Here is a 71,896-nt window from a genome sequence, read left to right on the forward strand (position 1 = left end):
AAGATGTCCCCTAGTTTTGGACTCCCCTACCCTGGAAAAACAATTGTTACCGTCCACCTTATCTATGCCCCTCATAATTTTATAAACGTCTAGAAGGTCACTCCTCATTCTCCTACATTCCAAGGAATAAAGACCTAGCTTAGCCAACCTCTCCCTATAACTCAACCTCTCTTGTCCTGGCAACGTCCTCAAAGTTCTCCAGTTTCAGATAAGCTGCTCCCCCTCTTGTCCCTTTCTCTGTCCTAATCTACCCAGGCCCTCTCACACACACACCCTTTTCCAAACCACCACCCCCTCCAGCCCCCTATTACCCAGTTTTTTCACAAGACAAAGGAGCAGAAGTAGGCCATTCGGCCCATCGAGTCTGCTCTGCCACTTCACCATGAGCTAAACTATTCTCCCATCTAGCCCCAATTCCCAGCCTTTTCCCCATATCCCTTGATACCCTGACTAATTAGATACCTATCAATCTCCTCCTTAAACACCCCCAATGATTGGGCCTCCACAGCTGTATGTGGCAACAAATTCCATAAATCCACAACCCTCCGGCTAAAGAAATTTCTCCTCATTTCTGTTTTAAGTAGGTACCCTCTAATTCTAAGACTGTGCCCTCTTGTCCTGGACTCACCCACCAGGGGAAACAACTTAGAGTCATCTACTCTGTCCAGTCCCTTCAACATTTGAAATATTTCTATGAGGTCCCCTCTCATTCTTCCGTACTCCAATGAGTACAGTCCACAAGCCAACAAACGCTCCTCGTATGTAAGCCCTTTCATTCCGGGAATCATCCTCGTAAATCTCCTCTGAACCCTCTCCAACATCAGTACATCCTTCCTAAGATAAGGGGCCCAAAACTGCACACAGTATTCCAAATGAGGTCTCACCAGTGCCCCATAGAGCCTCATCAATACATCCTTACTTTTATACGCTATTCCTCTTGAAATGAATGCCAACATAGCATTCGCTTCCTTACTGCCGATCCAACCTGGTGGTTAACCTTTAGGGTATCCTGCACGAGGACCCCCAAGCCCCTTTTTTCCCCTTCCCCAACAACTCCATATGCACATCACTCCCCCCCATGGGCTTCCTCCCACATACTCCCACCGAGCGTACCCATCTGCCCACCATCCCTCCCGTATTTGGTTCATCCTCACCTTCCTTTCTTATCAGATCCCACCATCTGCAGCCCTCTGTTGCCTCCACCTATCAGCTCCCGGCCTCTGTCGCAGTCTCCACCTCTCCGCCCACCTGATTCCATCTGCCAATCGGCTCCTCCTCACCTGGATCCACCGATCACCTGCCAGCACTTGACACGCTCCTTCCCCTCACCTCTTTATAACAGCTACCTCCCCTCTACTCTCGACCAGAAACATCGACTGTCCATTTCCCTCCACAGATGCTGCCCGATCCACTGAGTTCCTCCAGCAGTTCGTTTTTTGCTTCATTTTGTGTGAATGAGCAGTCCTCAACTTGTTTACGTCATTTGGACATTAATGTCTTATTTTATGGAAGCCAGAGTGCCTCCTATTCATTATTTATTTATTGGTGACCATTTAACAGAATATGCACTGCTCCTTCAGATTTGCAAGAATGACAGTCAATATGAATCCTAGAAGATCTTTGCAAATATTGACCATAGGATGCGTCACTGCAGCTTTACAAAACTCTGGTTAAGCCACATCTGGAGTTTTTCATTCAATTCTGGTCGCCCCATCATAGGAAGGATGCGGAGGCTTTGGAGAGGATGCAGAAGAGGTTCACCAGGACACTGCATGGATTAGAAGGTGTGTGCTATAAGTAGAGGTTGGAAAAACTAGTTTTCTCTGGAGTGGCAGAGGCGGAGGGGAGACCTGACAGAAGTTTATAAGGTTATGAGGGGCATCGATAGGGTAGACAGCCAGTACCTTTCTCCCAGGATCAAGATGTCTAATACTAGAGGGCATGCATTTAAGGTGAGAGGAGGTAGGTTCAAACTAAGTTCAAAGCAGGACCTCGAAGGTAGTAATCCCTGGATTCCTCCCGGCGTCATGTGCTAGTCAGGGCAGGAATAGAAAGATGGAATGCGTGGCTAAGGAACTGGTGCAGGGTTTCATGTTCTTGGATCAGTGGAACCTCTTCTGGGGCAGGGGTAACCTGTACAAGAGGGACAGGTTGCATCTCAACTGGAGGGGAACCAATATCCTAGCCAGGAGGTTTACTAGCGCTACTCGGGATGGTTTAACCTAGTTTGGCAGGGGGATGGGAACCAGAGCACCGGGTCAGAAAGTGGAGGGATTGAGAGGAAGATAGAGGTCATGACCACTAAGAACAGGCAGCAGCAAGGTAATAGACCCAATAGGACGGACAGGTTGAAGTGTGTGTATATTAATGCTAGGAGTATGATGAACAAGGGTGATGAACTTAGAACATGGATCAGTACACGGAACTATGATGTTGTGGCCATAACAGAGACTTTGTTGAGAAAGGGACAGGAATGGATGCTTAATGTTCTAGGGTTTTGATGTTTCAGAAAAGAAAGAGAAGGTAAGTGTGTGTGTGTGTGTGTGTGTGTGTGTGTGTGTGTGTGTGTGTGTGTGTGTGGGGGGGGGGGGGGACGGGGTGAAGAGTTGCGTTATTAATCAGGGACAATATCACAGCTGCACTCAGATGGGACATAACGGAGGGCTCCTCCACTGAGTCTATATGGGTAGAACTCAAAAATAACAAAGGTGCAATCACTCTAATGGGATTATACTACAGACCCCCCAATAGCCACCAGGACATTGAAGAACAGACATGCAGGCAGATAAGGGAAAGGTGTAAAAACAACAGGGTTGTTGTAATGGATGACTTCAACTTCCCTAATATAGACTGGGGCCTCCTTAGTGCAAGATGTTGAGCTGGGACAAAATTTGTTAGGTGCATCCAGGAGGGTTTCTTAAATCAATATGTAGATAGTCCGACAAGAGGAGAGGCCATACTGGACCTGGTGTTGGGTAATGAGCCTGGCCAGGTGAGGGAGGCGGAGGATGTGGGAGAGATCCTAAATGAGTACTTTGCATTGGTATTTACCAAGGAAAAGGATGGCCTGCCCAGTGCTGTACTGTTCTACGTTCTGTGTTCCATGCCTTGCAGAGGATTTCTCAACTGGTGCGTTCCAACATGCTTGCTCGTCCTTGTTGGTGGAAGTGGGCTTGGGTTTGGGAGCAGCTGTTTGACTTGTCTCGGCAGGTGCCTGCAATATATTGTGTAGATGGTTTGAATTGTAATTACAGTGTGCCTGTTGTCAAGGAAGTGGTGAGTAGGTAGACAATCAAACAGATCATTTTATCCCACTTGCGATTAATTGTTGAGGCTGCACTTGACCAAACAAATGGAAAGTATTTCATTACTGCCCCAAATCGTGGATAGAACATAGAACCGCACAGGAACAGGCCCTTCGGCCCACAATGTCTGTGCCGAACATGATGCCAAATTAAACAAAACCTATCTGCCTGTAAGTGATCCATATCCATGAAGGGAAGTCTCTGGGGAGTCAGGGGTTAGTCATTGTCACAGGGATACCCAGCCTTTTACCTGCTGTTGTACGTGGGCTGGACAAAAAGCAAACTGCTGGAGAAACTCAGCGGGTTGCGCAGAATCTTTGGAGGCAACGTGTCGAGTTGACATACTGCATCAGGACTGACTGACGAGCCTCTAGCACTTTGGGTTTTTTTGCTCCAGTTTCCAGCATCTGTAGCCTCTTGTAAGTGGCTGGTCCAGGTAGTTCTTTGGTCAAATGATAACCTCCAATGCATTGATGGGAGGGATCTCAGGAATCATCGAACATAGAACACTACAGCACACTTCAGCAAGCAATGTTGTGCCGACATTTTATCCTGTTCTAAGATCTATCTAACCTTTCCCTCCCACACAGCCCCCCATTTCTCTATCATTCATGTGTCTAAGAGTCTCTTAAATGTCCCTAATGTATCTGCCCCCACAACCTCCGCTGGCAGTGCGTTCCACGCACCCACCACTCTGTGTAAAAAAACTTACCCCTGACATCCCCTTATACCTTCCTCCAATCACCTTAAAATTATGTCCCCTCATGTTAGCCATTGTTGCTAATCGATATGTTATTGGAAGGGAATTGGAATTGGTTTATTCTTATCACTTGTACCGAGGTACAGTGAAAAACTTGTCTTGTATACTGTTCGTACAGATCAATTCATTACACAGTGCATCGAGGTAGTACAAGGTAAAACAATAACAGAACACAGAATAGTTACAGAGAAAGTGCAGTGCAGGCACTGCAAGGGCCATGACGAGGTAGATTGTGATGTCAAGAGTCCATCTTATCGTACTGCGGAACCATTCAATAGTTTTATAACAGCAGAACAGAAGCTGTCCTTGAACCCGATGGTACGTTCTTTCAGGCTTTTGTATCTTCTGCCCATTGGGAGAGGGGAGAAGAGAGAATGTCCGGGGTGGGGTCTTTGATTATGCTGGCTGCTTTACTGAGGCAATGAGAGTCAAGAGCAAATAGGTACACACTCTGTTGTTAGAGATGGCAAGTGCCTGGAACTTTTGTGGCAGAAGTGTTCCTTGCCACTAATCAGCCCATGCCTCAATGTTGTTGAGCTCTTCATTTTTGAAAGAATTGTGAATGAAACTGAATGTTGTGCAATCATCAGCCAACCTCCCTATTTCTGACCCAAGGACAGAAAGCTGGTCATTGATGAAGCAGTGAAGATGGTAGGTCTTAGGTCACGCTCCTAAGGAACTCTCACAGTGATGCCGCGGGGCTGAGATGGCTCATCACCAACAACCATAACCTACCTTGGAGACACAGGATGGCAGATGCTGGAATCTGGTCCTGATGCAGGGTCTCGACCCGAAACGTTGACAATTCCTTTCCTCCCACAGATGCTGGCCAACCTGCTGAGTTCCTCCAGCAGATTATATGTTGCAACATAACCATCTTCCTTTACACGAGGAAAGTCAAAGTTGTGCAGGTGACAGTAAACTCAAGTCCATGTGTGCACAGGTGCAATGAAAAACTTACTTGCAGCAGCATCACAGGCACAGAGCATCAGATAAGCAGCAGTCATATGAAAAACATAAATTAAACAATTTTTACAAAAAGGAATACAATTAAAACAAAAAAAAGTACATTTTAGTGCAAAGTGATCAAAGTAGTCAGCATATTGCTAAACTGTAGTCAGCATATTGCTAAACTGTAGTGATTAGGGTTGTGCCGGTTGGTTCAAGAACCAAATGGTTGAAGGGAAGCAGCTGTTCCTGAACCTGGTGGTGTGGGACTTCAGGCTTCTGTACCTCCTGCCCAATGGCAGCTGTGAGAAGATGGCACGGCCCGGATGGTGGGGATCTTTGATGATCAGTTGTTACCTTCTTGAGGCAGCGTCTCCTGTAGGTACTACCGACAGTGGGAATGGTGTTAACCTGTGGAGAGCTTACTGCCCAATTCCCATTGACTAGTTTTACCAAGACTCCTTGATGTCACACTTATGGTCAAGAGCAGTCATTCTTATATATCCTTTGAAATTCAATTATTTTGTGTTTGGACGAAGGGTGTGATGTGTTTTGGAATCTAGTAGTCCTGGTGAAACCCAAACTGAGCTACCCACGAATGTAAAAAAAATAGGAGCAGGAGGAGTCCATCTGGCCCATCGAGCCTGCTCCGCCATTCAATAAGATCATGGCTGATCTGGCCGTGGACTCAGCTCCACCTATCTGCCTTTTCCCCGTAACCTTTAATTACCCCACTATGCAAAAATCTATCTAGATTTCATCTAGATTCCAGCATCTGCAGTCCTTTGTTTCTCTCAAAAATCTGTGTCTTAAATAGATTTAATGAGGTCGCCTCTACTGCTTCCCTGGGCAGAGAATTCCATAGACTCACTACTCTCTGGGAAAAGCAGCTCCTCCTCATCTCCATCCTAAATTTACTCCCCCGAATCTTGAGGCTACGTCTCCTAGTTCTAGTCTCACCTACCAGTGGAAACAACTTTCCTGCCTGTATTTTGTCTATCCCTCTCATAATTCTATATGTTTCTATCAGATCCCCTCTCATTCTCCTGAATTCCAGTGAGTATAGTCCCCGGCGATTCAATTGGAATTGATGTTAAGCCAAGCCAGTCCAGCTGCATATCATCGCGCTTTAGAGAGTTCTGCTGCATTCAGGAATTGTAGTCAAAATCCTAATGGATTATTCTACTACTTGTATTCATGTCGTAGTACTAACATAGAAAAACATCTTAAAGGTGCCTTGTAGGAACACATACAAAACTTCACACCAAGCCACTTGAAATACAAAGGTAGATGACCAAACGTTCAGCCAAATTAGGGTTTGAGCATTTTGAAAGGATAGATAAAGGTTTAGAGGGAATTCCAGGATTTAGTGCCTTAACAACGGAAGGCATTGCTGGCAGTGGTGTAGCAAAGAAATTCACAGATGATCAAGGGGCCAGAACTGGAGGATCATTGATAACTGGTCGTAAGGGCTCATTTACTCATCTGCATTTGTTGCGAAACTCAAAGCTCATTGAATAAGCCTCAAGAGGACCCAGGACACTGGGGGGAGTGGTGGGGGTGGGGGGGGGGGGAGAAGAATACCAATTTACAAATCAGTATTCAATTGGGATGTTAACCTCCACGCAGATTGTAAGCTGGAAGGCAGCAAATGGAATCCCAGAGTTGGAGCCAAAGTCAGTGACATCAATTTCCATTTTGATATCAAGGTTGCAACATCAACGTGGGTGTCGATTTCATCTGCTGCAGTAATGCTGCAACCTCTGCACCAAATTGTCGAGCATCCTAACATTGAGCACAATTGCCTTGCTGTGTGCTCCAATTCTGGCCTCTTGCCCATTTCCAACTTCCTCGTGACAGCACTGCAAACCATGCTTTCGGCTGTACATAGTCTCGGCTCCAAGCTCTGGAATTCCTTCCCAGAAACCTCAAAATATTCCTTAAAAACTTACCTAAGCATTTGGTCACTTACCTTAACAGATTCTATCTTCAAATTTTGCTCATGCTCTTGGGACATTGGTAAATTGGTTTATAATTGTCACATGCCGAGGTACAGTGAAAAACTTGTTTTGCATGCCGTCCATACAGATCATTTCAACAGATCAACAGTGCATTGAGGTAGTACAAGGGAAAACAATAACAGAATGCAGAATAAAGTGTTACAGTTACAGAGAAAGTACAGTGCAGACAGACAATAAGGTGCAAGGCCTTAACGAGGTAGATTGTGAGGTCAAGAGTCCATTTTATCATACCAGGGGACTATTCAATAGTCTTATAACAGTGGGATAGAAGCTGTCCTTGAGCCTGGTGGTACGTGCTTTTAGGCTTTTGTATCTTCTGCCCAATGGGAGGAGGGGAGAAGAGAGAATGTCTGGGGTGGGTGGGGTCTTTGGTCATGTTGGCTGCTTTACTGAGGCAGCAAGAAGTGCAGACAGAGTCCATTGTATGTGGGAATGTGGAAGCAGAAACAGGCCAACAGGACTAGAGGGCCTGGAGTTATAGGGAGGGGTTGGCCGGGCTAGGTCTTTATTCCTTGGAACATCGGAGAATGAGGAGCGACTTTATAGACATGTTTAAAATTATGAGAGGCATAGATAAGGTGGACGGTAACAGTCTTTTCCCTAGGGTAGGGGAGTCCAAAACTAGGGGGGCAGAGGTTTAGGGTGAGAGGGGAAAGATTTAAAAGGAACCTGAGGTGCAATGTTTTCCACCCAGAGGGTGGTGAGTACATGGATGGCGACGAGGAGACGTACAGGAGTGAAATAGGTCGGCTGGTGGAGTGGTGTTGCAACTACAACCTCGCACTCAAAGTCAGCAAGACCAAGGAATTGACTGTGGACTTCAGGATGGGAAGGTCGGGAGAACACACACCAGTATTCTTTGAGGGGTCAGCAGTGGAAAGGGTGAGCAGCTTCAAGTTCTGAGGCATCAACATCTCAAGAGGATCCATCTTGGGCCCAACACATTGATGCAATCACGAAGAAGGCACGCCAGTGGCTCTACTTCGTTAGGAGTTTGAGGAGATTTGGTACGTGACCAAAGACTCTTGCAAATTTCTACAGATGTATGGTGGAGAGCATTCTGACTGGTTGCATCACTGCCTGGTGTGGAGGCTCCAATGCACAGGATTGAAAGCAGCCGCAGAGGGTTGTAGACTCAGCCAGGTCCATCATAGGCACAACCCTCCCCTCCAGAGAATGTCTTCAAGAGGCAATGCCTCAAGAAGGCAGCATCCATCATTAAGGACACTCACCATCCAGGACATGCCTTCATGTTACTACCATCTAGGAGATGGTACAGGAGCCTGAAGAACCACACTCAACATTTCAGGAACAGCTTCTTCCCCTCGCCATCAGATTTCTGAACAGTCCATGAACACTACCTCATTATTCCCCTTTTGCACTATTTATTGATTTTTATAACTTAGTAATTCCTGTGTCTTGCATGGTACTGCTGCCGAAAAGCAACAAATTTCACGACATTACATCAGCGATAATAAACCGGATTCTGAATGAGCTGCCAAAGCAAGTGGGTGAGGCAGGTACAATAGTATCATTTAAGAGTCACTTGGATAGGTACCTAGAGGTGCGCGACTTGGAGGAATATGGACCGCACGCAGGAAATTGGGACCAGCCAGGTGGACAATGTGGTCGGCGTGGACTGGTGGGGCAGAGGGGCCTGTATCTGTGCTGTAATGCTCCATGACTTTATAAGCAAGGGTGGTACATGTGACTAATAAAGATATCTCATCTTAAATGGAATTCAGATGCCAAGTCAGTCATAACTGAATGGTTGAATAGTAGAACTTAATGCACAGGACATCTGGGTGTACTGTTCTAGCAGGCAGAGTACAAAAAAGAATTGAAGCCATTGAAAGCTTAAAGAAAACACTTGAATGATTCATGGAAGCAATCAAATTATGAAGAGCAATTGTGCAAAGTGGATAGGTTCTCATCAAAGACTGGAAGGTGATAACATTGTTATTTTAGGATTTTCAAAAGAAAGGTCAATACACCTCACCGTACTCCAATGCGTAATACCAAAAGCAGGTTTTCAAGTGCGGGTTACTTGGATGAGGTATAATTGTTGGACAGTAAACTCTGCTTTGATAAAAATAATGCCATGGATTTTTAAAATAGTTGGCCTGAAAGATAGCTGACAGGACCTCTGAAAACACCGTGTACTGTCAATAGGGGTAATGCCTGGTCAACACTGCGCTGGGGATTTGCTAACCTGAGAATGTTTACCCAACAGCCTGAAGTGCACATAATGTTTCAGTGATGTGAGGCATGGAATCATACAGCACAGGGACAGGCCCTTCGGCCCACCACATCTATGCTGTTCTTTGCACCCATCTACACTAGGGCTGAGGCCCCCACTGTTCCCATCCGCCCCTCCCCGCCTCCCTTATTTGGTTCCATGTTCCACCTTCCTCTCCTATCAGATCCCACCATCTGCAGCCCTTTGGTAAATTGGTTTATTATTGTCACACGACCTGCTGAGATGTCGATGCACCAGCATCTTGTGTGTTGCCCCATCTGCGGTCTCCGGCGTCTCCCTTCAATCTCTCCTCTCACCGCTCTCCTAATGGTTGCCACTATCACCTTATCATCAGATTCCAGCACTGAATTCTCCAGCTTCCGGTAACCTGCTCCCCCTCAGTCCCTTTTCTCCCTCCTCCTGATCCACACAGTTTCTCCTGCACCCACCCCAGCCCCCCATCACCTCATTATTTTTTCCCCTCTCCTCCACCCAAACCCCCCCCCCCCCCCCACTAGTCCCATCTGCCTTCCCCACCTTCCTTATTTGGTTCCATGTTCCACCTTCCCTCATCTGCAGCTCTTGGTCACCTCCATCTCTCACCTCCCAGCCTCTGTCGCTGCTCCCGCCCTCCCCTCCTCCATCCGCCCGTCACCCTCCTCACCTGGATCCACCTATAACCTCCCAGCCTCTGTCGCTGCTCCCGCCCTCCCCTCCTCCATCCGCCCATCACCCCTCCTCACGTGGATCCACCTATCACCTGCCGGCTCTTGCTCTGCCCCTTCCCCCTCACCCCTTCGAACTGGCTATCGCCCATCCAGATGAAGGGTCTCGACCTGAAACGTCGACTGTCCATTTCCCTCCCCAGATGCTGCCCGACCCGCCGAGATCCTCCAGCGTTTTGTTTGTTGCTCCAGATTCCAGTGTCTGCAGTCTCCCGTGTCTCCTTCAGCCCTCTATGCCCTGGTGATCCAAGTACTCATCTGGATGCTGCTTTGATGTCGAGAGTGTATCTGCCCCCACCACCTCTTCAGGCAGTGTGCCCCAGACTCCAACCCACTGGGTGAAAAAAAAAATTCCCCTCAGATCCCCTCCCAAATCTCCTCCGTCTCACCTGAAACCTCTGCCCTCTTCTTAGACCCTCTTACTATGGGAAAAAGGTTCTTACCATCTACCTATCCATCCCCCTCACTTTCATATACTTCAGTCAGGTCAGCCAGCAGCCTCACCTCGGGAAAACAATCTCACCCTGCTCAATCTCTCCTCATAGAACATAGGCACAGATAGGATAGACAGTCCGAATCTTTTCCCCAGGGTACAAATGTCAAACACCAGAGGACATGCTTTTAAAGTTGGGGGGTGGTAGCTGCCTGGAATGTACCTAAGGAGTAGTAATGGACACAGGCAGCTTGGTGGAGTTTAAGAGGCTTTTAGAGAGATGCTATGAAGGGAATGGAGGGTTATGGATGATACACAGGAGATGGACGGCATTCAGTATAGATTAGCGTCAAGATGGGCCAAATGGCCTGTCCCGTGCTGCAACAGTACAGCACAGGAACAGGCCCTTCGGCCCACAATGTCTGTGCTGAACATGATGTTGAATTAAACTAAATTTCTTCTGCCTGCACGTGATCCATATCCCTCCATTCCCTGCAATAGTCACCTGTCTAAGATCTTAAACACCACTATCGTACCTGCTTCCACCATTACCCCTGGCAACCCGTTCCAGGCACCCACCGCTCTCTGTGTAAAAACTTGCCCCGCACATCTCCTTTAAACTTTTCCCCCCTCTCACCTTAAATGCTTGCCCTCTAGTACTTGTACAACCATAATGCCCTAATCCAGGCAACATTCTGGCAAATCTGACTCTGTAACATTGCAGACCCAACGCACTGAAGATGCTGGAATACTTTGCAACTATTTTAGACTCAATCCCCATAATACATGCAAAATAAAATGCAGGAACAATGACAATTGGATGACTTACAGCACATTTATTTTCCATGAAACATATGACAGACATTTTAAGCCTTAGCAGCAGAAGAGACTTTGGTACGTGATCAAAATATACAAGAAATGTACACCAATTAATTTAATTGCACAGATATTCCATTCATTCGGATTTATTTTTGGATTTGTATGCCAGCCTCTTCCTCCCTGAGTACACGGACAGAAGCAGGATTATTTGTGTACTAGCCTGTAACATTCAAATGCAAAGTGCACTCACTGGTCCCACACAGGAAGATAACACACAGTCCCTCTGCCCACCCAGCAGAGATCAGTTATGAAAACCTTCCAAACAAAATAGTGTCCACCTTTCCCGCATCCAACACAAAACAGGCCGTTTTGCTTTTACTTTTAAACAATTCAACACATGATAAAAAGGAAAGGTCGTTGTTACCTGATATCCAGTTGATTAGTAGTGCTGCTGCCTCGCAGCTCCAGTGACACGGTTCCAGTCCCGACCTTGGATTCTGTCTGTGCGGAGTTTGCACGTTCCCCGTTTCCTCCCACATTCCAAAGATGTGGGGGTTGTTAGGTTCATTGGTTGTTATAAATTGCCCCTAGCATGGGAGGGTGGTAAAACCGAGGGGGGAAGGGGGCGGTGGAGTTGATGGGAATATGGGAAGAATAAAATAGGATTGGTGTAAATGGGTGCTTGATGGTTAGTGGAGATTTGATGGGCTGAAGGTCCTTTTTCCTTTCTGTATGATGCTCTAATTCTTAAATTCTATTTATTTGCAAACACATCTGGTCACCAGCATCAATTCAAGAGCTTTAAACTTAGAACTTCACCAAATATCTCTCTCCACACAGCGAGTAGAGATGTCACTGGTGGTGGTGAGCAAACTGACTCAGACCACACAGACTCGGGTTGAATGATCAGCCAATTCCAAGTTGGCAGAGAATGGCAGCAGTCCAGTGGTGCCCACTTTATCTGCATACTGTGGTCGTTCGAAGTTTAGATGCACTTTCCGACACCATTCCATGGAGACCCAGAACTTGAGATTCCCAACCGAGGATCAACTCACCACTGAAGGCAATTATCAGTTGGCATCTTAAGCACTACAAAGACATGTCAGCTGAATTTCAAACCTTGGGACATCAGGGCTCAGGAGATGCGAACATTCACCTGGGCCATCCCACATAGGACACGAACAGGCAGGTTTAAGGGACACAGTCATCCACATTGGGAACAAGAAATCTCTGAAGGCAAAGGCATCCATTTCAACACAAAAGCGAAATTCCTCATTGAAGACTTTACCCTAACCAGGGCTCTCATTTGTGGAAGCGGAGAGGGGTCAATTTCCCTGAATTTCGCTTACTAGCAAGATCACTATTCCAGTATTACACCAAAAATATAGCAGAAATTCAGCTGGCAATTGCAAAGAAGAACATTTCTTTCCTTAGGACACATTGTTCCATTGTGATGCCCACTAGGATGGAAGTGATTGTGTTCAGCGACCATTTTATGGTACTTTTTACTGCCCGCCCCCCCCCCCCCCCCCCCCCCCGTTATTTCACTGCCATACACTTGATAAATGTTTCCCACTGTTCTTTCTGGCCATCATTGGCTGCCAATCCCAATTAACCACACCAAGTGATTCACCATCGAGAACTCTCAACAGCAGCCCAAATACCTTTCGTAAAAAGGTTTAGCCGCTGCTCTTCGAAGCTGAGCCTGTTTAGTCCAAGAACAAGAGGGCACAGGTTTAAGGTGAGAGGGGAGAGAGATTTAATAGGAATCTTGAGGGGCAACGTTTTCCACCCAGAGGGTGGTCGGTATATGGAACGAGCTGCCAGAGGAAGTGGTTGAAGCAGGTACATTAAAAAGGTACTTGGACAGGTACATGGATAGGAAAGGCTTAGAGGGATATGGGCCAAACGCGGGCAAATGGGACTGGCTTAGATTGGAATCTTGGTCGGCACAGATGACTAAATCATAATTGTCCAAGCACAAGAAAGAAACAGTGGCCTCTAAGTGCCAATCCCTATACTGTAAGCAGGAGTACACAACTGACTGGGCCGAGCCACTAAAACACAATACAGCAGAGCCGTGTCAGTGTTGGATCGTACAGCTTCCAATGCAGTCAGGATGTTTCAGGACAAAGCTTACAGCGCAAGGATCATTGCCTTGATATGTTTCAATCTCCATAAATGCTTTCCAGCACCCAAAGTATTTTGCTCCTGAACCTCCAAAGTGCAGGAATACAAACATAGTTAGGCCACAGGGAATTTGACAATCAAATGGTACGAATTACACCGCGCGCTAGTTTTGTTTTAAAGTGTTGGATTATCTGTCCATACGCACAGTTGCAAATAGACGCACACACAAAATAAAATAAACTTAAGGCTGTAACATAGCCGAGCTGGGTTAGAGTTGTGCACCACCCAAACAACTGGGAAAGGGTGTTTCTTTTTGCAAATCACAATCCTCTGCAGCACTGCACATTGGAGATCAGTAAAATTCCAAGTAATTATCATCGAATAGTGGCTTTATAACCCTAAATTAAATATTCCAAGGATGTCAGAATACTAGAAGATATAATCGTTTTGAGGAATACTTTCTTCTCACTACACTAAGAATCCAGTGACGATGCATCCTCCTAAACCTACACTTAACTATGTCTCCATTATTGAGACAGACAGAGAGACAGAAAGAGACAGAGACACACACGCACACACAGACAGAGAGACACAGAGAGACAGACAGACACGGGGGAGAGAGAGAGGCAGAGAGAGAGACACACACACACACACACACAGAAGAGCTGCTGCCTCACAGGTCAAGAGACCAGTGTTCGATCCTGACCGCCGGTGCTGTGTGTGGAGTCTGCACGTTCTCCCTATGACCGCGTGGGTTTCCCCCGGGTGGTCCAGTTTCCTCCCAGGTCCCAAAAATGTGCAGGTTAGTAGGTTAATTGGCAGCTGTAAATCACCCCTAGTTTGCAGATGAGTGGGGAAAATGGGGGTTGATAGGAGTGGGAAGAGGAGAGAATGGATTAGGATAGGATTAGTACAAGAATGAGTGTTTGATGGTTTGCATGGACTCTGTGGGCTGAAGGGCCTGTTTCAGTGTTGCATCTCTCCATGACTGCATTCGATTTATTAGCAATAATCACTGGTGGGTTTATCCAAATCCAGAATAGGGCTAACATGTGCGAGCTGCTGCAACTCAAGCTTTGCAAGACGTTACTGGCACAGACTTAGGCCTGTCTGACATGCTGAGTGCGAGACCTGTGGCTGCCAGATCTCACGACTACAAGCCAACCTTAGGCTACTATTCTCCATGGCTGTCCACACTAAGGCTCTTGTGTTGGGCCTCGGGCAGCACAGAAGGTCTTGCGTTGTCCAGTGATGGTCATGCCAACAAATATCCTGTCCCCCTGACAGAACACGGAGGCAGAGAGGGTGTGAGGTGTGAAACTCGCTTGAGGCGCTCTCTGGGACCTTGTCTACGAGTCTGCCTTCAGATGGTGCACGATGAAAGAGGCATCCCAACCAAACCTAAGCCCCAACTTGCCCAACAAGCACGGGCAACTTGGGCCAAGGACAACTGAACGATTTTAGCGAACAGCAACCCTGATTTTTGTTCTGCCCTACCCACTTCCAATGCTCCATCTGTCTGCAACACTCCCAACATTTTACTCAGCACAGACCAGGAACTGGGAGTCAAGAACACACTGTGCAGCTCAGTAATTTACCAACAAATCAAGAAGCAACCCCCAGCCTTGCCGGTTCAAGATTATTTCCCCTGCTTCAGCTCTGTTAGCCACTTAATAAGATCACAGACTCACTTGGAGCTTTCCTTGATTCAACCGCCCAGCTGAGATTGGGAACTCACCAACAAGGAAAACTTTCACCCCTTATCCGGATAATAAATACTTTGAATCAATTCATCTTATTGGCATCTTGGTGTTGCTGGCAAGAGTTAGCATTTACTGCCCATCTTCACTTGGCCTTAGAACCACCCTCTTGAACCATTGTTGTCCTGGTGATAGTGCGCCTAATGCATCATAAATTCCAGTTCTATTGACATACACCAAATTCATTCCCGACATGATGTCACTGCCTGTTAGATGCACCAATGGACTTGACCATCATTGCCTGCAGTGACTAGTACCGGTGGCTCATCTCCCCTTCCAACCTTACCTTGACGACACTGAATTCTGAAAGACCTCCCAAAATTTGAGCGGGAGTAAGCAAAAAGCTGCCTGATGCAGTTACGGGTCGAGTATGTCTGACGACACACTCCTGAAATAGAGGATTTATCCCAAGCTCTGTGGTGGGAAGAGTTAACCAGGTGGGCAGAGGCTTCCGTGAAGAAATGCAACGTCCCCACCCACTCCTGGGAATCTCTGCACAATGACCACTCAAACTGGAGGAGAGTCATACACATTCTCAGTGACCCTCCCAGAAAGAAAGGGATGCTTTTGAATCACTTGCTGTACACACTGATAAAGCAAGCCTCGGTGACTGCATCAAGAGATATGTTTCAAGCACAAGACAATAGTTAGGTTTTCTCTCCCTGAGATAAGACACCCAATATTGCCCAGCAAGTGAGCAGAAAATCCTGAAAACTTCATCAGCTGAGGTAGTTTGGAATGCCCTGGGCCCCAACTATCCTAAAATTCTGCAGTTATTCTCCATATTAGACATTCAACCCTGAACTTCAAACAAATGCCCCATCCAACTGTTTGAACATGCAAACATTCAGTACAATAAACATGTCAATTCTGTTCACAGATCACCTTAGGTACTTTACACGAGTGAATACAGCTTCAACTAACTGAATGGAGATATGTCAGCTTACACTTCTCCATGTACACAGAACAAACACATGTCGGCACTGTAGCATAGTGGTTAGCACAATGCTTTACAGCGCCAGCGACCCGGGTTCAAATCCAGCCACTGTCTTTAAGGAGTTTGCATGTTCTCCCGTGTCTGCGTGGGTTTCCTCCGGGTGCTCCGGTTTCCTCCCACATTCCAAAGACGTACAGGTTAGGAAGTTGTGGGCATGCTATGTTGGCGCCGGAAGCATGGCGACACTTGCGGGCTGCCCCCCAGAATCACTACGCAAAAGATGTATTTCACTGTGTGTTTCGATGTACATGTGACTAATAAAGATCTTATCTTAAACTTGGAGCTGGGCTGGGAGACCACCTCTTCTCCCCCACCTTCTTCCAACAAACAGACCTCCAGGTACACAACAGAGCCAAGGCCATCCTTCTACTCGACATATACTCTTGATAGCAAGAGAGTATTCCTCACTAGGGTACAGTAGCATTGAGGTTAAGCTAGTTGACTATCAGAGTTCTGGACTAATTCAAATCCTGACAAGTAAAGAAATAAATTTGGAAATTTCAAAACAAAAGGACCAAGTCTCAGGAATAGTAACCATGAAATTATCAGAATGTCATTAAAAACTCATCTGGTTTGCTGATGTCCACCAGGGAAAGAAATCAGTTGTCCCTACCTGCTGTAGCTTACCTGACTTCAGACTCGCCAATGTGGACAACTCTTAATCACAGACAGCCTCAGTTCAATTAGGGATGGGCAATACATGCCAGCAATGTCCATATAACAGATCAAAAGGCTTCCCTCTGTACACTCTCACTCCAGTCCAGTATCTTCAGCAGGAGTTCCTCCTCAATGACCTACAGAATAATCCCTTCCTCTTTAATCTGCAAGCCCTACCAACTTCACAAGGTTCTCCTCAGCAATCTCCCAATGTAACACCAAGGTTTTACACTGGACCACTCAACCAGAGCCAAGAGGTGCGTCCATCGGTCGTCAGTCTCTGGAGGGATCACCTAGCAAGATAGAATAGAGACCAAACACATTTTCATCTGCTTTCATCCACATATGGATTTCTCCATGAAGTTTTATGAGATGTTTCGATGAAGTCAACTCCACCAAACTCATCCCCTCACAATTCTAATATCATCACTGACCAACTTCACCTTGATGGACACACTCATCACTTCAGATCTCAACTACAGGTTTATGCTTCTGATGATACAGCATTCCTGTATTGATTGAGGGCAGGATCAAATGACAACATCAATAGTTTAAGCAGCAAAGATCAGAAGATGGGGAATGGGGAACCAGGACTGACCAGGGAGAGAATCGGGATCTCCTAACTCTAAAGTCAACGCAATCAGTTACAGCTTTTCCCACTGACTAGCCAAGTATAGGGACTGTGCTGGTCACAGTCCTGATCTGTAGCCCAGCCAGGAGAAGAACACCACAATCAAAAAAACAACCATTTCATAACTTTAACAACCAGGATGCAAAGACTGAAATAAAAACAATTCAGAAATGAGATAAGAACTTACGTGAAACTGGATCCTCAAACCAGATGCTCAGCCCTGACGAGGATCCTTCATTAGAACTGACACTGCTGAACCATTTTGATTAGGTCAATGGAATTCCAGCCACATGCCCCATTCATTAGCCGTTCACCTCAGGACAGCTTCAAATCGGCAAAAGGCCGTCGTCTATAGAAAAAGAGGTGCATCCAGTGCCGTGACTATCTTGCATCTCAGTACAGCTGTAACACATTTTAAACTGGCGTGACTTGCTCCCAGTTGGAATACTGGGCTACACCTTGTCACAACAACCAAGCGACCAGATGCCTGCACCCACCCCTGGACTCCTGCCGTCTGGCTAAACGTTCGCTACAAGTCAGTCCAGAGTTTGGGAGGATAGATTGGATCAGGAATCGGACAGCTGCTATGTTGTGCTACGCAACATGGACGCAATTGCACGCCCGCCATTATGATCGCACCCCATCAGCAGCCAAACTCTGGAAGGGACTAACTTATCTCTTCAGTATTCTGACTCAGTAGTATTGGGTTGGATTTCAGTGAAGATTAGTCATAAATTGCTATTAACTTGCTGGTTAATCTTAGTAACTATCTTGTACCATTTTTCACTCCTAAATCAATATACCAGGTCAATTAAAATAAACATTTTAGATTCTGGCGAAGTTGTAGTGCTGATACCATCCATTGGACAATGTGCCCTCTAGAAGCCCACAAGTGGGGCAGTCACGTCAAGTGGACGACACTTGATCTAATAACTGCACCCCCCCCCCCCCCCCGTTCTGTTTCAGAAGAACTTGTCGTCGATCCTGAAGTGAGGCTTGCTGACGTCATCGGGGTTGAGGAAGACAGAGATCGACTTGCCCTGGTTCTCTGTCACCAGCTGCTGAAGCTTGCGGGCCAAGCCATCGTCCTGGCGACCAGAGGCAGACAGCACTCCGTCCGACTGGGAGGAGGCCAAGCCCGGCGCGGCCCGGTGCTGCCTCAGCTCCTGGGCCAGCTTGCCAGCCGCCTTGGCGTGCTCGACAGCGCTGCGGAGGTGCTCGGCTGGGTCGGAGCGCACCGAGGACAGCCGGCAGGCTAGCAGCAGCACGGTGGCGTCAGACAGGTGCTCGAACATGTTGCACTGGGGCAGGAAGTAGTTGGGGCAGGACTTGTTGACCAGGCAATGGGCCAGGTCGTCCAGGAGGCCCAGAAGGAAGTGGGCCGTGTTCTCGGCCTGGAAGAGGAAGTTGTAGGGCAAGCGGTCGCACGCCCACAGCATCAGGCTCCTCAGGTGGTAGGGACTGATGGCCCTCGGCCGGGAGAGCAGCTTGACTATCACCGCCTTGTACGCCTGGTAGGCCTGGATCAGGTGGACAGAGATGCACTTCTTCAGCTGCACCTCACTCCGCGAGAAGGCCAGCCTCCACTCATTGTCCCGGTTGCCCCTGTGGGAGCAGGCGGGCACCAGGTAGAAGCCACTGATCACCTCCTCCTCAGTGATCTTGCCGTCCCAGAAGTGGTTCTCCATCAGCCAGTTCTGGGCCACTGCTGGCCAGCCCTTGAAGGAGACCACGGGCACGATGTCGTACAGCATGCGGCTGCGGCCCACGTTGAGGATGACGGAGACCACTGTGCCGTTCTTCTCTACCGCCGCCACCCCGGGCACACCCCGCTGCGGGTGACTGCGGATCTCCTCGATCACCGCTGAGACGGAGCGGAAGAACCAGTCGGCCACCTTGGTGGGCGAGAAGTAGTAGCCGCCTCCTCCGCCGTCCTCCGTCTCCGTGCAGCACTCTTTCCACTTCGCCATGGTGGCCTCGCCGAAGAGCCGCAGGCTGAGCCATGAGTGGCAGGGGGCCGAGTGCCTCATGTCCAGTGTCACCGGCTGGTTGCGGTCGTGCAGCTTCAGCGCCGGCACCAGCAGTGTGAAGTCCACGTCGTAGTCTGTGCCCCTGGCGTAGTCGCCCAGCTCGTCGGGGTTCATGTCCACCACCCCCTCGCGGACGCCCCCCGAGAGCAGCAGGTACTCGTTCGACACGGGTAGCTTGTGGTCCAGTTTCTGCACTAGTCCTGCAGAAGGAGAGAGGGACAGGTTCAGGGTCAGGATGTACTGCTCAGCACGAGAGTCAATATCAAGATTACCATCAGGTGCACAAGTACAAGTACAATGTCGTGGGCCGTGCACTGAGATACAATCAGAAGGAAAGCGCGCCAGCGTCTTTACTTTCTTAGGAGGTTCGGCTTGTCACCAAACACTCTACCAAACTTCTACAGATGTACTGTTGAAAGTATCCTGACTGGTTGCATCATGGTCTGGTACGGTAATCTGAATGCGCAGGAACGCAAGAAGCTGCAGAGAGTAGTGGACTCAGCCCAGTACATCACGGGCACATCCCTCCCCACCATCGGGAGTATCTACAGGAGGTGCTGCCTCATGAAGGCAACATCCGTCATCAAAGATCCCCACCATCTGGGCCATGCCATCTTCTCGCAGCTACCATCAGCCAGGAGGTACAGAAGCCTGACGTCCCACACCACCAGGTTCAAGAACAGCTACTTTCTGTCAACCATTCAATTCTTGAACCAACCGGCACAACCCTAATCACTAGAGTCTATTGTGCTTCTTGGTCACAGATTTGGGAGGGCTTGCTGAAGATCTTCGGAAGCCGAAGCATTCTTACAAGGACAGAAACTTGTAACCTTCTCCCCTTCTACAATATGCTTCAAAGGCAAGAAAATGGCCAAACTGTATTCAAGGAATTGGAAAATTTCACTGAAATGGCCAGAGGAAAGAGATCAAGAGGTTGGAGGCAACACCAGTCAAAGACTCTTTGGCGTTACCCCTGGACCAAAAGGTGGGATATAAAATCATGAGGGACATCGACAAGGTGAATTGTCACAGCCTTTTTACCAGGCTGGGGGAGTCTAAACGTCAAAGTCAAGTTTATTGTCATCTGCACAAGTCCATGTGTGCACAGGTGCAATGAAAAACTTACTTGCAGCAGCATCACAGGCACATAGCATCAGATAGACAACATTCACAAGAAAACAAATTAAACAATTTTTTTTTTTTTACAAGAAAGAATACAGAACAAAAAGTCCATTGTAGTGGTCATAGCGTACCGGTAGGAAGTTGTGGACATGCTATGTTGGTGCCAGAAGTTGTGGCGACACTTGCAGGCTGCCCCCCAGAAAAGTACGCAAAAAATACATTGCTGTGTGTTTCGATGTATATGTGACTAATAAAGATCTTATCTTATCAATACCGAGGTAGCGATTAAGGTTTTGCCAGTTGGTTCAAGAACCAAATGGTTGAAGGGAAGTAGCCGTTCCTGAACCTGGTGGTGTGGGACTTCAGGCTTCTGTACCTCCTGCCCGATGGGAGCTGTGAGAAGATGGCACGGCCCAGATGGTGGGGATCTTTGATGATGGATGTTGCCTTCTTGAGGCAGCGCCTCCTGTAGATACTCCTGATGGTGGGGAGGGATGTGCCTGTGATCAGATGTTTGGTGTATGTGGAGCAACAAACGAGATGCTGCAGGAACTCAGTGGGTCAGGCAGCATCTGTGGAGGGAAATGGACAGTTGACATTGTTTCCACTGGAAACATGTACAATTCCTTTCCTCCGCAAAGATGCTGCTCGACCCACTGTGTTCTTCCAGCGGACCGTTTGTTGCTCTGGATTGCAGCATCTGCAATCTTCTATGTCTCCAGTTTGGTGCAAGTGCTTGGCTGGGCAGCCAACAGTGTGAAGCTCCCATTCGTGGAATTATGACCAAGTTAAAACCCTGTCTAAATGTACTCCCTGGACCACACCTTGACCCTCACTAAGAGTTGAGCCCCAATCCAAGCCACCTGGCCCAGTTGCCATTGTTAACTCAACGTACAGTGAAACTCCGATAATCCAGCATCCGATGATTCGGAAATCCTGAGGGCTCAGGTCAGGCCTACTCAGTAGTTTGGAGTACGATCTGGAGGCCCCGGGTGCAAGCGGAGTGCCCAGCCAGAGTCAGAGATCTGGGCTGTGGGCCAGGAGTTCGGTCAGGGTCTGGACATCGGGGATTCAGGAACATGAGAGGCTGCAGCTGGAGCAGGGGTTCCATGTGCTGGGATGTCTTCTGCTCCCTTTACACTCACTGGAAAATGTATTACACTATTGTGAAATAAAAGGGCATTGGGGTTAAAGAGTAGCATCCAATAACTGTTAGTCCAGCACCAAAGTCCTGGGGGTACCAGATTATCAGTTTACTGTAATATTCAACCAAAATTGATCATCTATAATACAAAGATCTAGGCAGGGATGCCTAGTGCAGTCATATAGTGCCACTTTACTGACAGAGGTACCTCTGAGACATTAAAGTGAGGCAAATAGTTTTCCGAGTGGTTGTACAAGATCCCAAAGTATCATTGGGAGGCTATTTAATCCAGGAATCTGACCAACAATTATCCCCCAAATCAGCATGTTGGCTTTCTTGCTTTTATATTACAATAGCAACTCCACTATTTTGTTCTAAAGTGCTCTAGAATGTCCAGGAAGTCATTCAATACAGGAGATGTATGCCTTGGACAATCAGAAGAGCTAGCTCAGAGTCACTACACTTGAAATTCTAATGAACTAGGCAGGTCAATTCGTCCAGGAGTCACCAGACAGCCTTAAAACTCTGCTGGGGTCCTGTAGCCAAGAACTAATTACTGCACAAAACCACTTCCAGTCAGATAAAGACTATAAATCAAGGCCCAATAATGCACTCCTTGGAGGCAAAACAAAAACCTGCAACATTTTGAACAGAGTAAATATCCCTGGTAAAACAAAATGCTTGAACATATGTTTTTAATTCAGATTTCCAGCATCAGTCTTTCTGGATAACCCGCAATTTAAAAAAAAATTATCCCTGGCATCCTGGTCAGTATTTTCCCTCAACCACTATCACTTTGTTTAAAAAAAGGCAAGAGATTCTCTGGTGATTAGTACAATGCTGCTTGATGCACGGAAATAGGCTGCAGTGATTCCTGTATTACAGCAGAGACAATATTATTGGTTGGCACATTGCCTAGTCCATGAAGAGAGGCTAGTTGGACAAGCATGCTGTTGGCCTCCCTAATATGGAGGGAGAAAATTGGGAGGTTTTTTTTGTTTGGGGGTGGGGGGGAGGAGAGAGAAAGGAGGGGAAAGAAAAGGTCCAAAAAACAATGAATTTTCTATCTAATTAAAACATTTGAATCTCAAAGGGCTCAGTTATCTTGATCCAGGGGGTGGCAGAATTCAAGGGAGTCAGCTATTTAGGAAGGATGAGGAGAAACTCACTTCCCAGAGGGTAAGGAATGTTTGGAATTCTCTATCCAACAAGGCAGAGGAGACTCAGTTGCTGAGTGTATTTGAGTGTTAGATATTTAAGGGGATTAATGGATACCCGAGTTAGTACAGAAGCAGAGCCAAGGTTAAAGGTGATCTTACTGAATGGCAGAGTAGGCACAAGGCTAGATAGCCCATTCCTGCTTTTCTACACACTTAATCTCAGCCTTCCAGTGCAATGAGATGTCCATAAGCGAATGCTGCCAACTGGAACACTCGAGTATGTATGAGTACATACTAAAGAATGCAATGAAGCTGGATGCAGCCACTGCAAAGGCTCTGGAGATGGACTGCAATCCAAGGTCCTACGCCACTGAGGGGCTGGGTCCTGTGTAACAGCCTCTCAAACACTTGATGGGTGTATTGATCAAACAGGCCACAAGTGGCATTTGGTGCTTTGAAAATAGAATGTATTAGTTTTGATGGCACAATAGTGACTTCATGACATTATGGATGTAAAGATGTGTACAAATTGTATTACATTTCCTATATATATTCTTATGAATAATTTATTTTTGAATATTAGCCTTCTTAGTATTAGATGATACAACATTCATTTCTAGAATCTCAGGCTAGGGGAGTGGGTGGATGCCTCTCTGAAAGCTATCTGATCAAACCCTCAGCACAGCAGTGACTCAATGCTCTCTGGAACACAAATGCATCGAACACACCAGACAAGATGCTGGAGGCAGCATCTGTGGAGGGAAGTAGACAGTTAGTGTTTCCGGTTAAAACCCTCCTCCTGGACTGAAAGACAGAGGGGAGGGGAGATAGCCAGTGTAAAGAGGTGAAGGGAAGGGGTGGAGCAAGAGCTAGCAAGCGATAGGTGGATCCAGGTGAGGAGAGGTGATAGGCAGATGAAGGAGGGGAGTGTGGAAGTAGCGACAGAGGCTGGGAGGTGATAGATCCACAGATTCTGCCTCTCGTTTGTTGCTCCAGACTCCAGCCCGTGCAGTCTCCTTTGCCTACACTTAACACACTTGTCATCCTCTCTACATTACAAATTTCAAAAGCAGTTTATTGGCTGCAAATTACTTCAGAAGATGTTAAATAAAGCATTTAAAACTTCGTCAAAAAGTAGCTTCCTCTTCTTTGATCACATCTGTTGCTTCCTTTAGCTCGGTGGCTGGTTTGTGACGGACACCATGGGGCACCTTTCCCAAAAACCGAATTGGTACGATGTGCAACTTATTGTTTCACTTTGAGACCTTGAAAGAGTGGACAGAGCTGTCTGCAAGAATAGGATCGTATTAACATTCAGCAAGTGGGTTTCAGAGTTTACAGAGCGTAACTTAAGCAGGCACTCTACCACCCCTCCAAAAAAAAATTCCATCATGCCTTCATAACCTTGGAATGTCCCAAATCACATTACAAGCAATTAAATACTTTGGAAGTGCTGTCACTGTTATAATGCAGGAAACTAAGCAGCTAATATCAACCACCAAGCTCCCACAAATAGCTGTGAAGTAATGATCAGAGAAACCATTCTTGCCAATGCCAATTCAGAGATATATATTGACTTTCACAGTCTCTGGATGTGCCAAAATGCTTTATAACTGATGAAGTCAGAGTTATACAGTGCAGAAACAGGCCCTTTGCCCCATCCTGTCCATGCTGACCAAGTTGCCTACCTGAGCTGGTCCCATTTGCCTGTTTCAATGCAGTATGACTCTGACCTTAGCAGAACCTTAAAAGATCAGTGTGCAGGTTATTATTGGTAGTTAGGGGGGTGCTTGAAAGCAGTGTCAATGACACCCCCTATCATTTTCCTGATAACCAAGGATAGACTGACCACAGAACAGTCTAATCCAAACCCTCCCTCACCAACACCAATGCAAATTGGCCTACATTTTTATCCTTTCCAGGAGTTAGTATGGCTGAGAGTTGGCAGGGGTGCCAAGATAGGCTATATCTGTCCCGAGATAACTGGAGAAATCAGAACATTTGTGGGCCAGAGCACCTTTTTCTCTCCATTATTGTTCTAGATGCAACCCACGACTACCAACACAAGGAAATCACCTGTAGGAGTCATGAAAACATGGGGACTGTCAGAACCGCAACCTGATTTGGTGATATCCCACTGTGGTGAAAAGATCTACAACTTTGCCCAGCCTGGTCTGTATGAGACAACAGCACCACACCAACACGGCTGGCTCTGACCTGCCCTCTGAAGCAGTCACGGAAGCCACTTAAGTTACCACATGGCAATTAGAACTGAGTAACAACCTGCCTTGCCTTTGATATATTTTTGGGTGGTTAGTGAACTTGCCATGAAGTTGAAAATGGGACTTCAAAAAAAAAGCAATAACAACAGCCAGGAAGCTATGTGAAGCCAAGGACTGGAACTGAATGGTTAAACAAGCAATTTACAAAAATAGGCAAATTACCCACTGGTCCATCCAATTTCTTCTACACAACTTGTGAATCACAACAAACACTCAATTGAAATGATGTAATCTAATTTGATTATAGTCCCTGGAGTTCTGCTCCTCCTGTCTATGTAGGACTCTTTCCCCCCCACCCCAAATGTGGGGCTACATGAGCAGCAATATTCCATTTGCTTGCCCAAGAATGAGACCTATCAACCCAAGCAAAGCCTTTTCTACAGAGTCTTCATTCAACAGCAAACGTACTTACTGGCAAACTTCAAATTCCAAACTGAAATGCAGTGAGATTCGAGTCCAAGTCCACCTACTCTCTTGATTCAAAATCATTCAACCCTAACCCTACCTCAGCAGTGGAACACTACGGACCACCTCTTGCACTGCCATGGACTTGTTTCTGATTTTTGCTCTATTATTCCCCGGACCGTAGGAGACTGAGGGGTGACCTGATGGAGGTATACAGATCATCAGGGCATGGATAGGGTGAAAGCACAGAGTCTTTTTCCCAGGGAAGATTTGCTAAAAAAAAAGAGGACATAGGTTTAAGATCAGAGGCGAAAGATTTAAGAGTTACATCAGTGGCAGCTTCTTTACACAAGGGGTGGTGTATATTTGGAATGAGTTTCCAGAAATAGTGGTTGAGGCGGGCACATAGGCAACATTTAAAAGCCACCTAGATAAGTACATGGATAGGAGAGGTTTAGAGAGCTGTGGGCCAAATAGGACTAGCTCGCTGGGCAACACAGTTGGCATGGATGAGTTGGGCCGAAGGGCCTGTTTCCATGCTGTATAACTATGACTTTTGGTCTTGCTTTTTTTAGTCTTATCTTTCATTGCCTTGTGTAACCTACGTTCTGTGCCTTGTCCAAATCTACATGCCTGTGATGCAGATGCAAGCAAGTACTTGTGCACATGACATTAAACTCGACTTGACACTGGGTCCTGTGTAACAGCCTCTCAAACACTTTGGGGGAGGGGGGTTATTTGTTTTAAAGAGGAAACACGGGTAGCATTGTAAGATAATCTGTTGATCTGATGGCACAATGAATGCAAAGACAGCCACGTACTGATTGTACTTCCTGCATGTATTTTTTGTGAATTAAGTATATTTTTGAAATGAAAAAAAGTTTCTCTTCCTGCCTGACCTGCTGAGTATTTCCAACATTATTTTGTTTTCACTGCACACTTCTAGCCTCTGCTGTTCTTTGCATTTTACACTCAAGGCTCTGGAATGAGATTTGAATTCAACCTTTTGCCTCAATGCACAAGTGTCTTGCACACAGACATAGCCGAGTTTTGATTCCTTTCTTCCACTCATGTTTATCCAGCTGCTTGTTAACCACGTTCATGGTTTATGCCTCAGCAAGGAGTTCCACATTATCACTACATCACTCACAACATCTTGTTGACCTTTCAAGTGTTACGAGCCAGGTTGCTATTTGGTGAAAGTCCCTTTAAGGCACCTGGACAGTAGAGTAGTGGTGCGTGTGTGGTGTTGTCAAGACAGCAGGAAAGTAATAACGTGCTGACGGTTTTACTCAGTGAGTTGAAGAGACTGACTGTCTCTGTAACAATGGATGAAGAACAATAGCTGCCCGTCACTACAATCCATGTATGGATTTTGGAGAAAACAAGTGGAGTCCACTTTGTCATTAACCTGTAGTGGGAAACAAGTATTTCTGTGGGCGGCCACGTATCGAATACCTTTGGGCTGGCAGATACTTCAGAACAAAGCAGTAGATCATCGGAGATTGAGGTGTCATATGGGTTCCATCGTGGAACATGTGGATTTCATAGTTTCTCTATTTTCTCTTGTCAGTGGTTTTGCAAAAGCCTTTGCTCACGTTTCACCTGATGACTTGCTGAACTGAACTTTGAGAATTATTCCTGGACTTGGAGTTTGGGAATTTGCCACACATGCACTTTTGAGTATTAGTTTTGGGGATTATGTTTGACATCTAACATTTTTACTTTTCTTATTATTACAAGTAGTTATTAATAAAATAGTTTTTAAACACTTGTACATGACTCGGTGTGTTTCTATTGTTGCTGATACGTAACACAAGTTCCAACCCTGTGTCAGGACAGACAGAGGATGATGGAGGAAACACTCAATTCTGTTGCAGGGTTCCAACCTGAAATATTGACAATTCCTTCCTGCCCCGCTCCCCCCCCCCCACCCACAGATGCTGCTTGACCTGCTGAGTTCCTCCAGCAGACTGTTTGTTGCTCCAGATTCCAGTATCTGCAGTCTCTTAACTATGGTGCCCTTTCAGTTTGCCTAACAAGTTGAAACAGTTTCCCTAAACATCTATTCTATCAAATATTCAAAGCGTATTCACAAATAGTGATGGAGGGGGCCTTCTGCTAACTTTCCAGAAAGCACCCGACTTTGAAAAAGCACAAAGTGTAAAGTTTTGAAATGTGGGAATCACTGGGAAAGTTCCCACTTCTCATCACATGCTGCCCCAAGATGGCAGATTACCTCCATAAAATGGAGTCAAGAACGTTCAGATGACGTTCCCACAAGATGGTGAATAAACAGTTTTCTTAACAACCTGGCAACTTCCACTGTATTTCTTTTATTCTGAAGCTAAATGCAAATTATAAATCTGACTGAGTTTGAAGGAAAGTTGGTAGTATTGTTGATAGTGAGGAGGGTTGTCCAGGGCTATGAACTATACTGATTAACTGGTAGATTGAGCAGAGCAGTGACAGATGGAATTTAATCCCAACGTACCAGGTGATGCATTTGGAGAGGGCAGGAACTACACCAAAAACAATCTACAACAAGACAGCAAGAATGCAAAACAATATGTAGAGAAGTCTAATTTGGGACAAAGGATTAAATTATGTCAGAAAGCACTACTGGAATTAGTAAATAAACTAAGATATCATATTAACATTTTGTAGGTCATCCTAAAGTTAGGCCAATAGGAACAGTTTCTCCCTTTCCATCATCAGGTTTCTGAACAGTCCATGAACACTACCACATTATACCACAGATCCCTGAAAGTTGCCTCACAGGTGGATAGGGTAGTTAAGAAAGCTTATGGAATGTGAGCATTCATAAGTCGTGGGATTGAGTTTAAGAGCCACGAGGTAATGATACAGCTCTACAAAACTCTGGTTAGACCACATTTGGAGTACTGTGTCCAGTTCTGGTCACCTCATTATAGGAAGGATGTGGAAGCGTTGGAAAGGGTGCAGAGGAGATTTACCAGGATGCTGCCTGGTTTAGAGAGTATGCAGCATGAGGAGAGACTAAGGGAGCTAGGGCTTTACTCTTTGGAGAGGAGGATGACAGGAGATATGATAGAGGTGTACAAAATATTAAGAGGAATAGATAGAGTGGACAGCCAGCGCCTCTTTCCCAGAGCACCAATGCTCAATACAAGAGGGCATGGCTTTAAAGTAATGGGTAGGAAGTTCAAGGGAGATATCAGAGGGAGGTTTTTTTTAATCCAGAGTGGTTGGGGCATGGAATGCGCTGCCTGGGGTGGTGGTGGAGGCAGGTACATTGGTCAGATTCAAGAGATTACTAGATAAGCATATGGAGGAATTTAAAATAGAGGGATATGTGGGAGGAAGGGGTTGGATAGTCTTAGGCGAGGTTTAAAGGTTGGTACAACATTGTGGGCCGAAGGGCCTGTATTGTGCTGTACTGTTCTATGGTTCTATGATTATTCCTTTTTTTGTCGCACTATGTATTTATTTTGTAATTTATAGTTATTTTATATCTTTGTACTGTACTGCTGCTGCAAAACAACAAATTTTACATCATACATCAGTGATAATAAACCTGATTCTGATAGGGAGTGATGGAAGAAACTTCTTCACATAAAGGGTGCTGGAATCAGCCTAAAGTGGTTGTTTGGGTGAGTTACTCAGCTTTGAAAATTGTGCTTTTTTTTTGGGTCGAGAATATTAAGAGGTCCGAAACCAACACAGATATTGGATGTAAAATGTACATTAGCTGTGAACTAATTGAAGAGAGGGAAAGGTTTGAAGTGCTGGTGGGTGAAAGCGATGGTGAAAGGCTGAGAACAGGGCAGGCACACTGGACTAGAGGGTTACCACTCCTCTGACCGAGTCAACTCACTGTGCAATTTCTATGGACTATAAAAGGATCTTAAACTACTATTAGTGTAACCACAACACTGCTGCTTCATAGGGCTGTTGCATCACAGCTTTCTGATTCAGAGGCAAGACCTGAGCAGGCTGACACTCCAGAGCAGCCATTCTTTGGACGAGAGATTTAAGCCCGAATACTCTCTCAGATGGATATAAAGATCCTATGAGACTACAGAGTCAGAAGCATAAAGCATGGAAGCTGGTCCTTCAGCTCACCTACACTGACCGTTATGCACACATATATACTAATCCCATTTTCATTCTCTCATTCTGCCACTCACCTTCACCATCGAGTGGCCAATTGACCTACCACCTCGCACGCCTTTGGAACGTGGGAGCAAACCTGCAGGAGGCACTGCCTCAAAAGGAGGCAGCATCTACTGTCAAGGATCCCCACCGTCCAGGCCATGCCTTCTTCTCACTGCTACTGCCGGGCAAAGCCTAAAGCCCCACACCACCAGGTTCAGGAACAGCTACTTTCCTACAAGGATCAGGTTCTTGAACCAACCTGCACAACCCTAATCACTACCTCAGCAACAGAACCACCTCCTGCACTGCTGTGGATGTCTCCAATTGTGTATTTACACTGTCTTGTTTTGCGCAGTCTTCTTCACTGTCTTGCATAATTTAGGCATAATATCTTCAGTGTGTTGTCTGAATCTATGTGCCTGTGATGCTGCTTTTCATTGTACCTGTACTTCACCCGAATTGAGCACATTGACAATAAACTCGACCTGATGAGGTCACATGTCACACAGGCAGCACCAGAGGTCAGGACTGAACCTGATCACTGGAGCTGAAGCAGCGGCTCTACCAGTGTGCCATTTCAAAGAAAGGCAGGAGTTTTTAACCAGGTATCCTGGGCACCATCTGCCAATGAAAAATAACTAATATATAGATTCTGCTCATTTGCTGTTTGAGTGAATTTAATTATGTACAACTGACTGCTGGACTCTTGATGTCACAATCTACCTTGTTGTGACTTTATTGTCTACCTGCAGTGCACCTTCTCTGTAGCTGTGACACTTTACTCTGCACTGTTATTGTTTTTACCCTGTACTACCTCAATGTAACTGCACTGTGGAATGAATTGACCTGTACAATCGGCATGCAAGACAAGTTTTTCACTGTACCTCGGTACAAGTGACAATAATAAACCAACTGCTCTGCCCAGGACTGCAAGAAGCTGCAGAGAGTTGTGGACACAGCCCAGCACATCACGGACACCAGCCTCCCCTCCTTGGACTCTGTCTTTACCTCTCGTTGTCTTGGTGAAGCAGCCAGTATAATCAAAGACCCCACCCACCCAGGACATTCTCTCTTCCATCGGGTAGGAGATACAGGAGCCTGAGGGCACATACCACTGTGATAAGACTATTGAACGGTTCCCTTATACAATGAGATGGACTCTGACCTCACGATGTACCTTGTTGTGACCTTGCACCTTATTGCACTGCACTCTCTCTGTAGCTGTGACACTTTGTACTGTTATTGTTTTTATCTGTACTACATCAATGCACTCTGTACTAACTCAATGTAACTACACTGTGTAATGAATTGACTGTACGGTCGGTATGCAAGACAAGTTTTTCCACCGTACCTCAGTACAAGTGACAATAATAAACCAATACCAATTCAGAAGTATTTCATTACCTGTAGAGCACTTTGGGCACATTAAGGTCATGACAGTCCCTATATAAGTGTTGAAGTCTCTTTCTCTTACACTCACTCACCCAGCATGGAGAAAATGAAATCCTTAGCCGTGTGCACTTCTAGTGCACGCTGATCATCAAAGTCCCTCAGCTCATGCTTGCCGAACTCCTGGATCAGTTTGGTAATCTCCTCGATCCGAGCTCCCGAGTGGAAGTCCAAGTCATTCAATGGCTTGGCAAATATTGGCTTGGCGTTTGGCACAGAGTCCTTGCCAGACAACGATGGCAAAGACGCCATCTCCAGGATACAACGTTTTTAAAATGGGTGACGGAACCGAAACCCAGGCAGAGTTAAAATGATTAGAAACAAAATCTCAATCACAGGCCTGCATTCATCTCAGGAATCCATCAACAGGAACAGGGTGGTTTGAGGTGAATTCACACTTTTCTAATTTTTGGGGTGTTTCACTGACCAGTGAAGGAGTTGCTTCTTTGTTGCTCTGGGCAACACAAGTACAGAGAATCAATGTTCTTCATTGCGAGGTCTGCAAAGATAAAACAGAAAGGTTAGAAATTTGAGCTCTTTGAAAATCCTACCCAATTATTGTGGTTAATCGGATCCCAATGAACACTTGGTAACATAACATATCTTTATTAGTCACATGTACATCGAAACACAGTGAAATGCATCTTTTGTGTCAAGTGTTCTGGGGGCAGCCTGCATGCTTCTGGCGCCAACGTAGCATGCCCGCAACTTCCTAACCCGTACGTCTCTGGAACGTGGGAGGAAACTGTAGCACCTGGAGGAAACCCACGTAGGCACAGGGAGAATGTACAAATTCTTTACAGACAGTGGCTGGAATTGAACCGGGTCGCTGGCACTGTAATGCGTTATGCTAACCGCTTCACTACCGTGCCTGCCCTGAAGCTAGACTGAACTGCAGCTAGAGCAACTTTTTTATTATTAATTTCAATACACTTTATTCACTGTAGATATGAAACAGTGCATGGCTTTCTTTAAATGCATAACGTTATCCAGTCTATACATTCATAGTGTTATTAGGTCTATACATTTGCAGCGTTAGTATATTCTCTGTACAAGGCACCATTGCCACTCATGTGGCCTCTATGGACGATGCACACTTCAAGTGTTTGAGTCCTGATGAAGGATCCTGTTGAATTTGACTGTTTTAAGCAGCTTTTTTTTTTAAAAACATGTAGTGTTTAATACACCTCAAGTGGCTGCAGAAGGAATGGCCACTCCCTACCTTATTGGTTTGTCCATCAGGTGAATAAATGTTTTCTCATTGGTTGGTTTGGCCACAGGTATCTAATAGGTTTCCTGATTGGACTATTGTTAGCTAAGGAGTATCTCTTACCTCAGGTATAAAAGGTGTCGCTTTTTGTTAATCACCCTCTTCCCTCTACCCCATCCCCATCCCCAGCTCAGCTTTAGTTCTTTTTGTCTTGGCTCATCTCCCAGTAGTAAAGCTAGTGCCATGTGCGCTGTGACTGTTCCTTTGTTTTAAACTTTTCCAATAAAACTTCGTGAAGCACCAAGTTGTTTCCAGCTCATTCCTGGACTCCCGAAAGAACCTGCGGATTCGAAAATAACCGGATCCGATTATCCCAACACGAAATGTTGACCATCCCTTTGCCTCCACAGATGCTGCCTGACCAACTGAGTTCCTCCAGCATTGATTTTGCTCCAGATTCCAGCATCTGCATTCTTGTGCGTCTCAAGTGTTTGAGGGGCTGTTACACAGGACGCAGCCGCTCAGTGTCCAGTGGCAGCAGGACCTTAGACCACAGTCCTTCCCCACAAAGCCTGTGTTGGCTGCACCAAGCTTCAATTCATCCCTTGGCACGTACTCCTGCAGCCTTGCATGTGCCAGGCAGCAGCATTCCCTTATGGGGCATCTTGTTGTACTGGAAGACCAACAACTTTCGGGCAGACCAAAGTGTGTCTTTCACCAAGTTGATGACCTCTGGATGCTGCAGTCCTACACAACGCAGGGCAATCAGCAGTGCAAGGGAGGTGAAGTGGAACAGGTTGCTGTGGGCAGGCACGGTGGTGTAGCAGTTAGCGTAACGTTATTACAGCGCCAGCGACCTGGGTTCAATTCCGGCCGCTGTCTGTAAGGAGTTTGTACGTTCTCCCCATGTCTGCGTGGGTTTCCTCCGGGTGCCCCGGTTTCCTCCCACATTCCAAAGACGTACGGGTTAGGAAGTTACGGGCACGCTACGTTGGCGCCGGAAGCGTGACAACACTTGTGAGCTGCCCCCAGAACACTCGACGCAAAAAGACGCATTTCACAACGTGTTTTGATGCACATGTGACTAATAAAGAAATCTTTATTAGATTTTGTGGACATGTTGTGGGCATGATGTTGTCGCCGGAAGCGTGGCCCCAGAACAGTCTACACAAAAATGCATTTCACTGTGTTTTGATGTACATGTGACTAATAAAGAAATCTTTTGTCGACACAAGGGACTGCAGATGCTGGAACGTGGAGCAATAAACAAGATGCTGGAGGATCTCAGCAGATCAGGCAGCATCTGTGGAAGGAAACGGACAGTCGACGTTTTGGGTCGAGGATCCATTTCCCTCCACAGATGCTGCCTGACCCGCCGAGTTCCTCCAGCATCTTGTTTGTTGCTTTTGTCCTCCCACTCACGGTGGGACTGGCTCATTGTAAGAGAGGCTGAAGAAACAAAGGTCTTCTTTGCCTCTCCTTAAATGACCTGTATTCATGAGAAAGGCTAGATGATAACTATCGTGGGGAGTTGGGGGAAAGAAAAAGAACTTATCCGTTTCTCACCAGCAACTCACTTAAAAAACACCCTGGGTAACAATCTGGAAAGACAAAATTATAAGAACAGCTGACACTTCCTAACAGGGCTGAAAGTGTGCTGCACTCTCAGGGGTGCAGCTTTTGCAGATGAAGCGTTAAACTAAAAACTCCATCTGACACCTCAGCAAGAGATCCCGATATTGAGATCAAAAAGCTTTTCACTTTAAAAAAATCTGACACGGAAACAGAAAATGCTGTAAATGCTCAGGTCAGAGAGCATCTGTGGAAGGAGAACTCTTAACATTAATGTTAAAGACTTTACAAAGTGAAGCAGCCAGCATAATCAAAGACCCCACCCACCCAGGACATTCTCTCTTTATCTCCTCTTCCTTCAGGTAGAAGATATAGGAGCCTGAGGGCACATACCACCAGACTTAAGGACAGCTTCTACCCCACTGATAAGACTATTGAACAGTTCCCTTATATACGATGAGATGGACTCTGACCTCACGATCTACCTGGTTGTGACCTTGCACCTTATTGCACTGCACTTTCTCTGTAGCTGTGACACTTTACTCTGTACCATTGTTGTTTTTACCTGTACTACCTCAATGCACTCCATACTAACTCAATGTAACTGCACCGTGCAATGAATTGACCTGTATGATCGGTATGCAAGACAAGTTTTTCACTGGACCTCGGTACAAGTGACAATAATAAACCAATACAACAAAACTGGTTAATGAAGCATTTTCAACAAAAAAAAATTGCTGTTTCTCATTGCACACATGCTGCCTGACCAAGTGTTTCCAAGGTTTTCCTCTACTGCCTGGTCAACATTTCTCCTTCAAGCAACACCTGTACTTTAATTTGTCATTAGCTGGACATTTGAAGGTCACTGCTATGACCTTCTCTCTTCTCTTTACCCCCCCTCCCCAACCCCACCATTGTGCAGAAGATACAAAAGTCTGAAAGCACGTACCACCATGCTCAAGGACAGCTTCTAACCCACTGTTATAAGACTATTGACCAGGTTGAATAGTCCCCCCATATGATAAGATGGACACTTGACCTCACAATTTACCTTGTTATGGCCTTGCACCATATTATCTTCCTGCACTCTCTATAACTGTAACACTTTATTCTGCATTCTGTTATTGTTTTCCCTTGTACTACCTCAATGCACTGTTATAATGAAATGATCTGTAATGGATGGCATGCAAAGTTTTTCACTGCGACAATAATAAACCAATTTAAATGGGGTGTGGGAGTTGGGAAAGACTCCACTCCTACTTTTCAAAATCTTTACTGGATGCAAGTTCCTGAGGGATGATCCAACTTAGTATATAAATGTAAGCACATCCTTTGGGCTCACCCAATTCATATTCCCTGCTGCATTTCCAACAGCAATCAAATGTTTAAAAACGCCAGCTTTTGTTACCTTGCGAGGTTCTACGTAGCTTGAAAAAGTTACAACAATTGTAAGTGGATGCTAAACATGTTAAAAAATTTCCCTCATCACCTCCCAATCCCTTCCCCATGGGTTCTCCAGAAGGCAGTTAGAAGCATCCAATCCTCACTGCGCTGCATTTCCCCTGCCAGTTTATCCCTACCTTTTCTCCTTCTGACCTCCACGCAGTCAAAAGCGACTGAAATGCTTCCAGGTCTCGAGTAATGTTGCCTCGTAACCTGGAGCTAGGGATGGGCATCGGAAACCTTGCTGGCAGTGTTGGGTGTTAACAATAAAAACAAGGTGAGCAACTGATTCATCGAGTTCCCCCCACCCACATGCACTTCCTGTTAAACCAGCAGATGCAAGGACTAAATACAAAAGTGAATCTCTTTTATATTATAGTAATTTGGTACACTACATGTCGATAAAAACCCAGAACAAACTCAGTTCTCCACAGGATTACGAACAAAAGCACTCACTTCCCAAAATACTTTCCCCCTCCTCCCTCAGAAACATTATCTGCTCCAACAGTAATACAAACATTATTTTGATCACACAAACAGAATTGGGCGATGGAATTAATGCAAGCTTATTCCTCCTACTTTATTAGACATTTAACATTATCCACAAGGCTAATGTTACAAGAACTTCAAAATATTGAATGAGTTTTATTACTCAAAGATATTTAGGGTAGGATTAAGAACAAAGGAACTGTTAGATTTATTTAAGAAGGTCAATCTAGTGCCCTTATGCCATAAGGGTAATTGCACAGCTATTATAAAAATGACACGACAATCAATTGCAAATTAGTCCAACACTGACATGGGATGTGTCATCGGAAATAAGTCACCTCCAACAGTCCCACAAAACTTTACCAAAATTACTCCCTTTTAAGACTGGGACAGACAACCCACAGCCTTCTGACTCACTGTCAAAAGTCTGTTGCGTACTGAAAGCCACCAGTTTCCTCTCAGAACGTGCTACTCTCATCACAATCCATTTCTCAGATTACTTGTGTGTTGCAAAATAGGCACATCAGCAATTGGGCAAAGCAGATTCAAGAATCACAGCTGATAAGCAAAGGACCAGAAAATCTCAGCCTCAGGCTAGGATCTTTCTGCCCAAGTGACATCTGAGTAGGAATGATATGTCAAATATTAGTAGCATCATGTTGTGTGTCACAACTGTGCCGAATAAGAACAACCTTTAGATTTATTAAGTAAGCCCTTTCTTTCCACAAGCACTGATGTATTGCAACAGATGTTAGTACAGTACGTTTCTGCAATATGACAGGAGCATGGTTTTTATGCTACAGTTTGTCAGACACTCTACAGATGACACGTGCATCATCACCAACCCACACATCACATTGTTATTAACATGCATTTTTGGTTAAGTAGTGCTGAACATCAGGAACCTGACCACCAGCACTTGATCCCCACTTAACGTACAACACATTTCGTTACTGCCTTAGTTCTTCTGAGCACTTTCCTTCAAAGCATTGAACTCAAGAGAGACTCAGCAAACTGGTTCAATTAACTGCAAGTCTGGAAAGCATAGGGTCATGATGCAGAGTTTTGAGCTGAATCATCGATGGTTCCTTTCCCTCCCACAGATGCTGCTCGAACGCATTGACTTTCTCCAACAAATTGTTTGTTGCTGGACAGCAAAGGTTGAAATTCACCAAACTTGTCCCAAGTTCACCTGATCATAGTGGGAGTGACCACTGAACAAACATTCCACAACGACAAACCAGCACACATCTACTGTAGAGACACAAAAGACCACAGATGCTGTAATCTGGAGCAACACACAAAAGCACTGGAGGAACTCAGCACAGCAGGCAGCATCTGCAGAGGGAAATGGACAACGTTTCTGGTCGAGACCCTTCATCTGGACACATCTACTGTGCTTGTTGGGGGGGGGGGGGGGGAAGAGATACCTGCACCCTTAGGATTACCCCCAAAGCACTTTACAGCCGATTTGCAGAAATAAACTTTGAGATATAATTCACTATCAGAAGTGCACACAGGAATTAAAAGCTAAGCACTACTGGAGGAGCAGATTAAGCAAATATGTTGCAAACTTCCCCCCCACCAATATGATTGATTATTTTGTTAGTTGTGGTGCAGTCACCTCACCACAGATGCACCAGGTCACACCACTGCAACATGGCAACTGCAGCATGCAATTAAGCAGAGCTTACTCTGTGTGTGTGTGTGTGTGTAATACATACATGTTTGTGCATATATGGATGCACATACACATGCATATACATGTGTAAACTGTACATGCATATACAAATGCACGTGTGCATGCAGAAACCTGTGTGCATGTATACCTGTGTGTCTATGTATGTACACATACCTGTGTCTATGCATGCATGTATGTATATCCTGTGTGTCTATGTATGCATACCTGTTTATGCATGCACATACACCTGTGTGTCTATGCACATAAGTGCGTGATTCCTCCTGCAGTCGAATTACCTGCTCTCATATTGCTTGGGGAGTGGCAATTTAGCCAAAGGAATCCAGCAGCAGGGGAGTGGAGGCTGCCACGGGGGGGGGGGGGGGGGGGGGGGAGGGAGGGAGGGAGGGAGGAGGAGTGGGGGGGGGAGGGAGGGAGGGAGGAGGAGTGGGGGGGGGAGGGAGGGAGGGAGGAGGAGTTGGGGGGGGGGAGGAGGAGTGGGGAGGGAGGAGGAGTGGGGGGGGGAGGAGGGAGGGAGGAGGAGTGGGGGGGGGGAGGAGGGAGGGAGGAGGAGTGGGGGGGGGGAGGGAGGGAGGGAGGAGGAGTGGGGGGGGAGGGAGGGAGGGAGAGGAGGTGGGGGGGGGAGGGAGGGAGGGAGGAGGAGTGGGGGGGGGAGGGAGGGAGGGAGGAGGAGGAGTGGGGAGGGGAGGGGAGGGAGGAGGGGAGGAGTGGGGGGGGGAGGGAGGGAGGAGGGAGTGGGGGGGGAGGGAGGGAGGAGGAGTGGGGGGGGGAGGGAGGAGGAGGAGTGGGGGGGGGGAGGGAGGAGGAGGAGTGGGGGGGGGAGGGAGGGAGGAGGAGTGGGGGGGGAGGGAGGGAGGAGGAGTGGGGGGGGGGGGAGGGGGAGGGGTGGGGGGGGGGGAGGAGGGAGGAGGAGTGGGGGGGGGAGGGGGGAGGAGGAGTGGGGGGGGAGGGAGGGGAGGAGTGGGGGGGGGGGAGGGAGGAGGAGTGGGGGGGGGAGGGAGGGAGGAGGAGTGGGGGGGGGAGGGAGGGAGGAGGGAGTGGGGGGGGGAGGGAGGGAGGAGGGGGGGGAGTGGGGGGGGGAGGGAGGAGGAGGAGTGGGGGGGGGAGGGAGGGAGGAGGAGTGGGGGGGGAGGGAGGGAGGAGGAGTGGGGGGGGAGGGAGGGAGAGGAGTGGGGGGGGGAGGGAGGGAGGAGGAGTGGGGGGGGGAGGGAGGGAGGAGGAGTGGGGGGGGAGGGAGGGAGAGGAGTGGGGGGGGGAGGGAGGGAGGAGGAGTGGGGGGGGAGGGAGGGAGGGAGGAGTGGGGGGGGGAGGGAGGGAGGAGGAGTGGGGGGGGAGGGAGGGAGGAGGAGTGGGGGGGGGAGGGAGGGAGGAGGAGGGGGGGGGGGGGAGGGAGGAGGAGTGGGGGGGGGAGGGGAGGGAGGAGGAGTGGGGGGGGAGGAGGGAGGAGGAGTGGGGGGGGAGGGAGGGAGGAGAGTGGGGGGGGGAGGGAGGGAGGAGGAGTGGGGGGGAGGGAGGGAGAGGAGTGGGGGGGGGAGGGAGGGAGGAGGGAGTGGGGGGGAGGGAGGGAGGAGGAGTGGGGGGGGGAGGGAGGGAGGAGGAGTGGGGGGGGGAGGGAGGGGAGGAGTGGGGGGGGAGGGAGGGAGGAGGAGTGGGGGGGGGGAGGGAGGGAGGAGGAGTGGGGGGGGAGGGAGGGAGAGGAGTGGGGGGGGAGGGAGGGAGGAGGAGTGGGGGGGGGAGGGAGGGAGGAGGAGTGGGGGGGGGAGGGAGGGAGGAGAGTGGGGGGGGGGAGGGAGGAGGAGTGGGGGGGGGGGGGAGGGAGGGAGGAGGAGTGGGGGGGGGAGGGAGGGAGGAGGAGTGGGGGGGGAGGGAGGGAGGAGGAGTGGGGGGGGGAGGGAGGGAGGAGGAGTGGGGGGGGGGAGGGAGGAGGAGTGGGGGGGGAGGAGGAGAGGAGTGGGGGGGGAGGGAGGGAGGAGGAGGGGGGGGGAGGGAGGGAGGGAGTGGGGGGGGGGGAGGGAGGGAGGAGGAGTGGGGGGGGGGAGGGAGGGAGGAGGAGTGGGGGGGGGAGGGAGGAGGAGGAGTGGGGGGGGGAGGGAGGGAGGAGAGGGGGGGGGGGGAGGGAGGGAGGAGGAGTGGGGGGGGGAGGGAGGGAGGAGGAGTGGGGGGGGAGGGAGGGAGGAGGAGTGGGGGGGGGAGGGAGGGAGAGGAGTGGGGGGGGAGGGAGGGAGGAGGAGTGGGGGGGGGAGGGAGGGAGGAGGAGTGGGGGGGGGAGGAGGGAGGAGGAGTGGGGGGGGGAGGGGGAGGAGGAGGGGGGGGGGGGAGGGAGGGAGGAGGGTGGGGGGGAGGGAGGGAGGAGGAGTGGGGGGGGGGGAGGGGAGGAGGAGTGGGGGGGGGAGGGAGGGAGGAGGGAGGGGGGGGGGAGGGAGGGAGGAGGAGTGGGGGGGGGAGGGAGGGAGAGAGTGGGGGGGGAGGGAGGGAGGGAGGAGGAGTGGGGGGGAGGGAGGGAGGGAGGAGGGAGTGGGGGGGGGAGGGAGGGAGGGAGGAGGGGGGGGGGAGGGAGGGAGGGAGGAGGAGTGGGGGGGGAGGAGGGAGGGAGGAGGAGTGGGGGGGGAGGGAGGGAGGGAGGAGGAGTGGGGGGGAGGGAGGGAGGGAGGAGGAGGGGGGGGGAGGAGGAGGGAGGAGAGTGGGGGGGGAGGGAGGGAGGGAGGAGGAGTGGGGGGGGAGGGAGGGAGGGAGGAGGAGTGGGGGGGGGAGGGAGGGAGGGAGGAGGAGGGGGGGGAGGGAGGGAGGGAGGAGGAGTGGGGGGGGAGGGAGGGGGAGGAGGAAGTGGGGGGGGAGGGAGGAGGGGAGGAGGGGAGTGGGGGGGGAGGGAGGGAGGAGGAGGAGTGGGGGGAGGGAGGGAGGGAGGAGGAGTGGGGGGGAGGGAGGGAGGGAGGAGGAGTGGGGGGGGAGGGAGGGAGGGAGGAGGAGTGGGGGGGAGGGAGGGAGGGAGGAGGAGTGGGGGGAGGGAGGGAGGGAGGAGGAGGGGGGGGAGGGAGGGAGGGAGGAGGAGTGGGGGGGGAGGGAGGGAGGGAGGAGGAGTGGGGGGGAGGGAGGGAGGGAGGAGGAGTGGGGGGGGAGGGGGAGGGAGGAGGAGTGGGGGGGGAGGGAGGGAGGGAGGAGGAGTGGGGGGGGAGGGAGGGAGGAGGAGGAGTGGGGGGGAGGGAGGGAGGGAGGAGGAGTGGGGGGGGAGGGAGGGAGGTAGGAGGAGTGGGGGGGGAGGGAGGAGGGAGGAGGAGTGGGGGGGGAGGGAGGGAGGGAGGGGGAGTGGGGGGGGAGGGAGGGAGGGAGGGGGAGTGGGGGGGGAGGGAGGGAGGGAGGGGGGAGTGGGGGGGAGGGAGGGAGGGAGGGGGAGTGGGGGGGGAGGGAGGGAGGGAGGGGGAGTGGGGGGGAGGGAGGGAGGGAGGGGGAGTGGTGGGGGAGGGAGGGAGGGAGGGGGAGTGGGGGGGAGGGAGGGAGGGAGGGAGGAGGGGAGTGGGGGGGGAGGGAGGGTACGGGAGGGAGGGAGGGGGAGTGGGGGGGGAGGGAGGGAGGAGGGAGGGAGGGGAGTGGGGGGGGGGAGGGAGGGAGGGAGGGAGGGGGATGTGGGGGGGGAGGGAGGAGGGAGGGAGGGGGAGTGGGGGGGAGGGAGGAGGGAGGGAGGGAGGGGGGAGGGAGGAGGGAGTGGAGGGAGGGGGGAGGGAGGGAGGGAGGAGGAGTGGGGGGGGAGGGAGGGAGGGAGGAGGGAAGTGGGGGGGGAGGGAGGGAGGGAGGAGGAGTGGGGGGGGAGGGAGGAGGGAGTGGGGGGGAGGGAGGGAGGGAGAGGAGTGGGGGGGGAGGGAGGGAGGGAGGAGGAGTGGGGGGGAGGGAGGGAGGGAGGAGGAGTGGGGGGGGAGGGAGGAGGGAGGAGGAGTGGGGGGGGAGGGAGGGAGGGAGGAGGAGTGGGGGGGAGGGAGGGAGGGAGGAGGAGTGGGGGGAGGAGGGAGGGAGGAGGAGTGGGGGGGGAGGGAGGGAGGGAGGAGGAGTGGGGGGGGAGGGAGGGAGGGAGGAGGAGTGGGGGGGAGGGAGGGAGGGAGGAGGAGTGGGGGGGGAGGGAGGGAGGGAGGAGGAGTGGGGGGGGAGGGAGGGAGGGAGGAGGAGTGGGGGGGGAGGGAGGGAGGGAGGAGGAGTGGGGGGGAGGGAGGGAGGGAGGAGGAGTGGGGGGGGGAGGGAGGGAGGGAGGAGGAGTGGGGGGGGGAGGGAGGGAGGGAGGAGGAGTGGGGGGGGGAGGGAGGGAGGGAGGAGGAGGGGGGGGGGAGGGAGGGAGGGAGGAGGAGTGGGGGGGGGAGGGAGGGAGGGAGGAGGAGTGGGGGGGGGAGGGAGGGAGGGAGGAGGAGTGGGGGGGGAGGGAGGGAGGGAGGAGGAGTGGGGGGGGAGGGAGGGAGGGAGGAGGAGTGGGGGGGGAGGGAGGGAGGGAGGAGGAGTGGGGGGGGAGGGAGGGAGGGAGGAGGAGTGGGGGGGGGAGGGAGGGAGGGAGGAGGAGTGGGGGGGGGGAGGGAGGGAGGGAGGGAGGGAGGAGGAGGTGGGGGGGGAGGGAGGGAGGGAGGGAGGGAGGAGGAGTGGGGGGGGAGGGAGGGAGGGAGGAGGAGTGGGGGGGGGAGGGAGGGAGGGAGGGAGGGAGGAGGAGTGGGGGGGGGAGGGAGGGAGGGAGGGAGGGAGGAGGAGTGGGGGGGGAGGGAGGGAGGGAGGAGGAGTGGGGGGGGGAGGGAGGGAGGAGGAGTGGGGGGGGGAGGGAGGGAGGGAGGAGGAGTGGGGGGGGGAGGGAGGGAGGGAGGAGGAGTGGGGGGGGGAGGGAGGGAGGGAGGAGGAGTGGGGGGGGGAGGGAGGAGGGAGGAGGAGTGGGGGGGGAGGGAGGGAGGGAGGAGGAGTGGGGGGGGGAGGGAGGGAGGGAGGAGGAGTGGGGGGGGGAGGGAGGGAGGGAGGAGGAGTGGGGGGGGGAGGGAGGGAGGGAGGAGGAGTGGGGGGGGGAGGGAGGGAGGGAGGAGGAGTGGGGGGGGGAGGGAGGGAGGGAGGAGGAGTGGGGGGGGAGGGAGGGAGGAGAGGAGTGGGGGGTGGAGGGAGGGAGGGAGGAGGAGTGGGGGGGGAGGGAGGGAGGAGGAGGAGTGGGGGGGGGAGGGAGGAGGAGTGGGGGGGGAGGGAGGGAGGGAGGAGGAGTGGGGGGGGAGGGAGGGAGGGAGGAGGAGTGGGGGGGGGAGGGAGGGAGGGAGGAGGAGTGGGGGGGGAGGGAGGGAGGGAGGAGGAGTGGGGGGGGAGGGAGGGAGGGAGGAGGAGTGGGGGGGAGGGAGGGAGGGAGGAGGAGTGGGGGGGGAGGGAGGGAGGGAGGAGGAGTGGGGGGGAGGGAGGGAGGGAGGAGGAGTGGGGGGGAGGGAGGGAGGGAGGAGGAGTGGGGGGGGAGGGAGGGAGGGAGGAGGAGTGGGGGGGAGGGAGGGAGGGAGGAGGAGTGGGGGGGAGGGAGGGAGGGAGGAGGAGTGGGGGGGGGAGGGAGGGAGGGAGGAGGAGTGGGGGGGGGAGGGAGGGAGGGAGGAGGAGTGGGGGGGGGAGGGAGGGAGGGAGGAGGAGTGGGGGGGGAGGGAGGGAGGGAGGAGGAGTGGGGGGGGAGGGAGGGAGGGAGGAGGAGTGGGGGGGGAGGGAGGGAGGAGGAGTGGGGGGGGAGGGAGGGAGGAGGAGTGGGGGGGGAGGGAGGGAGGAGGAAGTGGGGGGGGAGGGAGGGAGGAGGAGTGGGGGGGGAGGGAGGGAGGAGGAGTGGGGGGGGAGGGAGGGAGGAGGAGTGGGGGGGGAGGGAGGGAGGGAGGGAGGAGGAGAGGGAGGGAGGGAGGAGGAGTGGGGGGGGGAGAGGAGGAGTGGGGGGGGAGGGAGGGAGGAGGAGTGGGGGGGGAGAGGGAGGGAGGGAGGGAGGAGGAGTGGGGGGGAGGGAGGGAGGGAGGGAGGGAGGAGGAGTGGGGGGGGAGAGGGAGGAGGGAGGGAGGAGGAGTGGGGGGGAGAGGGAGGGAGGGAGGAGGAGTGGGGGGGAGGGAGGGAGGGAGGGAGGAGGAGTGGGGGGGAGGGAGGGAGGGAGGGAGGAGGAGTGGGGGGGAGGGAGGGAGGGAGGGAGGAGGAGTGGGGGGGAGGGAGGGAGGGAGGGAGGAGGAGTGGGGGGGAGGGAGGGAGGGAGGGAGGAGGAGTGGGGGGGAGGGAGGGAGGGAGGGAGGGAGGAGGAGTGGGGGGGAGGGAGGGAGGGAGGGAGGGAGGAGGAGTGGGGGGGAGGGAGGGAGGGAGGGAGGAGGAGTGGGGGGGAGGGAGGAGGAGTTGGGGGAGGGAGGGAGGGAGGGAGGAGGAGTGGGGGGAGGGAGGAGGAGTTGGGGGGAGGGAGGGAGGGAGGGAGGAGGAGTGGGGGGGAGGGAGGAGGAGTGGGGGGGGGAGAGGGAGGAGGGAGGGAGGAGGAGTGGGGGGGAGGGAGGGAGGAGGAGTGGGGGGGGGAGAGGAGGAGGGAGGGAGGAGGAGTGGGGGGGAGGGAGGGAGGAGGAGTGGGGGGGGAGGGAGGGAGGAGGAGTGGGGGGGAGGGAGGGAGGGAGGAGGAGTGGGGGGGAGGGAGGGAGGGAGGGAGGGAGGAGTGGGGGGGGGAGAGGGAGGGAGGGAGGAGGAGTGGGGGGGAGGGAGGGAGGGAGGAGGAGTGGGGGGGGAGAGGGAGGGAGGGAGGGAGGAGGAGTGGGGGGGAGGGAGGGAGGAGGAGTGGGGGGGGGAGAGGGAGGAGGGAGGGAGAGCACAGCGGCCCTCACCCCACCCTCTTCACCCAGGACAATGGCCAAGCACACACCTGGTTGCAGCCCCGACCTTCCGTCTCCTCGCACCTCACACACCTCAGGGACACACACTCCCCTCGCCTCTCCTTGCCTCGCCCCCCCCCCGGTCAGAGCCCGGACGCCACCGGCGCCTCCCGCCTCTCCCAGGCCCGAGGGTTTAAATTCCACAGGTCCCGATTGCCATGGACACGCCCTCCCAGCACCGCGCATGCGCCGGGCCTCCCTCCCGCCGCTGGGCTCTCTGGGAAATGTAGTACTTTTGTGAAACACCTCGATTTATTTTGAAACTAAATCCAATTTATTATTATAAAACACCAAACATAGCCTGATATAATAAAATAACTAAGTCAAAAAATGAATGTTTAATAAATAAAATAGGTTTACAGAAAGTCACCAGTTCGCATGCGTGGTGGCCTAAAGGCTTCTGGGGATTGTAGTCCTGTGGAGTTGGCTTCACATCCAAGAAGAGAAAGTGTTCCAGACACAGTTGATGGCTGAGGTTGGCCTTACCTGAGCTGGAGGCAGCTGCAGAGGGCAGGTTTAAAAGCTTCAAAGTGACTATAAAAGAAATACATTTGGGATGAAAGTGACTCCCTTCAAATTAATCACCTTTTATTTTCCATGGTTCAAAGTCAAACTCGAGTTTATTGTCATCTGCACAAGTCCATGTGCAATGAAAAACTTACTTGCAGCAGCATCACAGGCACAGAGCATCAGGTAAGCAGCATTCACAGGAAAAACATAAATTGAACATAAATTATACACAATCTTTACAAGAAAGAACACAAATAGAACAAAAAAACAAAGTCCATTGTAGTGTAAAGTGTTCATAGAGTCGCTATTCTGAGGCAGTGATTAGGGTTGTGCCGGTTGGTTCAAGAACAGAATGGTTGAAGGGAAGTCGCTGTTCCTGAACCTGGTGGTGTGGGACTTCAGGCCTCTGTACCTCCCGCCCGATGGGAGCTGTGAGAAGATGGCATGTAGCTGCAGAGAGCCGTGGGCTCGGCCCGATACGTCGCGGGCACATCCCTCCCCACCATCGAAACTATCTACACAAGGCGCTGCCTCAAGAAGGGAACATCTATCGTCAAAGATCCCCTAAGGCTTTCCGGGAATAGCAATCATTAAAAAAAGCTGTTTGAATGGTTTGAGATTCTCTTACACAAATGAATGAAAACATGCAGGTGTAGTTGAAGGCATGGAATCTGGAGCAACACACAAAGCTCTGGAGGAACTCTGCAGGTCAGGCAGCATCTATGGAGGGAAATGGACAGTTTCGGGTTAAGACCCTTCATCAGGACTCCAGATTCCAGCATCTGCAGAATCCTTTGTGTCTCTGACCTGAAGTACTATGTACAATTTTGGGTGCCTTACCTAAATATTGATACACTTATTAAAAAAGGAGTGCGATGAAGACCCACCAGAACAGAGAACGTAGAACAGTACGGCACAGAACAGGCCCTTCGGCCCACAATGTTGTGCTGACATAGCTAATCCCTCCTACCTACAGAATGCCCATATCCCTTTATCTTCCTCTCACCCATGTGTCCATCCAAGCCGCTCTTAAAAGCCCCCAGTGAATCTGCCTCCACCCTATCAGGCAACGCATTCCAGGCATCCGCCACTCTCTCAGTGAAAAACGTACGTTCTGAACCTACCCCCTCTCACCTTAAATGAGCGCCCTCTGGTATTGGATCACTCAATAATGGGAAAAAGATATTGCTTGTCCACCCTATCTCTGCCCTCATCATTTTATACACCTCCAACAGATCACCCCTCAGCCTCCGCCGCTCCAGAGAAAAGAGCCCAAGTTTGCCCAGCCTCTCCTGATAGCACATGCCCTCTAATCCAGACAGCATCCCAGTAAACCTCCTCTGCGCCCTCTCTAAAGCCTCAACATCCTTCCTATAGTGAGGTGACCAGAACTGCATGCAATATTCTAAATGCGGCAATATTCTAAATTCTAAACCTGATTGGTTCCTGAAATGATAGGTCTCATATGTGAAGCGAGATTGAGTAGGTTAGGCCTCTATTCTGGTCATAACCACAAACGATCTGCTGGAAGACCTCAGCTGGTCGAGCAGCATCTGTGAGGGGAGAGAAATTGTCGACATTTCGGGTCAAAGCCCTGCATCAGGACTGAGAGTGTGGGGAGGTGAGGTGGCCAATATAAGGAGGAGAAGAGTTCAAGTTCAAGTTATACTTTATTGTCATTCACCCACATGCTGTAAAACACATGGAGGAACGAAATGTCATTTCCCCCAGACTCACACAACAGAGGACATACATAGAACAGAGGACAAACAATAAACGCAGACAGAAAAATTGTGCAAGCACAAATAGTGCCAAAAATGGTATATACAGGATACAAAATTAGTGCAAGCTTAGTGCAAAACCGAGTTGGACAAAGGAAATACAGAATTGTATTACTTGGAGTACTGTGCTCAGTTCTGGTCGCCTCACTACAGGAAGGATGTAGAGGCCATAGAGAGGGTGCAGAGGAGATTTACAAGGATGCTGCCTGGATTGCAGGGCATGCCTTGTGAAAGCAGGTTGAGGGAACCTTTTCTCCTTAGAGCGATGGAGGATGAGAGGGGACCTGACAGAGGTTTATAAGATGATGAGAGGCATTGATAGTGTGGATAGTCAGAGGCTTTTCCCCAGGGCTGAAATGGTTGCCACAAGAGGACACAGGTTTAAGGTGCTGGGGAGTAGGTACAGAGGAGATGTCAGGAGTAAGTTTTTTACTCAGAGAGTGGTGAGTGCATGGAATGGGCTGCCGGCAATGGTGGTTGAGGCGGATATGATAGGGTCTTTTAAGAAACTTTTGGATAGGTACATGGAGCTTAGAAAAATAGAGGGCTATGGTAATTTCTAAGGTAGGGGCATGCTCGGCACAGCTTTGTGGGCCCAAGGGCCTGAATTGTGCTGTAGGTTTTCTATGTTCTATGTTCTAATTCAGAATACAGAAAATACAGGAGTGGTGAGAAAGGATTCCAAGGCAATTGGTGAACCGGGGAGAGGTGTAAGATGACAGGCAGGTAGTGCCAGGTCGGGAAGGTGAACGGTGGGGGGGGGGGGGGGGTGGTGGTGAGAGACAGTGGCAGGTTGAGTGATAGATGGAGGCAGAGAGAGAGAGGAAAAAGGGAAGCACCGAGGGAGCGAGGTAGGGGGAGCTGAGTGCAAAGATAGGAGACGGCTGCTGGAGGGAGATAAGCAGGAACACAAAGCGCTCCCAGCGTTAGATCCCAATAAGGAGGCGAGGATGGGAAACCATTAGGGGAGAGGTGTATGGCGGTTGGAACTAGATGGGGGGTTGGGTGGGGGGAGTCTATATTACTATATTAATGATTATAAGTATTTCACAATATCTTTTAGATGTCATAAACTGGATAAAGGCAAGCTAACTTGGTTTGGTGGGTGGATGGAACCGGTGGGGGAGGGGTAATGAAGATGAGCAAAGGGGATGCTGGGAGGAGGGAACGGGTGATTAAAATGGGTGGACTGGAGGAAGATCAGGAGGAGACGGAGGCAGGGGTGGGGGAAAGTGTCACGGTGTTGCTATACTGTAGTGATTAGGGTTGTGCCGGTTGGTCCAAGAACCAAATGGTTGAAGGGAAGTAGCTGTTCCTGAACCTGGTGGTGTGGGACTTCGGGCTTCTGTACCTCCTGCCCGATGGGAGCTGTGAGAAGACGGCACGGCCCGGATGGTGGGGATCGTTGATGGTGGATGTTGCCTTCTTGAGGCAGCGCCTCCTGTAGATACTCCCGATGGTGGGGAGGGATGTGTTCGTGATGTTATTGGGCTGAGTCGACTACTCTCTGCCAGCTTCCTGCGCATTGGAATATTTCTTCTGTTCTGAAATCTCTGGACATTGGAAGTCGGAGATGAAAAGAATGGGAAAATGCCAGAAATACTCGGTGAGACGGCCAACATCTCTGGAGAGGGAAACCAATTTCGACGTTTCAGTTTGACAAAACTGGGAAACTGGTGGAGTGAAGTCACGCGAATGTTCAGAAGAGGAACGTTAAGTGTGTCCTTTCGACAGAATGGGAAAAGTTTTGAGGTCAACAAACCTAATTCTCCATCTCATTTCCCACTCGGGCCTTTTTATTTCCCACTACTTGAAACTCTTCATAAATCTGAGAAACAGCACGTCGTCTTTTATGGGCACATTGCAGACTCTGGGCTCAAAAATTTTATATAATGTTACTGCCTTTTCCCACTTGTACTCACCGCATTTTGTTTCTTGACTTATCACCACCCTCTTTGGCCTTACACAACCTTTCTATTTGTTATTCTATTCTTCACGGTAGTATAGCAGTTAGCGTAACGCTTTACAGCGCCAGCGACCCGGGTTCAATTCCCGCCCACTGTCTGTAAGGAGGTTGTACGTTCTCCCTGTGTGTCTGTGTGGGTTTCCTCGGGTGCTCCGGTTTCCTCCCACATTCCAAGACGTACGGGTTAGGAAGTTGCGGGCGTGCTATGTTGGCGCCGGAAGCGTGGCGACACTTGCAGGCTGCCCCCCCAGAACACCCTACGCAAAAGATGCATTTCACTGTGTGTTTCGATGTACGTGTGACTAATAAAAGATATTTTATCTTTATCTCTTATCACTGTTTCCTCTTTCTGCCTCCACTACCCTCTTTCCCTGCAAACTGAAGCTTGTGCATCACTTTCCTTAAGCAGCTGAAACATTTACAGTTTCTGCCTACAAGGGTGCTACATGATCTGCTGTGCATTTCCAGACTTTCTGGTTTTAAATGAATTTCCAGCAAACATGATGCTATAATTAGGATTACTAAATGGATGCCAACTCTTAACATCCCTTTTCTGAACATTGTCATGACTTCACCAGTAACAGACATATTCATGCCCGGAGTTCCTTTGTATAAGAAGTTTCTTTACCAGAACTGTGCAACAAGTGGAGGAAGTATATGCTTAAAATGACATCATCTGGAGAAACCAAGTGGAGTGTTTTTCTTTGCCCTTGTGTTGTGCTTTGAATGCATTTTTGTTTTGAGAGGTCAGCCTACTGACAGAGTTTGTTCCCTGTTAATCAGGCTGCTTTCTAAAGTTGGCTACAGACCAAGAACATGGTAGCAAGTCCATTGGTGGGTTACAGGGAGTGCGTAGGAGGAGTCAATCGCTCTCTGTGTTGAAGGCGATCTGATCTTTGGTCCAAAGAGCTATGGTTGCATTGGTAATTGGTTTATTATTGTCGCATGTACCAAGATACAGAGAAAAGCTTTTGTTTGCGTGTCATCCACACAGGATCATTACATACATAAGTACATTGAGATAGTGCAAATGGACAACAGTAAAGGAATGCAGAATATAGTTTTACAGTTACAGAGAAAGTGCAGTGCAGGTAGACAATATGGTGCATGGCCATGTCAAGGTAGAGTGAGTTCACCTTTATCGTACAAGAGGTCCATACAAGAGACTTCTAACAGCAGGAGAGAAGCTGTCCCTGAGCCTGGTTGTATCTTTTGTATCTTCTACCCATTGGAAGGGGGGAGATGAGAGAATGACCAGGATGGAAGGGGTCTTTGAATATGTGGCTTTCCCAAGGCAGCAGGAAGTGCAGATGGAGGGAAGGCTGGTTTCCATGAAGGACTAGGCTGTGTTCACAACTCTCTGCAATTTCTGCATGGGTATTGAATTCTGCCACTTTAAGTAATCCCCACACCTCTTCCCCACAACCCCCTAAACCATGCTTCCCATTCCTAGCCTCTTTTTTCTACATTTTTTTTCCTTTCCTTACCTTTGACCCATCCCCCGGTGGATCTGCTCTCCCCTCCTCCCCCGCACCTGCCTATCACTATGAGGGATGATATTATAGAGGTGTATAAAATCATGAGGGGCATAGATAGGGTGAATGCACTCAGTCTTTTTCCCAGGGTTGGGGAATCAAGAACTAGCGGGCATAGGGTTTAGGGTGAGGGGGGAAAGATTTAATTGAAACCTGAGGGGCAACTTTTTCACCCAGAGGGTGGTCCGTATATGGAACCAGCTGCCAGAGGAAGTGGTTGAGGCGGGTACATTAACAACATTTAAAAGTCACTTGCACAGGTACATGGATAGGAAAGGGGTACAGGCCAAACACAGGCAAATGGGACCAGCTCAGATGGCAATCTTGGTCGGCATGGACCAGTTGGGCTGAAGGGCTGTATGACTCTATAGCTCAACCTGCCCAACAACATTCAACAAACCATCTCAGACCTCCATCTTCTTGTACCCCTCTTACATTAGTTTTATATCTTCCCTTTCTCTTGTAAGCACGTGCATCTACGTGGTAGAGAAGGTGAGAGGGCAGTGAGTGCAACAAAGGGGAATGTCTTACAGAGCGAAATCAGGTAGCCAAACACAAAAAGAAAACTGCTGGAGGAATTCCTGCAGGTCAGGCAGCACCTGTGGAGGGTGATGGGCAGCTAACATTCCAGGTCCAGATGAAGGGTCTCGACCCGAAACATGGACTGTCCATTTTCCTCCATGGATGCTGCCCGACCCGCTGAGTACCTCCAGCAGATTGTTTTCCAGATTCCAGCATCTGCAGTCTCTTGTGTCTCCGGTTTGTCTGTCTGTGCAATGTATTGCTAATGTTGTGAAAGCTGGCCGAATGTTGTACAGTTTGGCCCACTGACAGAGGAATGGCAAGCGCAAGTGGCCAGTCCTGATACAAGCAGAAAGAAAGAGAAAGTTAGCCGGAGAATTGAATTCTCCAGTTTCAGATAACCACCTTCCCTCTGTCCAGTTCTCTCGCCTCCTGATCTACCCACGTCCTGCTATGGACACACACACACACACACACACACACACACACACACACACACACACACACCTTTCCAAACAGTCCCCAGCCCCCCCTCCTCCCATCTCCCAGATTTCCTTTCCCCTCCTCCACCCATCTGCCCATCACTCACACCCTCCCTCCCACTGGGTCCCCTCCCTCCCCCCACGGTTCCCATCTGCCCTCCCCACCTCCCCTATTTGGTTCCAGGCTCCACCTTCCTCTCCTATCAGATCCCACCATCTGTCACCTCCACCAATCACCTCCCAGCCTCTGTCACTGTTCCCGCCCTCCCCTCCTCCATCTGCCCATCACCTGGGTCCACCTATCACCTGCCGGCTCTTGCCCCTTCCCCTCACCTCTTTATACTGACTATTTCCCCACTTACCTTTCCGTCCAGATGAAGGTCTTGACCTGAAATGTCCACCGTCCATTTCCCCCCACAGACGCTGCCTGACCCGCTGAGTTCCTCACCTTTTGCTCAATATTGAGTCCCGCAGGCTGTCTGATTAGACGTGAAGTAATTTAGGACCAGTTCTTTCTATGTTAAAGGCTATTCTTAATATCTTAGACTTGACAGAATAAAAAGAGGACAATTGCTTTCCACTCTCTCTTTATTGGTCTGACCAATTTTGTTTGTGACAACAGGGGTGCCCAGTAGGAGGATGTAGGGGGGTGGGACATATCCAAGTTCTTTAACAGGCAATTAACAGCAAATCTGGTGAGGCAAGGAACTCCGAGCATATTCTTTGTGAAGCAACTGAATGTTTTCTAGGTTGTCCTTTGTCCGTGCCCTGTGACATCAGATGCCCATTCCTCGCGAGGTGGTCCTCACATTAATTCCTGGCAGTACCTGCATATTTTGCTCTTTCAACTCAAGATGCTCCTCTGAGACAGGTTAGCATGAGGATGTGGACCCAAACTAAACGACAGATTTCGACAGCCGTCAATAAAATTGGCCAAGGTCTGACCGAGATGTTTCACCCAGTTGAGTGATTGGTTTAAGATTTTTGTACTGTGAGTCCTTCATTCTGGGCCATGAATTTGGCAGCTTTCAGATGTCCGCATTTATTTCTTTTAGAAGTTCTGGATCAAGCAACTGACTGGGACTCTAGTGCCCCTCATTGGGACCATGCTAACACTCTGAGATTCTGTGCATATTATGGCTAAAATTAGACTAACATGTTGAATATGCTTTATTCTTCATGGGAGAGTGAGCATGAGATGTATTAGAAGATTTCACAGAGGATAACTAAGATATTAGACCAGGAATAGAGAGGGTTTGGGATCATTCAGTGTCCTATTAGACCAAGACGAGAGTGAGAATGGGATGCATTTGAACATCTCACTGAATACTGAATAGAATGAGAGCACTTTACTTGACCAGGAATAGAGGAAGGTTGTGCTATGTTAGAACACCTCACTGAAGATGTAGTAGACTGAGATATTCCTGCGTGCCTCAATGGATCAGAAATAGAGGGGTGCTCAGGTGTTTCACTGTTGGACATTGGAGCAGGACTAAAGTGAGAGTGAGACGTGTTAGAACATCTTATTGGATGTGAGAGAGAATGAGATTGCGGTATTTTGGGGTACTTGATTGGATCAAGGATAGACGGAGGCTCAGGTGGTTCACTGCTTCTTTTTAGACCAAGACTAGAGTGAGAATGAGATATGTTGGAACATCTTACTGGATATGGGCTAGACTGCAGTATAACTGGGCACCTCACTGGATCAGCCATGGTGGCAGGCCCAGATGTATCGGTGTATTTTGTTGGACTGAGGCTAGAATGAGAATGAAAGGGGTTAGAACATCTTACTGGATATGAGGTGGACTGTGATATCACTGGACCAGGGCTAGAGGGAAGACCGGAGGTTTCATTGTGTGTTTTTAGACCAAGACCAACGTGAGAGTGAGATGCGTTGGAACATCTCACAGAAAGTGGAGCAGAATGAGATATTGCTGGGGACATCACTGGGCGGTGGAACGACGGACACGCCGATGTTTCAGCGTGCCTTATTAGGCCAAGGTAACAGTGAGAATCAGATGTGTTAGAACACCTTACTACACATGGAATAGAATGAGGGCACCTTGCCAGACCTGGAACAGAGGGAGATTGGGATGAGTTAGAACATTTTACTGGACATGGGACACCATGAGATATTTGTAGGCACTTCACTGGACTGGAGAGACATACTTCAGAGTCCCTCGTAGACTTAAGACTACAGTGAGAATGAGAAGTGTTCGTACATCCGACTGGCTCAGGTGTAAGCAGCAACTGTAATATCTCAACCTCTCCTATTGAATCAGGGCTTAAGTGAAAATGGGGCATGTTAGCACACTTTACAGGATCAGGGATAGTCAGACACAGAGGTGTTTCAGTGTGCTTCACAGAACAAATGCTAGAGAGAGCTGTTGATGCTTCAAAATGACTCACAGCTCCAGAACCAGAGGGAGATGAAGGTGCCTCAGCGTACCTTATTGGACTCGAGCTAGAGGGAGCTGGAGATGTTGCAGAATGCCTGACTGGGCCAGAGCCTGAGGAAGCTGGGGTATGTTCAATGTGCCTTATTGTACCAGAGTTAGAGGAAGGTAGAACTGGTTGAATATTCTTTATTAGGCCAGAACCAGAGGGAGAAGGAGAAACTGAAGGATGCATTGTTGGTCCGGAGCTAGAGGAAGGTGAAACTGATTCAGCATTCTTTATTGGGCTAGAGGCAGAGGGAGATTGAGATGCTGGAGGATGCCTTTTTGGATCGGAGACAGAGGGAGGTAGAGGTTCCTTTACAGGGCCAGGGCTAGAGCTGGTGGGCTCCGTATACCATGTTGGACTCAAGCCAGAGGGAGACGGAGCTGCTGTCGGATGAGCGCTAGAAGGAGGTGGAGATGCTTCAGCCTGCCTTATTGGACTCAGAGGTAGACATGATTCAGGAAGCCATTTTAGACTCACGCTAGAGGGAGATGGGGGCGCCTCAGGATGTCTTACTGGATGAGAGGCGGAGGGAGTTGGAGATGTTGGAGGGTGCCTTATTGGATCAGAACCAGAGGGAGGCAGAGAATTTTCAGCCAGATTTATTGGAACAGAGCTGGAAGGTGACAGAGATGTTTCCACGTGGTTTCTTGGACTGGAGGTTGAATGGAATTGAGACAAATCACCTTTGCTGACATAGCTGGAAGTTTCTTGAGAGCTTTCAGTTTGTCTGACTGGATCAGAGCCATACGTTGCAGCTTGACTTATTTGATCGTTGCTGAAGTGATGATGATCTGGGCTAGCCTGCCTTATTGGATCAGGACTGGAATGATATTGGTATCTTGTTAGATTAGAGGTAGTGTGGTAATGAGATGTGGGAACGTGTCTTATTGGACCAACACTAGCTTCAGATTCATTTGTTACAGTGTGTCTTGTTGTACCAGAGCTTGAGTAAGAATAGGATGCATTAGGATGTCTTATTGGACCAGAACTAGAGAGAGACCCATTTGTTTTGACGTGCTTTGTTGTAGCAGGGCTTGAGTGATAATGAGGTGTGTTAGCATTTCTTATTTGACCAGTGCTAGTATGAGACCCATTTGTTTCCGTGTGCCTTGGTGGACCAGGGCTCGAGTGGGAATGAGAAGTGTTGGCATGCTTCATTGGACCAGGGCTAGAGCGAGATCGGGATGTCTCATTCTGTCGTTTCAGACCAGATCTGGCACGCGCCTGAGATGTTTCAACGCGCCTCTCTGGAACAGGGCTAAAAGGAGGCCGAGATTTTTCAGGTGGTCTTATTGGACCAGGGGTAGAGTGAGCCTGAGGTGTTCCAGCGTGCCTCGCTGAGCTGGACGCAGAGTCAGATGCTTCTGACTGTCTTCGTGACCCAGAGACGGAAGGGGACTGGGCTGATCCACTATGCTTCCTTGAACTAGAGGCGGAATGAGACTGGGATGATTCCGAGTGCCTTACTGACCCAGAGACAGAGGGGGACTGGGCTGATCCACTGTGCTTCCTTGAACCAGAGGCAGAATGAGACTGGGATGATTCCGAGTGCCTTACTGACCCAGAGACAGAGGGGGACTGGGCTGATCCACTGTGCTTCCTTGAACCAGAGGCAGAATGAGACTGGGATGATTCCGAGTGCCTTACTGACCCAGAGACAGAGGGGGACTGGGCTGATCTATTGTGTTTCCTTGGACTAGAGGTGGAATGAGACTGGGATGATTCAGAGTGCCTTACCGACCCAGATATGGAGGGGGACTGCGATGATCCAGTGTGTTTTATTGAACCAGATGGAGAGGAGGTCTGAGGTGAAGTGGTGTGCCTCACTGACCCAGAGGTAGAAGGGGACTGCAATGGTTTAGCATGCCTCATTGGATGAGGGGTAAAACTTAATGGAGATGCATCAGACCCATTATGGGTACGGTAGTACGTTACCGAATCTGGCTCAGTGTTTGCACGTGAAGTCACAGCAGAGTCCTGGAAACCTGCAGATGTGCGGAGTGACCCTGATCCAGGACAGGAGTTTGCAATCCGAAGTGACGACTCTGCCGGTAATTTGGGATTTTCAGTGTCACATGCTGGGCCAGAGGCGAGCTGAGATTCCTGACCACAGACGAACTCTTCCCTCCCCTTTGATCCTCTCCTTCCACGTTGACTAGTCCTCCCGATCCAATCTCCTGGGTTGTGTAGTCCTGAAGGTGTCTTGCTTCGGTGTTGCCTCAGCCTGGCCATTTCTGAATCCATGTTCTGGGGACACCCAGTCATCGCGAGGGGTGAGATCTTTCCAATCTCAAGTCCTTGATCAGAATAGATGACTAGATCTTGGAGACATTCTTCTGCGATCCGACCCCTGGAATTGCAATCCATGCATTGTTGTTTTATATAATAACTGCCCAAAGCTGTGTCAGCTGGGCAGTGTCCACCTGCTCTACCTTGCATTGGTTCAATGTACCCAGTCCTGTCTGCTTGTACAGTCATCTATACTGGACCATGGGAACTATGACCATACCAGTGCTGTTTTGCCATTTGTACCTAACAATAAAACAAAGACATTAATAGTGCAGCAAAGTGTAGCCAAAGGCCAAAATATACAAGCTTCACTTTCCCATCTTTGGTCATACAGCACGAAAAGAGGCCCTTCGGCCCACCGAGCCTGTGCAAGCACCCATTTGCAAAATGTCCCCGGGTAATGAACAGGTTCTGTTTCACAGATGTCCCTGAGTCGATTTTGTCCGTAAGTCGGAAAGTACACAGAAATCACTCGATACGGCACCCACACCCCCCACAGTGTCGGAATGAATGGCATCGAAAGCACATCAGACTGGTAAGGAAGAACAATTACGATGTCTGCTCTGCCTGAGGCCGCAAGAAATGGCAGAGAGTTGTGACTCTCTGACAATAACACACCAATACCAATACCAAAAAGTAGAGAGAGAGAGAGAGAGAGAGAGAGAGAGAAAGTGAGGAGGGAGAGAGAGAAAGCAAGAGAGGGGGAGAGAGAGCGCGAGGGGGGGAGAGGGGGAGAGAGAGAGAGAAAGTGAGTGGGGAGAGAGAGAAAGCAAGATGGGGAGAGAGAGGGCGAGAGAGAGGGGGGAGAGAGAGAGGAAACTAGTTCTGCTGCTGTAGGAACAAATGTATGTACGTACATCGGACTTTTGAATTTAATAATGGGAGCTCGTTCAGATATAGGGATGACTATAAGTTGGGCGTTCTTAACCCAAGGACAGCCTGCACTATTCCCATTTGTTTCTCCCCACATTCCCATCTGCTCCCTCCCAGAGTCTAACCCCCCTCCCCATCTATACACTAGCGACAATTTACAGTGGCCAATTGGTAATTGCTTAATTATTGTTACATACACCAAGATACAGTGGAAAGCTTTTGCCATCCAGACAGATCCATCCATTCATAAGTACATTGAGGGAGAATAAATTGAAAACAGTTACAGAGAGAGCGCAGTGCAGGCAGACAATAAGGTGCAAGGGCCACGACCAGGTAGATTGTGAGGTCAAGAGTTCACCTTTAGCATATAAGATGTCCGTTCAAGAGTCTGATAACAGTGGGATAGAATCTGTCCTTGAGCCTGGTGGTACGTGTTCTTTTGTATCTTCTGCCCGATGGGGGGGGGGGGGGCGAAGAGAGAACGGATGGGATCTTTGATTATGTCGGCTGCTTTCCCGAGGCAGCGAGAAGTGTAGACAGAGTTAGTGGAGGGGAGGCTGTTTTGTGTGATGGACTGGGCTGTGTAAACAACTGTCTTCAGTTTCTTGTGGTCCCGGGCAGAGCAGTTGCCGTACCAAGCCGTGATGCATACGGATAGGATGCTTCCTATGGCACATCTGTAACAATTGGTGAGGGTCGACGGGGACTCGCCGAACTTCTGAGGAATCGCACGTCGCTGGGATGTGAGAGGAAACCGGAACACCCGGGGGAAAACCCACGCGGTCACAGGGAGAACATGCAAATCAAACCCAGGTCTCTGGAGCTGGGAGGCAGCAGCTTAGCAACATGCTGCCCTTATTTCTTCCCCTTGTCTCACACTTGCCCGCAGTAAGTGAGAGCAGACCTGTGAACGTACTGCCCTTCGGGAGGGAACCAGCAAACTGCCTCTCATCCTGACATCAGCCTGTTATGGTGAAGAATTATGATTCTTGCTTATTGACTGCTCTAACCCAAGCAACCAACCTGGGGTTAAGTACTGAGGGAATACCAGACTGTCTTTGGACAACGTGACTCCCTGTCTGGCCCTTTGATAAGATCAGATGAGATAAGATTTCTTCATTAATCACATGTACATCAAAACACACAGTGAAATACATCTTTTTGTGTAGTGTTCTGGGGGCAGCCCGCAAGTGTCGCCATGCTTCCAGCGCCAACATAGCATGCCCACAACTTCCTAACCTGTACGTCTTTGGAATGTGGGAGGAAACCGGAGCACCCGGAGGTAAACCCATGCAGATGCGGGGAGAACGTACAAACTCCTTACAGACAGCGGCCAGCATTGAACCCGGGGTCGCTGGCGCTGTAAAGCATTACGCTAACCACTACACTACCGTGCCTGCCAATCCTGAGGTAGATCCTAAAAAATCCCTCTCTGTTGTTTCAAAGAAAAGAGAATTTTTGTCCAGCATTCTGGTCAATATTTATCCCTCTCAACATCACAAAAACAAATTAACCTCATCGCTGTTTATGGGACTTTTTGTACTTAAATCAGCTACTACATTTCCTACAATACAACAGTGATTACACTTCATAATTATCTCAATGCTATGAGACACCCTGAGGTACTATAGAAATTCTCTGTAACTGTAACACTTTATTCTGCATTCCCTTGTACTATCTCAAAGCGCTGTTGTAATGAAATGACCTGCATGCTAGCATAGACTTGATAGGTGAATGGTCTCCTTTTCTGAAATGTGGGGAAAAATTAAAATCATTTCTTTAAAACCCTTACCAGTCTTGGAGCCTTTACAGTATCTATTCTGGACCCAACCAGTATCTCATACTTGATTTTAAAATAGTCACCTCATTACAATTGAACAGTTATTTGTAAAGTATACTTAATAAGTTGGCATTGTTTGATACTTTTAAAACTCCCTCTGCTCACCTCCTGCCAGATTGTTTTCAGCCACTTGTACCTGTATTGACTCTTTCTAAACAATCATCCACTTCTTTATCATCTGAGATAAAAATAGAAATTTGTACGTCATACTAAAAGATCAAGGAAAAAAGTCTGAAAGTCTCCTGTTTATTCCTCACCTTTATTTCTTGGAATCAGATAGGCTGAATGTGGTGGTGATTGGTAATTGGTTTACTATTGCCACATGTACCGAGGTACAGTGAAAAACGTTGTTTTGCTGCGGTCCATACAGATCATTCCAAAACATAAGTACATCGAGGTAGTACGAAGGGAAAAGCAATAGCAGAATGAAGTGGAATGGGTTTACAAGTAGAGTTATGTTTGTAACTTAATGTGAATTATCATAGAGTCACACAGCATGGAAACAGGTCCTTCAGCCCAGCTGGTCCATGCCAACCAAGATGCCCATCTGAGTTCATCCCATTTGCCTGCATTTGGTCCAGATCCCTCTAAACTTTTCCTATCCATGTACCTGTCCAAATGTCTTTTAAATGTTGTTAATATACCTGCTTCAACCACTTCCTCTGGCAGCTCGTTCCATATATGGACCACCCTCTGGGTGAAGAAGTTGCCCCTCAGGTTCCTATTAAATCTCTCCCCTCCCACCTTAAACCTATGCCCGCTAGTTCTTGATTCCCCAACCCCGGGAAAAAAAGTTATGTTGCAGATTTTAAGGTAGAATTTCTGATGATGAATGATCATGAAAGAAAATGTCAGGGGAGCTCCCAGCCTCTCGTATCTCCCATACTTTAGATTGCCTCTTGATTGTGCACTCTTGCTGACCACAGAAAAATCACCACAATCTCTGAGTTTCCAAATCAACCCCATAATAATGATGTTTCTTCCAGAATTTCCATTTGCCTGACATGTCACACACACACACCACACACACCCACACACACACACACACACACCACACACACACACACACACACACACACACACACACACACACACACACACACACACAACTATCCTGCCATGAACGGACCTCTTATATGATAAGACGGCTCTTGACCTCACAATCTACCTCGTCATGGCCCTTGCACCTTATTGTCTGCCTGCACTGCACTTTCTCTGTAACTGTAACACTTTATTCTGCATTCTCTTATTGCTTTTCCCTTGACACACTGATGTGATAAAACGATCTGTATGGATGGCATTCAAAACAAAGTTTTTCACCGTACCTCTGTATGTGTGACAATAGTAAACCAATTTACCAATTCATCCCCTTCCACAAGCAAAACAGACCTAAGGAAACAGCAGTACGTTGAAGGGCAGTCTGATACTCAATAGGTCACACCAGGTGGGGAAATGTATGGGTTACAGTGTGGGAGAGGTTACCTCAGAAGTTGGTAGGACCAAGAAACAGAACAGAGTCATGGTGATCAGATCTCTTGCGATGGAGCTTGGTTCAACAGCATAATCCTGATGGAGGAGGAATGTAAGGAATTAATTTATACAGTGTCCCTGCTGTCAAAGGATGCATAGCAAGAACTAACAACGTCAGATCAGGTGTCATGGTTGTGTGGTGAGGCAACAACAGCCTCACACTCAACGTCGGCAAGACCAAGGAATTGGCAGCGATGCAACCAGTCAGAATACTCTCCACTGTACATCTGTAGAAATCTGCAAGAGTCTTTGGTGACGTACTGAATCTCCTCAGACTCCTAATAAAGTAGAGCCACTGACGTGCCCTCTTCATGATTGCATCAATGTGTTGGGCCCAGGATAGATCCTCCGAGATGTTGACGCCCAGGAACTTGAAGCTGCTCACCCTTTCCACCGCTGACCCCTCAGTGAGGACTGGTGTGTGTTATCCCGACTTCCCCTTCCTGAAGTCCACAATCAGTTCCTTGGTCTTGCTGACGTTGAGTGCGAGGTTGTTGTTGCGACACCACTTAACCAGCCGATCTATCTCACTCCTGTACGCCTCCTTGTCGCCATCTGAGATCTGAACATAGAACAGTACAGCACTGGACAGGCCATTTGGCCCAAGATGTTGTGCTGACCTTGATGTCAATTTATACTAAATGTCCTCCTCCTGTGTATCATCCACATCCCTCCATTCCCTTCATATTCATGTGTCAATCTAAAAGCCTCTTAAACTCCACCAAGCTGCCTGATTCCACTACTACCCCTGGCAACCCACCACTCTTAAGTTAGCAGACACTAACTTAAGGCAATGAAAAGGCCTAGTTTGGAAGCTGCCTGAAGAAGGTATGTACGCACCCACCCAAATTTTGACAGAGGGTCTGCAGGATAAGTTGCAACTTACATGAAAAACGAAGTCCTTTTGTTGAAAGCTGTGTGCCTGCATCTTTTTACCGCTTCCCTGTGATTTAAAAACCAAAAAATTCTGTCGGTCGATCTCCTTATCAAAAGGAAAGGTGTGTTTACATTTGCTATCTCCTTACCTGAGAAACCTTGCCAGGGTTTGGCTCCATTGATGCTAACTATCCTTTGTAAATGAACCTAGACAATGAATGTTCATGAACCTAGACAATGCTAAAAACACCATAAGATATAGGAGCAGAATCAGGCCATTCGGCCCATCGAGTCTGTTCCGCCATTCAATCATGGCTGATTTATTTTTTCAACCCCATTCTCCTGCCTTCTCCCGTAACCCTTAACCCCCCCCCCTTACCAATCAAGAACCTATCGATCTCTGCCTTAAGTACACCCAATGACTTGGCCTCCACTGCCCGCTGTGGCAACGGATTCCACAGATTCACCGCTCTCTGGCTGAAGAAATTCCTCCTCATCTCAGTTCTAAAGGGACGTCCCTTTATTCTGAGGCTGTGCCCTCGGATCCTGGATTCTCCCACTGGTGGAAACATCCTCTCCACGTCCGGTCTATCCCGGCCTTTCAGTGATTGGTAGGTTTCAATGAGATTTCCACCCCCCTATCCTTCTGAACTCCATCGAGTGCAGGCCCAGAGACATCAAACGCTCCTCATACGTTAACCCTTTCATTCCTGGGGTCATTCTTGTGAACCTCCTCTGGACCCTCTCCAGGGCCAGCACATCCTTCCTAAGATACAGGGCCCAAAATTGCTCACAATATTCCAAATGCAGTCTGACCAACGCCTTCTAAAGCCTCAGCAGCACATCCTTGCAGCCTTATTTGTCTCCCATAAGTTTTTTGTTGTTGTTTAGTTTCTTTTTCTAAACTCATTAACCTCAGGAAGTTGCATTTATACAGCGCCTTCAACCTAGTAACTGGGGAACCTTATAGAACTGAAAATCAAAAATATTTCAGCGCTGCATATTTGACGTAGAAACTGAAAATGCTGGAAACACCCTTTGTTAGAAGGGTCTTTGACCTGAAATGTTAATTCTGTTTCTCCTTCCACAGATGCTGCCTGACCCACTGAGGGTCTCTAGCAAGAAATGCAAAAATTGGATTGGAGCGACAAAATGGAGACACAAGAGACCGCAGATGCTGGAATCTGGAGCGATACACAAAACGCTGGAGAAACTCAGCGGGTCAGGCAGCATCTGTGGAGGGAAACAGACAGTCGACGTTTCGGCTGTCTGCTGGAATCCAAAACCGAACTGCTTGGAACATTGACGCCTCTCTCCAGTACTAGCTGAGGACTGGCAGTTTACAAAATAGAGGGGCTGTCTTGCCGTTCCTGGCAGAGAGGTACAAGAATTGTAAAAGAAATAATATAGAAATTGTCACTGATTTTACATCTTAAACAGGCAGCACAGTACTTCAGCTAACACAGCTGCTATCTCACAGCTCCAGTGATCCGGGTTCAATCCTGACCTCCGACACTGGCTGTGTGAAGTCTGCAGATCCCCCCGGGTGCTCCGGTTCCCTCCCACATCCCAACAACATGGGGGGTCGGTGGGTTAATTGTCCACTGTAAATTGCCCCCCTAGTGTGTGGGTGAGGGGTAGAATCTGGGGGGGGGGGGAGTTGATAGGAGTGTGGGGAGGATAAAAAACTGTAGGTTAGTGTAAGTTTGAGGTTGTTGGTTGGCACAGACTTGATGGGCTGAAGGGCCTGTACGAGCTGTTCGCACGGGGCATGCCTTTGTTGCAAAGCAGGAACCCTGTTGTTAGAACAAGCGTCACTTCCCACCAAGATCGGTTGCACAGTGGCACATCAGGTAGAGCCGCTGCCTCACAGCTCCAGAGGCCCGGGTTCGATCCCGACCTCCGGTGCTGTGTGTGTGTGTGTGTGCGCGCGCGCGCGTGTGTCTGTGTGTGTGTGGAGTTCGCACATTCTCTCCTGGGTGCTCCAGTTCCCTCCCACATCCCAACAACATGTGGGGTCGGTGGATTAATTGGCCGCTGTATATTGCCCCCCTGGTGTGTGGGTGAGGGGTAGAATCTGGGGGGAGTTGATGGGAAAGTGAGGAGAATAAAATGGGATGGGTGGTTGATGGTTAGTATGGCCTCAATGGGCCGAAAGGCCTGTTTCTGTGCTTTATGAGTCTATGATTCTAAAATGAAAAGACAAATTATCTGCTTGCCAGAAACCTGGCCGTGGGAATTAAGTTTTGTTTTTGTACATGGACGGTATGCAGATTTAAGATTTTGAACGTATAATAGATATAGAATTACCCATTAAGCATCCAAAAATAATGGACGTTAAATTAAGGTAATGGCACTCACCTTGTGACTCACTTGTTCAGGGAAGCTTGTAATCATTTCACTTCAACCAGAAGATCCCAGCTTCAGTTCCCTGTCAGTGCAGGGTAGAGTGCTGGCCAAGGATGCTATTTTATTAGCCTCAATGCCCTTGAGTTAGAAAGAGCACCAGTAGGTTTGATCTCTATTCACTGATCTCTATTCAATGGTTACAATGTTGTGTGCGGGAGGGCTCAATATCGGCATGGCTACTCTGGCCAGATGTTAGCAAGTACCCATGGGACTATCCCGGTGCGTGGCTGGACGATGGGACAACATCTGTAAAAAGGAGAACAAAGGGTTAAAGAACGGTGCGCACAGAGTTAGGGATATTTCCTTAAGTGGAAGGGCTTGCTAAACACAGTGCAATGGGATTTGTTGAAAATGAGAACCTACTACATGGGGAATCAGTACTTAAGGCATGGTAGCGTAGCAGTTAGCGTAACGCTATTACAGCGCCAGCGACCTGGGTTCAATTCCGGCCGCTGTCTGTAAGGAGTTTGTATGTTCTCCCCGTGTCTGCGTGGGTTTCCTCCGGGTGCTCCGGTTTCCTCCCATGTTCCAAAGACATACAGGTTAGGAAGTTGTGGGCATGCTATGTTGGCGCTGGAAGCGTGGCGACACTTGCGGGCTGCCCCCAGAACACTCTACGCAAAAAGATACATTTCACTGTGTGTTTCGATGTACATGTGACTAATAAAGATATTTTATCTTATCAAATATCTGCTAATCGAAGATCCTCTACCAGCCTGTGCCCTCTGGCAATAAAGCTTCATGCAGGAAATGTGGCTGGAAAATATAGACCACTTCCCTAACTTGGGAGCCACCCCTTGGTGGAAAGACAGATATCAATGATGAAACTCACCATTGCCTTCAGTACACCAGCACAGCCAAGCACCTCAGACATGGCACAAGACTCATGGTCTACATGGCAGCAGTGATTGCTGCCCTCCTGTATGCTTTTAAGAGCTGGACTACCTTCAAGGCACTGGAAAAATACCACTAACTGTATCTTCACAAGATCCCTCAAATTCACCTGGAGGACAAGGGGACCAATGTCACTGTCCACTTCCAGACTAACGTCCTTTGTATCGAGAAGTTAGTTACACTCAAAGTTGAAAGTTGAGTTTACTGTCATATGCATGTGTGCACAGGTGCAGTGAAAAACTTACTTGCAGCAGCATCACAGGCACGGAGCATCAGAGACACAACATTCACAAGAAAAACATAAATTATACAAATTTATACAAGAACCATAGACCCATAGAACACTACAGCACAGAAAACAGTCCATTCAGCCCTTCTAGTCTGTGCTGAAACTTTATTCCGCTAGTCCCGTTTACCTGCAACCAGTCCTTACCCCTCCAGACCTCTCCCGTGAATGTATCTATCCAATTTATTCTTAAAACTTAAGAGTGAGCCTACATTTACCACGTCAGATGGCAGCTCGTTCCATACAAGAAAGAACACAATTATAACAAAAAGAAAGTCCCTTGTAGTGCGAAGTGGTCACAGTGTTGCTATATTGAGGCAGTAATTAGGGTTGTGCAGGTTGGTTCAAGAACCGAATGGTTGAAGGGAAGTCGCTGTTCCTGAACCTGGTGGTGTGGGACTTCAGGCTTCTGCATGTTCGTAAGTCGGAAATGGACACCCACGGCGTGCGGGAGAGGGTCACAGAAACAGCGGTGACGAGAGCACGAGCAGGGGCGGGAAGGGCGGCCGTCAGCCGGCCTCACTGACTCGGTGAGGGAGCAGGTGAGTCTGCTTGGCGCTCCCTGTGCTGCCCGGTGAATCGGCAAATTGGTTTATTATTGTCACATGTACCGAAGTACAGCGAAAAGCTTTGTTTTGCATGCCGTCCACTCAGAACATTTAACTACAACAGTGCATCGAGGTAGTACAAGGGAAAACAATAACAGAATGCAGAATAAAGTGTTACAGTTACAGAGAAAGTGCAGTGCAGGCAGACAATAAGGTGCAAGGACCACGACGAGGTAGATTGTGAGGTCAAGAGTCCACCTTATCGTACTAGGGGACCGTTCGATAGTCTTATAACAGTGGGAGGTGCTGTCTACACCTCCCAGCCTCTGTCACTATCCCCACCCTCCCCTCCTCCATCTGCCTATCACCCCCTCCTCACCTGGATCCACCCCTTCCCTCCATCTCTTTATACTGACCATCTCTCTCCTCTTTCAGTCCAGGTGAAAGGTCTTGACCCGAAATGTCGACTGTCCGCGCTTACGTGCGCGCGCGGGTGTCGTTGGAACGGGAGCACACGGTCTCCTCGGGCGCCCTGGCCGAGTTCCGCGCTCGGTGGGCCCCTCAGGGGATCGCGTGTGTGGTGGACAAGACGGACGCGATTCCGGTGTGAAGTGTCGTGCGTTTTGCGGTTGCGGGCATGGCGTTGCGCGGGTATTGGTTTCGGCCGGGTTGTTTCTTTCTGTACTCGACGCAGCGTGTTTGCTGTTGGTTGTTTTGTAGTGTTTTTTAACGAATAAACGTTTTGTACAAAAAAAACGTCAACTGTCTATTTCCCCCTACAGGTGCTGCCCGACCCGCTGAGTTTCCCCAGCATTTTGTTTGTCATGATGTTTAACAAACTTGATGAGGTCCTTTAATTGAGCATAGAACAGCACGGCACAGGAACAGGCCCTTCGGCCCACCATGTTGTGCCCAACTAATTAAACTAGTAATTAAAAGCCTACTAATCTAGTCCCCTGCCTACACAATGTCTATATGCCTCCATTCTCTGCATATTCATGTGCCTGTCTAAGAGCCTTTTAAACTATCGTATCTGCCTCCACCACCACCCCTGGCAGCCCATTCCAGGCACCCACCACTCTCCGTGTAAAAAAACCTTGCCCCATACACCTCCTTTGAACTGACCCCCTCTCACCTTAAATCCATGCCCTCTATTATTAGACATGTCGACCCTGGGAAAAAGATACCAGAGGTCTACCCTGCCTATGCCCCTCATAAACCTCTATTGGGTCTCCCCTCAGCCTCTGCCGCTCCAGAGCAAACAACCCAAATTTGTCCAACCTTTCTGTAGGAGAGAACATCACCAATAGCCTGTCCTGGTCCAACCACGTAGATGCCACGGCCAAGAAAGCTCACCAGCGCCTCTACTTCCTCAGGAGGCTAAAGAAATTTGGCATGTCCCCTTTGACACTCACCAATTTTTATCGATGCACCATAGAAAGCATCCTATCACAGCTTGGTACGGCAACTGCTCTGCCCGGGACCACAAGAAACTGCAGAGAGTTGTGGACACAGCCCAGCGCATCACGGACACCAGCCTCCCCTCCATGGACTCCGTCTACACCTCGCTGCCTCAGGAAAGCAGCCGACATAATCAAAGACCCCTCCCACCCAGGACATTCTCTCTTCTACCCCCTCGCATCAGACAGAAGATACAAAAGCCTGAAAGCACGTACCAACAGGCTCAAGGACAGCTTCTATCCCACAGTGATAAGACTATTGAACTGTTCCCTTATACAATGAGATGGACTCTGACCTCACGATCTACCTTGTTGTGACCTTGCACCTTATTGCACTGCACTTTCTCTGTAGCTGTGACACTTTACTCTGTACTGTTATTGTTTTTACCTGTACTACCTCAATGCACTCTGTACTAACTCAATGTAACTGCACTGTGTAATGTATTGACCTGTACGATTGGTATGCAAGACAAATTTTTCACTGTACCTCGGTACAAGTGACAATAATAAACCAATTCCAATTCCTTGTAGCCAAATGCCCTCTAATCCAGGCAGCATCCTGGTTAACCTCTTCCAGCAGTGGCTGATGTAGTTGAGTACTGGATGATGACTGGTGTGTATATGGACTTTCAAAAGGCGTCTCAAATCTCATATAGCCCTCCCTCCCTCCCACCCACCCCCTTCCATTCCGTTCCTAGTCCTTTAGATATACCAGTGAGATGGTGTTGTAGATGAGCACGGCCAAGACGGCTGATCCGAAGAAGCAAAAGACGAAGAGTTCAGCAGTGAGGCACTGTCTCCCGCTGCACTGGCAAGAATATTTCACCTCTGTCACCCACGGCCTCTGTTCCACCAACGACCGGCATGCTGGTAAATTGGAAACCATGGAGAAGGCGAGGCTGGTTGAGATTGAGACAAAGAGCGGGTGTGAGGGACGAGAGGGGGGGGGGGGGGGAAGAGGGCAAAATAACGAGGTAGCAGGAGAAGAACTGGGCTGCAATCCGGGGGTGGGAGGGGGGGGGGGGGGTGTCAGTTTCCCACATTGTGACACCTCTCATTACGCTTCAGGGACGCCCGGCGTTGGCAGTAGGATCCCAGCCCCTGCTGTGTTTGAGATCTCCCGGTCGAGGCGATGGATCTCAATGCCAAAGTTTCAGCAGGGGAGATGGGAGCTCACCATCGCTCTCAGCTCATCCCCTCCCGTAGGCTCCCAACCGCATTCCCAACCAAGGCTGCGTCCTTACCTCCCAACCTTGTCCTAACGCCCACACAAGAGACTGCAGACGCTGGAATCTGCAACGACAGATTTGCAACTGTCGTTCCAAATTTTGGTTCCTACTTAAGCAATTCTCATTGTGGGATCTTCGTGTGCGCAAATAAACTTCCTAAACAACAACCTTAGAGAACACAAGACCGATTATTCATTGGTTGTGAAGATTCCAGGAAGTCCTGAAAATTTGAAAGCTGCTATATAAATGCAGGTTTCTTTTTTACTTGGAATGATAACTATGAATTTTAGTTAACACAGATATTTACAGAGGCATAGCATTGTAAACTGGTAAAGTGGTTTATTATTGTCACATGTACAGTGAAAAACTTCTTGCTTTGCATGCCATCCAATTCATCACATCAGTGCATTGAGGTAGTACAAGGGAAAACAATAACAGAATGCAGAATAAAGTGTTACAGTTACAGAGAAAGTGCAGGGCAGGCAGACAATAAGGGCATAGCGAGGTAGATTGTGAGGTCAAGAGTCCATCTTATCGTACTAGGGAACTGTCTTATAACAGCGGGATAGAAGCTGTCCTTGAGCCTGGTGGTACGTGCTTTCAGGCTTTTGTATCTTCTGCCTGATGAGGGAGGGGGAGAAGAGAGAATGTCCGGGGTGGGTGGGGTCTTTGTACAAGATGCAGACATTGTAATCAAACACCCATTTACACTAATCCTATTTTAGATTCTAGCACTGACCTGTACACCAGGGGCAACGAAACAATCTGCTGGAGGAACTCAGCGGGTCGAGCAGCATCCGTGGGGGCAGAGGAATTGTCAGCGGTTTGGGTCAAAATCCTGCATCAGGACCAACACCAGGGGAATTCACTTGACTTCCAACTGCCCCTCCTAGTGACAGGAAGCTCCACTGTTTGCCCATCTCTTTGAGGTCTGCAAAACCGGAAGCAGAGCCGACCCCACCCTCAGAACTTTTTCCACACCCAACTTACCGTGACTATAACAACCTCAGACATGCTGTTCACCTGTGGTAAGCAAATCTGGATGAAGTAAAAGATTGACAGGGGATACAGAGGGGGATAGTGTTACATACCAGCAACAATAGAAACACAATGAGCCATGTTTAAATGTTAGAATCTATTTATTAATAACTACTTGTAACAATCACAGAAAAGAAACTGTTAGATATTAGACATTGATCAAAATAAACCAAAGTGTGTGTGTGGCTAGTTCCCAAACCCCCCAGTCTAGGAATAGTTCTCAAAGTTTTATGATGGCAAACCAGTTCAGCTCAGCAAGTCATGAAGTAGAACGATGAGCAAAGGCTTCTGAAGACCACGTTAGAATGTAGAGCAGAATGTAGAGAGGAGTTTACGAATTCCACAGGTTCCACGATTCAACCAATATGACACCTCAATCGCCGAAGAACTCTGTTGCTTTTAGTCAGAGATATAGAGATATCTGCCACTTCGAGGGCACTCAATACGTGGCCATCCACAGATATAGCCGATATACAGGTTAACGACAAAGTGGATTCCACAAATTGCTCCAAAAATCCATACATGGATTGTAAAGTGACAGTCACAATGATCGTGCTTTACTCGTAGATACGGAGACTGGCTGACAGTGCTACCAACTTTTACGTCTCTCTCTTTTTCTCTTTCTCTCTCTCTCTCTCTCTCTGTGCAGTTGCCAGCACTTCAGTGAATTCACCTTCAGACTCTTACATCATTCCAGTTATAATCGCTTTATCCTCTCCCACTCGTAGCGGTCAGGTAAAACCACACACACACTACCGAACTACCATCCAGGTGCATTAAAGGGACACTCACCAAATAGCAACCTGGCTCGTAACAACAGATCAGTTGCAGATATGGGCGGAGCAGTGGCAGATGGAGTTTAATCCGGGCAAGTGTGAGGTGTTGCACTTTGAGAAATCCAACATAAAGGGACAGCACACAGTTAATGGCAGGATCCTTGACGTCTCAGTTTATGTTGATCTTGGGGTCCAAGTCTACAGCTCCCTGAAAGTGGCTGCACAGGTTGATAGGGTGGTAAAGGCAGCATGTGACATGTTTGCCTTTATTAGTCGGGGCACCTGAGTTCAAGAGCCAGGAAGTTATGTTACAGCTTTATTAAACTCTGGTTAGGCCAAATTTAGTGCATCGCATTCAATTCTGGTCGCCCCATTACAGGAAGGATGTGGAGGCTTTGGAGAGGGTGCAGTCGAGGTTTACCAGGATGCTGCCTGGATTGGAGAACATGTGCTACGAGGAGAGAGTTTGGACAAACTTGGGCTGTCTTCTCTAGAGCAGCGGAGGCTGAGGGGAGACCTGATAGAGGTTTATGATATTATGCAAGGCATAGAAAGAGTAGACAGCTGGTATCTTTTTTCCCAGGATTGAAAAGACTAGAGGGCATCGATTTAAGGTGAGAGGGGGAAAAGCACAAAGGAGATTTGCGGGGCAAGTTTTTCACACCGAGTGCCTGGAATGTGCTGCTGGGGTGGTGGCGGAGGCAGATACGATAGAGGCATTTAAGAGGCTCTTAGATAGGCACATGAATGTGCAGAGAATGGAGGGAGATGGTCAACTGGGGGGGGGGAAAGGGACTAGGTTAATTAGGAGTCATTGGTTTGATTAGTTCAGCACAATGTTGCTGTACTGTTCTACGTTCGGAGCCAGGCATATAAATCAGAAATCAGCATATATAGTTGGGTCCTGGAGACACAAGATGCAAGAATCCACTCCCCGCCCAGTTTCATTATCCGTCCCCTACTTGGTTCCCTCCATCACACACACGACACCCTTCTGGTTCGCCTCTACCCTGCCCCAACTGCTTCTGTCTGCCCCTTGTCTCTCCCTTCTCTCGTTCCACATCACCTTCCTTACTTATCAGATTCCAGCTTCTGTAGCCTCTTGTTTCTGCTTATCTACCCATCGCCCCGTCTCCTGACTCCACCTCCCCTGCCTGGCTCCAGCTGCCCATCATCTCAACATTTAAAATGTCGAAAGGACTGGACAGAGTAGATGTGGCTGGGCTGTTTCTCTTGGTGGGCGAGTCCAGGACCAGAGGGCACAATCTTAGAATTAGAGGGTACAGGTTTAAAACTGAGGTGAGGAGAAATTTCTTTAGTCAGAGGGTAGTGAATTTATGGAATTCCTTGCCATGTACAGCAGTGGAGGCCAGATCATTGGAGGTGTTTACGGAGGAGATAGATAGGTATCTAATTAGTCAAGGTATCAAGGGATATGGGGATAAGGCTGGAAATTGGAGTTAGAATAGTTTTTTTTGCTCATGGAGCAGACTCCCCCCCCCCCCCATTTCTCATTTCTTTTTCCTCTTTTCTTTGGAGCAGACTCGATGGGCCGAATGGCCTACTTCTGCTCCCTTGTCTTATGATCTTGTGATCTCCCTCCTCGCCGGGTTCCACCTATCACCTGCCAGCCTCTACCTCGTCCCTGCCTCTCACTTCTTTGGACTGGCGATCTCCCCTCTGCACTCCCGAAACGTCGAGTATCCCTCCGCCTCCACAGATGCTGCCTGACCCACTGGGTCCTGCCAGCAGTTTGCTGTTTGCTCTGGTTGGGTCCTCTCAGACTCAGGCTGGGGGTCCTGGGGTCTAACATCCAACTCCGATCTCTTGATCACGAATTTCATCGCCCCGCTGCTGATTACTTCAGCTCTGGAATCCCCTTCCTGTATCTCACCATTTCTCTCACCCTGCAAGGTGCACTTTAAAACCAACCCCTGTGACCATCCTTTAAACATCTGCCTGAGCATCAGTCCATGCAGCGAGGAGTGCCTTTGTTGGGTCTTGCTACACCATAGGTACAGTGGGCGGCACAGCAAGTAGAGCCGCTGCCTTACAGCTCCGGAGACCCGGGTTCGATCCCGACCTCCGGCGCTCTGTGTGTGTGTGTGTGTGTGTGTGTGTGTGTGTGTGTGTGTGTGTGTGTGTGTGTGTGTGTGTGTGTGTGTGTGTGTGCATGAATACGT

General features: G+C 49.3%; 1 protein-coding gene across 2 annotated transcripts; it reads right to left on the reverse strand.

Moving 5' to 3' along the window:
* Positions 1 to 12,762: 12,762 nt before the first annotated feature.
* Positions 12,763 to 44,587, reverse strand: LOC127586547 (nucleotidyltransferase MB21D2-like). 2 transcript variants are annotated; one of them, XM_052044583.1, is made up of 3 exons: positions 44,415 to 44,587; positions 31,190 to 31,653; positions 12,763 to 19,655 (listed from the first exon to the last, which is right to left on the reverse strand). In XM_052044583.1, the coding sequence occupies exons 2-3, from the start codon at positions 31,404 to 31,406 to the stop codon at positions 18,388 to 18,390; spliced, it is 1,485 nt and encodes a 494-aa protein (XP_051900543.1). In that variant the 5' UTR covers positions 31,407 to 31,653; positions 44,415 to 44,587; the 3' UTR covers positions 12,763 to 18,387. The 2 variants fall into 2 exon arrangements, with proteins under 2 accessions (XP_051900543.1, XP_051900544.1); XM_052044584.1 differs by having other exon boundaries at positions 44,458 to 44,569.
* Between the last annotated feature and the right edge of the window lie 27,309 nt (positions 44,588 to 71,896).

Source organism: Pristis pectinata, chromosome 37 (genome assembly GCF_009764475.1).
Source record: "Pristis pectinata isolate sPriPec2 chromosome 37, sPriPec2.1.pri, whole genome shotgun sequence".
NCBI lineage: Eukaryota > Metazoa > Chordata > Chondrichthyes > Rhinopristiformes > Pristidae > Pristis > Pristis pectinata.

Coding starts and splice junctions, on each gene's coding strand:
- LOC127586547 (XM_052044583.1), bottom strand. CDS start 31,406: ATGGCGTCTTTGCCATCGTTGTCTGGCAAGGACTCTGTGCCAAACGCC. Junction 19,656..31,189: donor TTTCATTTTCTCCATGCTGG/GTGAGTGAGTGT, acceptor CTCCTTCTGCAG/GACTAGTGCAGAAACTGGAC.